The sequence below is a fragment of the Camellia sinensis genome, chromosome 12 (genome assembly GCF_055761805.1).
Source record: "Camellia sinensis isolate YWXY chromosome 12, ASM5576180v1, whole genome shotgun sequence".
NCBI lineage: Eukaryota > Viridiplantae > Streptophyta > Magnoliopsida > Ericales > Theaceae > Camellia > Camellia sinensis.
This window is the reverse complement of record NC_138972.1, coordinates 59,386,504-59,449,945: the sequence shown is the minus strand read 5'-3', so window position 1 is coordinate 59,449,945 and position 63,442 is coordinate 59,386,504. Positions and strand designations below refer to the sequence as shown.

General features: G+C 39.8%; 4 protein-coding genes across 5 annotated transcripts in view; 3 read left to right on the top strand and 1 right to left on the bottom strand.

The window, feature by feature from the left end:
* Window positions 1-19,809: 19,809 nt before the first annotated feature.
* Window positions 19,810-20,799, top strand: LOC145803598 (uncharacterized). Its single transcript, XM_082896911.1, has 2 exons — window positions 19,810-20,240; window positions 20,361-20,799. Exons 1-2 carry the CDS (start codon window positions 19,810-19,812, stop codon window positions 20,797-20,799), a joined length of 870 nt encoding a protein of 289 aa, XP_082753037.1.
* A 330-nt stretch (window positions 20,800-21,129) lies between these two features.
* On the top strand, window positions 21,130-22,665 carry LOC145803597 (uncharacterized). The gene is made up of 2 exons (XM_082896910.1): window positions 21,130-21,630; window positions 21,817-22,665. Exons 1-2 carry the CDS (start codon window positions 21,130-21,132, stop codon window positions 22,663-22,665), a joined length of 1,350 nt encoding a protein of 449 aa, XP_082753036.1.
* Window positions 22,666-23,478: 813 nt separating this feature from the next.
* On the top strand, window positions 23,479-23,874 carry LOC145803596 (uncharacterized). Its single transcript, XM_082896909.1, has one exon. It carries the CDS (start codon window positions 23,479-23,481, stop codon window positions 23,872-23,874), a length of 396 nt encoding a protein of 131 aa, XP_082753035.1.
* Window positions 23,875-51,539: 27,665 nt separating this feature from the next.
* Window positions 51,540-63,442, bottom strand: part of LOC114317992 (ABSCISIC ACID-INSENSITIVE 5-like protein 2) — a 19,239-nt gene continuing 7,336 nt past the window's right edge. For both annotated transcript variants that reach the window (XM_082898703.1, XM_082898702.1), the window contains exon 6: window positions 51,540-52,001. In XM_082898703.1, the coding sequence (XP_082754829.1) occupies window positions 51,921-52,001 (81 nt within the window). In that variant the 3' untranslated portion in view covers window positions 51,540-51,920. The remainder of the gene's footprint in view (window positions 52,002-63,442) is intronic.

Genomic DNA, 63,442 nt, shown 5'->3' with positions numbered 1-63,442 from the left:
TGGATCCTGCTTCTCAAGGGAAGGAGGAGTTACATAGTGTTTCCCTCCTCGTTTTTCATCTTTTCTCTGATCTAGAGCCTACAGATGCCGATTTTTTTTTATTTTCTACAAATTCTATTTCCTTTTTTTTCCTAATCACCATTCTGATCTCGATCCTTGCAAATTTTCAAGTATTCTTCAGTCATTTTTTGGCTTGCATTTATTGGGAGTTTTCGGGTTTTTTTTTTTTTTGTGTGTTTCGGGTCTCTTTTACTATGTTTTTGTTCAATCTGTTATCTCGTTTAGTTGCTTATGGTCTTTGTCTCTATTTTTGTTGTTGTGTTACGAGGGTTTCTTGTCTTTTTTTACTGTTGTTATGGATGTGGCAAATCCTCTGCTAGTTTTTGTCTCATTTTCTTGTTGCAACAAACTCTTATGCTGTGTTTGGTTTTGGTTGGGGATTTGAGGAGGGACTTGGAAGGAAAAATGGAAAAGGTAGGTGAAATGTGAATAAAACATACCTATATTTCACTTAGTTTCACACACCTTTTCTCTTTCTCTTTCCAAATCCCTCAACCAAACACAGCGTTAAAGTTGATGGTCCGTTCAGTTCTTACATTGACAGAGCTCGTCGGTGGTTGAGATTCAGACTATAAAGCCTTCTTAGACAGACGTGCAAGTTAATAATAATATATCGGAATTCCCAATCTAGACGTCCAATAGGTACACCATCCTAGTGATACTGAATCACCAGCACAATACACCCCAGTTTCTAGTGTCCATGAAAAGCAATTGTTGGCACCAACTTTTGATCCAATTTTGCTTTTTTGTGTAGGAGGCTCCAACCGTATCCAAGCCCTACAACATTGCTTCGTTAGTCTAAATGAAATGATAGATACTGTTGGATTCCCTTTGACCCATGGCCATGTTCGTGCTAAGCACAAGAGAGAACCAAGGATTGAAGACATCGTCAGCAACCGAAGTTTTTTTTGGCCACCTTGGCTTCGAGCTTTTTGATTTAGTAATTTGTTTTGGTAGCTTGGTTTGGTCTAATATTTTCTATTTGTGGAAGTGCTTTTTCTAATATCTTTGCAGGGTTCGTTGTTGTTGCTTGTAGTTTTTGATAGAGTTATGGTTGCTGATAAAGGCTATTGATTTGTTTCTCTGTGGTTGGAACTCTGTAACAGCTTGGTGGTTGTTTATTTAGTTCCTTAGTCCCTTATTGTGTTCTAGTTTGATGTTACTATTTGCTGTATTAGAACAATATGTGATGTACCTTGCTTTATCTATATTAAACATTTGATCTATCAAATCTTAATTATTCTATTTAAGATTTATGGACATTTTTACCATTATAGATATTTTTCCATCCCTTAGCATACAATGACGTGAATCAGTGTACTCGCTGTGCAACTCATTCATGTGCAAATATGAATGTTCACACTGACAAATGAATGGGCAATGAAAAGATTTGCATTGGACTATAACATTCATAACTATTTGGACAGTGCAAAATTTCACAATAGAAATTTAAGTACATTGATACTCACACAAACACATTTATATGGAAAATGAGAAGGTAAAGTTCGATATTATTCACAGATTCAATGATGTGAAAGTTCAAATTACGACAAATCAAGTAATATGAAACATCCACAAAATTTGAATTTGAAACTTTTATATTCTAAAATGTTTAGGAATTTCTCATATTTGACAATTTACAATGAAAACTTAGTTTTTGAACACCAAATACTTTTCATGTTTTTTCTCTCCACAAAATGACTCTTTCTTTCTCTACCTGGATCTCGTTCATCTTCCCCTAATTTTTGTCACTAGTGAGTGTTGTCAATGTCATTGACTGTGATGCCGAATATGGACAAGAATCTGCAATTAAAGGTAGGGCTAATGTATAAGGAAGAGGATCATTTGATTAAGAGCACGAAAAAAGTCAAAGCAAGTGATCCAAACATGGTAAATCAGGTTATGTCGGATCCAAAACTAGCCAAAGTTAATGATTCCCCTTCTTGTTGGGAGGAAATTAAGAAAGAGAAATCTACTCACAGATCCTTCAAACAAGCGCTATTAAACTTCAATCACCGACAAGTTCACATTCAATCGCTAGTGCTAGGATATAACATAATTCAACTACCATCCCTCGCATGATTTCTGTGTTTCCCTAGTGCTAGGATACAATTTAGTTTCACCACCAGCACCATTATGTTAAAAACACAAAAAACCACTTTTTGTTATCTCCTGATTTTTCTATTTTCACTCCTCCATTATGCCTATTTCTAGTATGGGATATAGATTGACCATCATGCAAGCCATCTCTATCAATCTACACTCATTGATTTGACAGTTGTTACTAAAATTTACATTCCATATATCCAGTTTTAGTTCTACTAATTTTAAAATACTTGACTTGAGTGCTTCTCCCTAAATTTCTATTGTAGTGTTAATTCCTCTCGTAGTTTTATCCACTAAAAACTATATTATCTGCAAACAATATACACCAAAGGATTTAGTTAATTCATCTATAATTAAGACAAATAAGTAAAGACTCATAGTTGATTTTTGATGCAATTCTATAATGATTGTAAATTCCTTGATTTCTCTTGTAGGTGATTTAATTACAGTTACCAACTCTATCATCTGTGTCCTTTATTGGACACATTTTATGATTTTTTATGAGGCTTTATGTGTTCATAACTTTTCAATAATTTTGAATTGATGACATGGACTGTGGGGGTTTGCCCATGGTTGTCTTGTGGATCAAGTTGTAATTTTGAGTCTCATAGAATACTTTAATTAGTATTTTGGATAAATTACGCTTGCAGTCTATTTTTTTAGTGAAGTTTCACTTTGGTCCGCATAGGTTCAATTTCGACAATTTTTAGTTTGACACTTGCAATCATGTTTCAATGTGGTCCATCGTCAAGATATTCTAGGATCCGAAATGGAAAGATCCCACATGCAGCTTGTTGGTGAAAATACCAGAAAAAATTATATTTTATTGATAAATGATGCAAAGAAAATGAGATACAAATAGATCAGGCTGAGGCACGGATATCTCGTTTTCTTTAAGGAGATCAAGCCCACTGCGGTAGGAAGAATCCCAATACCGATGCAGCAGTCACAAAACTATGACTTGCCCCTCCAGGATACAACAACCCGACTACTTGTCGTATGGTTCAGGCCAACTCTGCACAAGATGGTGAATCCAAAGCTTCACCAATAAAAACACCCTTCATTGGTAGTAATCTCTCTTGTATAGAAAATAGTTGATGTGTTAGTGGTGTAGAAAAGAGTAGATGAGAGGGACTATTTATAAGCCACTAGGACCTTACAGTTACACCAAAAAATAATGACCATTAAATAAGAGAAAATGGTTACACCAAAATAATGACCATTAACTAAGTTCATGAATTCTATTTAACCTCCATTTATGACCAAGAGGATACCAAAGTAATGAAATCCCATTTATGAAAAAGATAAATCAATAAATAAATATAAGATATTAAAATGGTCCAACAATCCCCCACTCATTTTAATATCAAAAAATAAAAATAAAAATAAGAGAGGTTACCAAACAAAGGTAGACTAGTATGCATCATGAAGGTGTGCTCTGCAATGAACCTTCATTAATGAAACAGCAACCTCTACTCCAGAGTCAGTAGTGGTCTCAGACTTGAACTATGACTGCTTAGGGAAAATAAAATATTACTGCTCACACATAATAGTCCAGGTGTTGACATGAGCTTTAATAGCCAGCACATTACAACCTTAGCCTCGTGAGATTATTAAAGGCAATCATAAGATTGCATATAAATATCTCTGAATTGATTAGAGGCAATTAGTATGGTATCCTTGTGTTATTTATAGCATTTATGATTGCTTGTGACTTTGCTTGAAAGCAAAGATGAGACAACCTGTTATAATGGGTGAATATTTTTTGGATTCCAAATATATTATTAAATTGGTGACTCCTAGTGAGTATAAGATCACTGATCACAGAGATAGAAAACTGGTGGTTCCTAGGAGGTGTTAGACCACTAGCTACACAGTTATGAGATTGTGGTTCCTAGTAGTGAACAGATTACTGATCACATGTCAAGACATGATGGTTCCTAGTAGTAGAGAGGCTACTGATCATATGTCAAGGCATGCTGATCTGAGTAATGAAAGGGTCTATTGATCCTATGTTAAGACGTTGTGATTCCTAGTAATAAAGTGATTACTGATCACAGGTTAAGACATTGTGATTCCTAGTAGTAGAAAGTCTACTGACCACATGTTGAGAAATTAGTGATTCCTAGTGAGACTACTGACCATGTTATGAAGTTCCGAATAGTAGACTATTGAACACTGGATTTGTGTTTCCTAGTAGTAAGACTATTGGTTTCAGAGTGATAGGTTGGACCAAATATGTTTGGGTGCCTAATTCAGTTGATGACAGTCTGGGAATATATTTACTGTGATATGATTTTGAGAGTTTCATAATCATTGTGACAGAAGGAATTGTTTAAAGACCCTATATGAATTTTTGGAAAAGGCCAAAAGAAATTGTTGGTGAAAATACCAGAAAAAATTATATTTTATTGATAAATGATGCAAAGAAAAATGAGATACAAATAGATCAGGCTGAGGCACGGATATCTCGTTTTCTTTAAGGAGATCAAGCCCACTGCGGTAGGAAGAACCCCAATACCGATGCAGCAGTCACAAAACTATGACTTGTCCCCTCCAGGATACAACAGTTCGACCACTTGTCGTATGGTTCAGGCCAACTCTGCACAAGATGGTGAACCCAAAGCTCCACCAATAAAAACACCCTTCTTTGGTAGTAATCTCTCTTGTATAGAAAATAGTTGGTGTGTTAGTGGTGTAGAAAAGAGTAGATGAGAGGGACTATTTATAGGCCACTAGGACCTTACAGTTACACCAAAAAATAATGACCATTAAATAAGAGAAAATGGTTACACCAAAATAATGACCATTAACCAAGTTCATGAATTCTATTTAACCTCCATTTATGACCAAAATGATACCAAAGTGATGAAATCCCATTTATGAAAAAGATAAATCAATAAATAAATATAAGATATTAAAATGGTCCAACACAGCTCACATGAGAAAATGGGTAAATAAGCATTGGCACCTTAGAAGGAAAATGGGTAAATAAGCATTGGTAGTCCTTATAGTTTAACCTAAGTCCATTTCGATTCTTCTAGTTTCAATTTCAAAAATAAGAAACCTTGTAATTTCACCAAGTAGCAATGTGGTCCCTTCATTCAAGGGATTATTCATATGGGTACAAAATCTAACTCGTTAAGACAAGAGATTCCCAATATGGTGAACCCTATAGTCGATTGTGAAACTTTCTTTGGCGATGTAGTCAACTTAGACCATTGTAGTGCCAGACTATGTAGATGAAGAACACATTTGCATTGGGCAATTTAATGTGAAATTACATTTTTTTCTCATGTGTTCCATCAACTTTGTTGGCGGATTTTGATGGAGGCACCGCATCACTAGGTAAAATTTGTAGGGGCTTTTATGTTCAAAATTAAAATAGAGGGATTAGAGTGAAAATCGAGTGAAACTATGAGGACCATTAGTGCTATTTATTTGGGGGGGGGGAAAAATTGTTTTCAATGGACAAGAGTCCGTCTAAAAAGACCCAAAAAAAAAAGTCCTCAAAATCACACTTGAGGCACACACCATGGGTTTTTTCATTTAGAATCCTGACGAACCTTGGTGGAATGACCAAATCTTGCAATGGTAGCAAAACTATGTTAGGTGAGATCTATGTTACCTAGAATATGGATCGTTTTGGTACGTGAAATAAGAACGGGCATGAGATACATTACATTCTCCAAAATGTGATACGATAGGAGTAGATTTGTATATATTTCACTTGAGAATTTAAAGTACTTTCGGAGTAATTTTCTTTTATCTTCTAGGTATCTAATAAAATGTAGTTTTGTGTAGCAAAACATTAAGCATTATGCCTCATTTTTAATGCTTTTGTCTTGTCAAAACTTAACTCACCTTAAATTTTAGTTCATTATATTTGATTTGTTTTTCCTCCTAAGGTAGCATTAAAGGAAATATATTAGAAAAAAATTTTGGGTCACTTCGATTCACTAAATTTATCGTTTTAAAAAGAAAATGTATCATGTTTTGAAACATGCATACCTATATACCTATACATAATTTACTAGGATATAAGAGTTTTCTGGTGACACATGGTAAGGAGAATAAGCGACCAAGATGTAAATTATAATATTACATTTGGGATTTACATTAAGGGAACCTTTAGTGTTGCTAGGAGTTTACTGATCAACAGGCCCGATTTTGAGGCAAACCCACAACGTAGCCGCTTTGGGCCCCTAAAAAAGGCTTAAAATAGGGCTCCAAAAATATTGGTAGTCTTATGCTAGTCCATTAAAAAAATGCCCAATCCAATATTACAAGTTCAAAATTCTAAATGAATAAAGTGGCACTTACTAGTAAGTCTCATAAAATTCATTTAGTCCCAAAATAAAACACATGTACTAATTAGTCCTATATATTTTTAAAGAAGATTTATTAGAAAATCCTTTTTCAAGTGTTTGTATTCCAATTAATCCATAAGATATTTTTATATTCCAATAAGTCATATTATTTGAACATTCGATCTATCAAATCATAATTTTCATATTTAAAGTATTTTATGGACATTTCTACCTTTACAAATATTTTCTAAACGGTTAGCAATTTCGTCGTGTGAACATTTACATTGACGGTGTGAACATTCACATTACGGAATATTTGCACTGTAAATGTGAATATTATTAGAAGTATTTTGGTAACTATGTCACCCATAGGACTTATTGGAATATAAGAAAATAATGTGGACTAAATAGAATATAAATACTTGAAAAGGGATTTTTGAAAAAGTGCCCCTATTTTTAATTGTTTCTAAAAAAATCTTTTTTTTTTGTTTTTATAAATTTAAAAATGCTACTACATCCCACCACTGTCAGACTTTTGTTAGATGGTCACCGGAGACTCGTCGAAATATTCAACATCATGAGTAAGTCACCAGAGTATCGCCAGAATGTTTTAAACGTCACTAGAAGTTGCCGGAATGTCCAGAATATTCACTAGACATCAAGAATATCGTCGGAGACTCATCAAAATGTCCAGAATATTGTTAGGAAAGAAAAAAAGAATAAATAGAGAAATTATAGTGAAAAAACATAGCAAAATATGCTACATAGTAATAAACTGAAAGGGAAAAAAAATAATAACAACAACAAACAGAAACAATGGAAAATATATATATATATATATATATTATTTTTTAACTTTTGTAGGGTTTAAGCAAATAATTTCCAATATTAATCAAACTGAAAAATAAGCTTTGAATGTGTAAAATGTTACAGTTTCAAAACATGATTCTATTAAGCATTTATCCTTATTAATCAAATTGTAAAACATGTTATGAAACTGTAAAATTTTTCAGTTATAAAGAATGTTATAAACTGCAAAATTTTACAGTTTTAAAGCATGATTTATTCCAGCACAAAAAAAAAATTGAAATTGTAAAATTTTATAGGTTTCACTGCTTGTAACTAAAATTCAAAAACAACTTGTTTAGAACTTGAAAATTTCTCCATTAAAACAGGAAAATAGAAGTGTGTAGTAGAGAAAATATAGAAAAATTAAGAGATCGAAAAAGAGAAATAGATATAAAGAGAAGATTGTACCCCGATAACTATTTTTGGTTTAGATCTAATTTGATCTCATGTAGATCTACTCAGATTTGATGTATATTTGAGTAGATCTACATCAGATTTGAGTAGATCTACTCATCATCTTTATTGGAAACTCGTCTCCTTCACCTTTGGTGAGAGTAAAGTAAGGAGTCAGTAGTTAGTGGTTGTCGATGAACCCTAATCAATGGTGGTTGTCGTTTGCTAGTGACTATTATTAGAAAGAGAAAGTAAAGAAGTAAGGCGTAGTCACCGGTCGCTAGAAATTAGGAAGAGAAAAAGGCAGAGAAAACCGAATGCACAGAAACGAACGAAGAAGAAAAATGCGTAGTGAACCTTTGAGAGTATACAAAAGGCTGTGAGATTAAATAGACGTCTCATCTTTTAAATAAGACTTTCAGATAATTTGTCCACGAATAAAAGACCCAATCTAAACTAAATGAATAAAAGATCAAATCTAAAATATAAATTCATTAAAAAAAAAAAAAGCCCATTTGAGTTTTAAAGGTTCAAAATTATGTTTAATAAAAGCCCAAATTGAATTAAAAAGGCCCAAAAACTTGAGTCCCCAATGTAAATTACAAATTAAAAAAAAATTAAAACGAAATGTAAATAATTTGAGGTTCAACGAATCCAGAATACATGTTTGTTGCTATTCGTTGCCTCCTTGCCTGGCAATCGAAATTGAACAAAGACTTAGCTATAAACTCTAGAGCAAAGCAAGCCACACACAGTCACCCAAAGATTAATTAATGTCCAAAGAAGGAGAAATTGGAAGCCTAACTCAGCATCATTGATCTTCTCTCAACCATCACAAACAATGAATGTATTTTCTTTTCCTCTCTATTTTATTAATGGGAATGGATTTCCTACAGTGCAATCACGGATTGGAGGGTACTGTTGGGCCCATGGGGGTCTATCACGGGTCACGTTTCGATAATCCGAACCGTTCAATATGTAGAACTCATCGAATACTATACATTTGTAAAAAATTGCGTTGTCGGATATCGATAGCTGTGTGATTAAACTAGTTTTGTATGAAAAAAATGAACGATAAAAAATAAAGGGCTTACAAAAATCTAATTTGATCACATAGCTATCGATATCTGATCAATATGATGTTTTATATGCATATAGTACTTGATGAGTTCAAAACATTGAACGGTTCGGATTATCGAAACGAGACCCGTGATAGGGCTCTACGGGGCCAACAGTACCCTCCAGTCCGATCATGGACTGGAGGGAAGCCATTCCCTTTATTTATTTATTGATTTTATGGAACTATTCATCTAAATTTTTTGAAATTTATAGAGAACTATTATATTTCTGAACATTTAATAGAATTTTTTTTTAATGTGTTTATTATTTGTCTCATATCATACTTGTTATATAAAATAGGTTTCAAATTTTTGTTTAATGAAATATTTGTTTAATGATGATTATAATTTTTTTCCCTTTTATAATTACATGATTTTTTATTTTATTTTATGTTTATTAATTATTGGATTTGTTATAATTGAGGATCAAGTTAACTATTAGCATTATTATGATGATGATGTTAGTAATTTTTGGTAAATTATATCAAATAGGTCAATCATGATTCTTACAAAGTATATTTCAAGTGATACTTTGGTTAATTTTTGTTCACTTTTTTTTTGAGTACTCCAACTTATATTTTGATCCTTTTTGTTATTGTAAAATTTGCTATATATTTACGCAAAATTTAGTTGACTTTTTGTGAGTATCATTTTTTTAATATGTATGAAAGGTGCCATATTTAGTACTTACTTTGGGCCTTAAAAAACTTAGAGTCGGCACTGCTGATTAAGAGAGTCATACATAGTATCATTTTTTTTTATAAACAGGTGTTCGGACCAACTTATGCATATATGGTAACTATTGACTTGATGTGTACAACTAGGATTTAAGGTATATCCCTATGCTAGTTCCATAGCTTTCAAGAGTTTTGTTCAATTCTTATGGTTGGGATTTGGGGTGTACCCCATGCTTCAATTGATGGAGTCTGGTAATGCAGCACCTCCACAAGGTTGCTGAATTTAATTTCTTTAGGACTTATGCTTCAATTACCGGTTGTGGAAAAGCTCTGGTTATGCTATGTATTTATTTGGCCCTCATGTTGTATCGGACATTTCATTTAAAAAAATTTAAATGAAGCGTGAAAAGTTTCTTCTCTTAATTATCTCAACAAAGTCATTATATTTTTAAAACAAATTGCGTAGTATCTAAGAGCATCTCTAATGATAATAGTTATTTTAGCATTGTCAAAGTTATAATTTGACATGCTATGGTAGCAAAATATCAAATTATGCCAATGGTGTCACAATGATGACATGTCATTTTGGCTCAATACTAACTAACTTTTCCTCTTGTCTTTAGGTGGTGTTTGTATTTAATTTTTTGAGTGATTTTTTTATTGATATTTTTAGTCTTTTGTGATCTTTTTAAAACTTTTTTTGAAAAAAAAAATTATATTTACATTCTACACGACTAGACATATTTAAAAAAAAAATGAAAAAAAAAAATTACATTATTCTAATTCACCACCATTCACATGGCACTACAAAATTGGGGGATACTACCAACATCAAAAAATTAAAAGATAAAAATAGCGTATTATTTTGACCCACCATCCACTTACCCACCATTCCTAAAGACCTACTTATCATTCTCACCCTCTATCTATGGACCCACTATTTTCGAAGACATACTTGCAATTCTGACTTACCATCCATCTATCTATCATTCTTGAAGACCAATTTACCATTCTCACTCACCATTATCTATCCACCATTGTTAAAGACATACTTACAATTCTGACCGACTATCTACCCACCCACCATTCTTGAAGACTTACTATTCTCACCCACCATTTTTGAAGACATAATTATTTGATTTAGTCAATATCCTTAATTATGTAATCTTATCAATTTCTTAGTTATAGGATATTTCTGTAATCTTTTATTCTTTCCTTGTTAATGTTTGTACTATATATATTGTACAACTATGATGAATGAAAACACTCAGAAAATTATTTCACAATTGTATTTGTTGATATAGTATCAGAGCCTCCTTCAATATCCTTTTCCTAACCTTAGGAATTGAAGTAGGTCTTGTATTCACAATTGTTCTTGTTTCTATTCATATCATTCCACTGAAAATTTTTCTTTTAGTGCCATCATGACTGAAGTAGGTGGCGCTAAATCACCGATGAAGACCGAGTCTAGTCTCCATTTGCCGGAAACTTCCTCTCTCATCACTCCAGAATAGCTTGACGGTACCAATTATGTGAAGTGGTCTTTGAATGCCCGAAATAAAATCCGTGGGAGAAAACGTTTCGGTTATATTTCAGGTACCAAGGCTGTTCCATTAAATAAAAAGTCGAAAGAGTATGAAGAATGGGAGGATGAAAATTGCTTGGTCAAATCTTGGCTTCTTGATGAGATGACGAAGGATATTCGGTCTCTCTTTCTTCAATTGTCTACGGCAAAAGAGATATGGGAGGCGGTTAAAAATACGTATTCGATTGATCAAGATGCATCAAAAGCTTATCAACTTCATTGCAAGGTATTTTATGTCCTCCAGAATGGAGGTTCTGTTATTTCTTATTTTGGAAAATTACAGAAAATATGGCAGGAGCTTGATGATATTGATGCCTGTATTATGGAGTATACCAATGATATTGCTATATACACCATGAAGGTTAATTCCGAACGCTTGTATAAGTTTTTGGCTAGTCTTGATCCTCACTTAGATGGGGTTCGAGGTCGTATCCTGTCTACAAAACCACTTCTTGATATACAGGCTACTTATGCTACGGTTTGTTCAGAAGCTAATCGCCAAGATGCTATGCTTGGAGGAAATATTGGAGAATGGGGGACTGTAATGGCTTCTCAGAAAACGACCATCTCAAAGAAGGATAAAAAACTGGTTATATGGTGGACACGTGCTTTCGACTTCATGGGTGTCCAGAATGGCATCCAAAGGGTAAGAAGGCATCCCATAAAGAGGCAAACTCTAATCCAAAAGCAAATCTAGCCACAAATCTTGCATTCACTGCTAAGTCTGGTATGTCTTTTTCTAAAAATAGTGATTTGATAATTGACTATGGCGCAACAGACCATATGACTTATGATCGTTATAGGTTTAGTAATTTATTTTCTAAATGTTCCAAAGTCACTATTACCACTGATAATGGTGTATCATCTGCAATTATTGAAGCTAGTACAATTCCGTTATCTTCCACGTTAGAAATGGAGGATGTCTATTTGTGCCATCGTTAAATTGTAATATTCTTTCTGTGAATCAATTAGCAAAATCTCATAATTGTGTTGCTCTGTTTTTCTCTACTCATTGTGTCTTTTAGAACATCCATACTCGGGAGAAGATCGATAGATGAGAGGGTTGTACTATCTTGAAGATGGATTCCACCATTCTAATAAAAAGGGGCAAGCTCTAATGGTAAATGGAGATTTGGTGAATAAGGAAAAAAAGGAAATTTGGATATGGCATAGAAGACTAGGACACCCTTCTTTTGGCTATCTTAGGAGATTATTTCCTTCAATGTTTCATGGATGTAATCTTTCAGACATTGTTTGCGAAACTTGTGTGAAGGCAAAAAGTCATTGTAGCGATCCCGGTTTTGACTCGTCTCTTTGTGGTGTTCCAAGCTCAGGTTGGTATGGTTTTGAACGGTGTTACGTATCTTAGTTTCCCTATATTCCCCTTATTTTGGTTATCGGGTTGTAACGGTGTGTTTGGAACATATAATGTCTCCAAACCTTTAGATGCAAATCCAACCTGAATTGTGCCTTGCAAAGTTGTATCAGAAGTTAATTCTTTCATGTTTTGCCACTTCGCTAAGTATGTTGAGGATCGAGCTGCCCGGTCAGCTCGCAAGGGTCCAGGGGCAGTGCCTCTTGGCGGGTCCGGGACAGCGCCCAGGCAGGGCCGAGGGGCAGTGCCCCTAAAGCAAAAATGCAAAATGCATTCGAAGTTTCTTGTCCGCTCGAGTGGCCGTTTATGCGCTCGAGCGGAGAATGTTTGGTTGAAAAAGTTTGACCTGTCTGCAAAAGTACTGGGAAAGTGTATTCGACGCTCAAGCGGACCATGTTATATCAGTTCGTGAATCTGACATTTCAAATCACTTTTTCAGTTCTCTCTCCCTCTAAAAATTTCCAAAAACTCAGATCTTGAGTCTCTCTCTCTAAAAACTCACATTCTCTCTAAGATTTCATCTAGATCCATTGTGTTCTTCACCCTAATGTCTTTGAGAAAAAGGTGGAGTGCTTCAAGAGCTTTATTTTGATCCAAGAAGAACTTGATTTCGTCATCTTTGAAGTTCCATCTTGTTGCTTGGGTTTTCTACACTTGAGGTATGGATTTCTTAAAGTTACATATATATATATATATATATTTGCAAGATCTAGATGATTTTCGAAATCATCTTTCGATAGCTTTGAAAATTGAATGTTGATTCAAGAAATTGAGCGATTTTGAAAGTGAGTTTGTCTCTTATTCTTTTAAAATGATCTTATGGGTTTTGATTTTTGTTGATTGAAGAAAAGATGATTTTGAAAAGTTTTCTTTCAAAAGATTTGAGTTGTATAGTTTTGGTGAGAAAACCTAGAAATTGGAGATTTTTAAAAGAGATTGAAAATCCATGAATGATATTGTTATATTTATTTTGTGTGTCAAAATAAATGGATGTTTGAAAATTTTCTTATTTATATTTATATAAATGATGAATTTCATGAAATATGAGAATTGTTGTTCATTTTGGAAATTATTGTTCAAAATGTTAAAATAGTCTTGAAATGACTAATTGTTTAGGATACTTTAAAAGAGGGAATTGTGTTATTCCTTGGATGATGAATTAGAATAAAAGTATTTATATTCATCTTGTGAAATTGGCATATCAATTCATTTGATTACATTAAACTTTGAAAGTTGATTTGAAAACTTGCATTGAGAAAAGAATGCTAAGAAACAAGTTTTCATGGAATGGTTTTGGGGTAAATACGTTGGTAAGTCTTGATAGGTGGTGTAGATGATATTGAATAAGTTGGCCTGAGAGTCCGGGGTGAAAGATCAAAAACCCGCGTGGATAGGTGTCGAAGCTTCTAGTTAATACTGGTAAAAATGACAATTTGATAGTACTTGTATAGTCTACTTGCAGACACCGACCTAGGGATTTCTAGAGTCGTATTTACTGCCCTTCAAATAAATTGTTAAGTTTTGAACAATTGAAATTGCATGACATCATTGAGCATGATGGTTTTCAAAAGATGAAAATGTGATTTACTTTAAAAAAAAAAAAAAGAGCATAGCATGACATGTGCATTTCATCTCTTGAGACTTGTATAAAATGTATATACTTTGTTAAGAATTTCCTACTGGGCTTTATGCTCACCCTACGGGATTTTTGTGCAGGAAAAGATGTGGTGATTTCGCCTAACTAAAGACGAGGAAATATGTGTTAAGAGTACAAGGCTCTCATTTTGCTGTAACTATGTTTGTAAGCCAAAGGTTGTATTTGTGTGGATTTGAATAACCATTTTGTGAAACCAGGCCTAAGCCTTGGAAGCTTGTAAACCCTTGGGTGTATCTATTTGTTTATTTATTTGGTTTTGTTTATTTATTTGGTTTTGGATTAAACGTATAATCGCATTCAGGAACTAATTGTATCATATAATGCAAGTGTGGAGAATTATTTATGTTTTCCTTTAAGGAGCCATGATGGTTGTGTTGTCATTTGGGCATAGGAAATTGGGGTGTTACAGTCATCATACTACTTTTCATTTGAGTGATCATAAAACAAATTTACCTTTTTCATTAGTTCATTCAGATGTTTGAGGACCGGCCCCAATTTCTACTCTTAATGGGATGAAGTGGTTTATAACTTTTGTTGATGATTACACTCACATGACTTAGGTTTATTAAATGAAACACAAGAGGCTGTTTGTTCAATTTTTTGCCTATTCCATCAAATGACAACTACTCAATTTGGTGTTTCAATAAAAGTCTTTCGTTCTAATAATGGTGATGAGTACGAAAAGAAAGAATTGATGAAATTTATGCACTCTGAAGGGATTATTCACCAAACATCTTGCACAGATTTTCATCAACAAAATGGTATTGCCGAGCGAAAAAACCAACATTTATTAGCAGTTACTCGATCTTTTTTAATTGGGGGTCATGTTCCCATTTACTTGTGGAGTGAAGCTTTGAATTCAGCGGTCTATTTAATAAACCGTACGCCATCCAATGTTCTTAATTTTCGAAGATCATTGGATGCCCTTTCTGATCATTGCACTCTTCCACCGGTGGTGTTTTTGGCTCCACGAATTTTTCGATGTGTAGTTTATGTTCATTTGCATCCTCGCCAACGGACCAAGCTTGAGTCTCGGGCTTTGCAGTGTGTTTTTGTGGGCTATGGGAACACTAAAAAAGACTACAAGTGTTATGATCCTACCACTCGGAGGCTTTGTGTTTCCATGGATATAACCTTTCACGAAAATGAACTTTTTTACCGGACTCCGACTCCTAATATACCATTTCAAGGGGAGAATTCAAAAGGAGTGATAAATTATGAAGAATTGAAGGCATGTTTTACCAACAATTCAGACAATATTTCTTCGTCCGGAGCTTCTTCAGGACATGGTGAACTTTCAGATGAAATGGAAGAGTTATCAATTGTTGAACCAGAGACTTCTCATATTGAAGATAATGTTGAACCAGAGACTTCTCATACTGAAGATCATGCTCTTCATGACAGTACAATGCCTTCTAACAATTCAACATAACCACTACGCCAGTCTTCTTCTGAGATTCCTCTAGAGGTATCCACTAATCCTAATTCCACTTGTAGTGATGATCTTTTTTCTAAATCTCACGTGTCTCGATATTGTCTTCCACCTCGTTCTAATCGTGGTATACCAACTGTTAAATATAAGTCTGATCCTAAATCCAAAGTTAGATATCCAATTAGTAATCATGTGCCTTGTCACAAACTATCCAAGTCATATGCGTCTTATGTGCTATAGTTATTATCTGTTCCTATTCCTAGTAAAATGCAGGAAGCTCTAGCAGATGATAGATAGACTCAAGCCATGGCAAAAGAAATGGCAGCACTTGAGAAAAATGATACTTGGGAGCTTGTGACTCTACTGAAAGGAAAAAAAAAAAGTTGTGGGATGTAGATGGGTCTTTGCAGTCAAGCATAAAGCAGATGGGACGATTGAGAGGTATAAAGCTCGATTAGTTGCGAAAAGATATACGCAATCTTATGGGGTTGACTACCAAGATACTTTTGCACCTGTTGCCAAACTTAATACAGTTCGAGTGCTCTTGTCTTTGGCAGTGAACCAAGATTGGCCACTTCTTCAGTTTAATGTAAAAAATGCTTTTTTACATGGAGATTTTACAGAGGAAGTGTATATGGACCCCCCTCCAGGTGTGCAAAAATACAAAGATGTTACAATGGTGTGCAAACTCAAAAAGGCGTTGTATGGGTTAAAATAGTCTCCAAGAGTTTGGTTCAAGAGATTTACCAAGTCTATGAAGAGCTTCGGATATATGCAAAGAAACTCTGACCATACTTTATTTTTAAAGCACCAAATGGGTAAGGTTACTGCTTTGATTATATACGTTGATGATATGGTGGTGATAAGAGATGATCAAAAAGAAATTGAGAACTTACAATGACACTTGGCCTTAGAATTTGAAATGAAACAACTTGGAGATTTAAAATACTTTCTCGGAATCGAGGTAGCCCGCTCAAAGAATGGTATTTTCTTATCTCAACGAAAATACATTCTTGATTTGTTAACTGAAACAGGTATACTTGGCTGTAAGCCTGCAAATACCCCTATTGAACAAAATCACAAGTTGTTTAATTGTTTGCATGAAACTTCTTCTGATAAAGCCAGGTACTAGAGACTTGTGGGAAAGTCAATTTATTTGTCCCATACTAGGCCAGATATTGCTTATTCAGTATGCGTGATGAGCCAATTTATGCATGATCCTCGTAAACCTCACATGGATGCTGCGAAACGCATATTACGATATCTAAAGTCTGCTCCGGGTAAAGGGTTGTTGTTCATCAAGAATAATCACTTGAATGTAGAAGGTTACACTGATGCAGATTGGGCTGGTTCATCTGATCACAAAAAATCTACATCAAGTTACTTTACTTTTGTAGGGGGCAACCTTGTGACTTGGAGGAGTAAAAAACAACCGATGGTAGCCAAGTCCAGTGCAGAAGCTGAATATAGGGGCATAGCTTTTGAAATATGTAAGTTACTGAGAGGGGAGATTTGTGCGTTAGTACGGCCGAGGTACGATAACGGTGATCATGACGAACCGCACGCCGCCGAGCAGACTCCTATCTTGCTCTGCCAGCGGCCTGACCTGTACGGCCGAAGAGGTCGACCGGCCAGACACGAACCAATGCCTGGCCGAGCTGTAACAATGCCGAGCGCGCAGCAGTGTCTGATGACAAAGCTAAGAGCGGCCCAGACTGGACTTGAGATGCGATTAGCGTCGGCATGCGCTTAACCGATCGGCCGAGATGGACGGGCTTAATAAAGAACGGTGGAAGTCTAGCGTGCTTCATGGTCGTTCAGTCGGTGGGGACCGATCATAAATAGCCCGGCCATGAGCATAGAATTTTGGCCCCTTTGCCAAGGGGTAGGTCGGCGTTCATTAGCTCGGTCATGTGTTTGAGGAAGCAATTCTCCACAGGGAACCAGCTGGTCGTGGTACTCCGGTTAAGTGTGCCACTTGGGCCAATGGCGTGAGGGGGAGGACATCTGCTCCACCCACGCACCAATACCGTTGGACAGTTTTGTGTGTATTGGAGGGAGGACTAAGCCTTTACACGTGTAAGGTGGTGAGAGGCGAGCATTGCCACCTGTCCTGGGAAGGATAGCAGAAGTAGTGCATGCATAATCTTGAGGCTGCATGGCCAGCCTTGAAATAGGGAGGAAGATGAACGTTAGAGGTATGCAACTTCTTTCCCAAGAGAAAATTCTCTCTCTCTATCTGTCTTCTTCTTCCTCAAGTGGACTGACTTGATTGTCGGAGGGTCTATCCGGCACACCACCGCCGGGCAACTCACCGTTTTTGTGTTACCAGGTAGACGCCGTCAAGAGAAGCTTGGAGTACAAGAAGTACGGAAAGCAGAGGATATTTCGCCCCCGTACAATTGGGGCCGTCTGTGGAAAGTTTTGGATACTCAACCCTTGTTCTTAGAGCTTCTTCAACCATTTCCATGGCCAACAACGGCGAAGCCCCACTGTCCGTCATCGATGGCGTCACCCCTGAGTACGTCCGCTTGACAGAAAGTCCTCCGAATATTCCAGCCATGGCGGGCCTAGAGACTCCTTCGCGAAACAAACGCAGGAGGAGTACTGATCGCTCACAGAGTCCTGAGGGCCGCCGACGCCGGGGGGAGTCCCATGCGCAGCGCCTGGAGCACAAACTCAAGGACCAAGACACCGTCATTCACAAGATGGCGGCGGAGATGGAGCTGCTGAAACGCCAGATTAAAGGGAAGGGTGTTGTTGGAGAGAGCAACCTCAGTGAGCGCACCCCGTCCCCTCGTTGTAGCAGTCGTCGCCAGGGGAGGACTCACTCTCTCTCCATCACCAGGAACTATGGGATTGGAGGTTCTGACCAAGGAGAGGGCAGGTCCCTCTCTCGCGACAGCACCTACTGCCCCTCACGCCCGACGCCGACATCAGAATCCTCTTTCTCCACACGTTCCAGGGACTTAAGGGATGTATTGGAGGAGAGGGCGCGCCGTCAGGAGGCTCGGAGAGTACCGGCATTGCAGAGGTTAAGCACTCCAGTTCGTTACAGTAAGGAAGTGGCGATGCCAGCCCCCAAAGTGATGGCCCCTACGCTGGTGGACAAAGAGCTGGCACGACTTACAGCCACGCCGCTGTCTCCAGAGATTGAGAGTACGCCACTCCCTGCCGGATTCCACCAGCCAAAGTTCACTTTGTACGACGGCAAGACGGATCCATACATGCATGTGAGCCATTACCGGCAAGTAATGGCTGGACACCGGCGGAATGACGCCTTGATGTGCCTCATATTCCCAGCAAGCTTGGGAGAGCTGGGTTTGAAATGGTTCGAAAGGCTCCCAGAGGGGAGTATTGAGGGGTGGCAGCAACTAGCGGAAGCCTTCGTCACCAGATTCAAAACCAACACACGAACGCCGAAGGAGGTCGACCATCTCCTGGGTGTCAAGATGGAGTCTGGATATTTGTTGAAGGCATACAATGCGAAATACTGGGAAACTTACAATGAGATCCTCGACTGCCCCACCAATCTAGCGATCACTCAGTACAAACGGGGTCTCCCAGTCGGACATAGGCTGCGAGATTCACTCACGATGCATCAACCCACAACCATGGAGTCATTGATGCAACGGATCAATGAGCACATTCGCGTGGAGGATGATGCCGCCTCTGCGACCGAGAAGGCTAATCCGATCGCGGCGGACAGAAGGGTTGCGGGGAAAGTTCACTCGGTTGGGCAGAAGGATAACCGCCCAAACAACCGGTCGAAAGACCAGCGCCATGGTTCAAACCGTGATGACAGAAACAAGGGCCGCCGAAACGACCGGACTGACCCTCCCCATGATGCAGCGGAGGATGCCAAAAGAAAATTGAAGGCGTGGACTGGGATCACCACGGTATTTAAAATCCCGATCTACCGCATTTTGAGCGAGATTCGAGGTGAACCCTTCGTCCGTTGGCCAGCCAAGTTGGGGAGTGCGCAGAGGGGCTTCAAATCAAAATATCGCTGCACCTTTCATGAAGAACGGGGGCACCGAACAGAGGACTGCTTGCCGCTCAAACAACACTTAGAGGAGTTGGTGGCGGCGGGGCATCTTGACCAATACATAGATGGGGGCATCAAGGCCACGCCAGCGGACCAAGCCGAGCCAAACGGCCTGGCCGCCCTAGAAGCGCCCCCGTAAGGTGTAATCAACGTCATCCACGGTATCGTTGAACCGGCCAGGGTTTGCGAGCTGAGAGGGATGATCAAGAAGGCCGAGCACATGAGGGAAGTGCTCTCTGTTCAGCCCACTGTGAAGAAGGGAAAGACCGAAGAAAGGGACATCCTTTCATTCTCAACCAAGGACTTGGAAAGAGTTCAGATGTCGCACAATGATGCTTTAGTAGTCACTCTTCGCGTCAAAGACTTTGACATCAAGAGAATCTTGATCGACCAGGGGAGTTCGGTAGAAATTATGTATTATGACGCGCTTAAACAAATGAAGTTGGAAGACAAGGACTTGGCCCCCGCAACGTCCCCTTTGGTCGGCTTTAACTCACAGCCAGAATGGCCAATCGGAAAGATTATTTTGCTGGTCAAAGCAGGATCGGTCGTAAAGCAAGTAGAGTTCTGGGTGCTTAAAGTTCTATCAACTTACAACTTGATCTTAGGCAGGGGTTGGTTGCACGCCATGTAAGTAGTTGCTTCGACCTTCCACCAAGTCATGCCCTTTCCGACACCGAGTGGACAAATAGAGGAAGTTTGGGGGGACCAGGTGATAGCGAAACAATGCTTCGTTGTGGTAAATGGCAGCCGAGCGGCCAAAGGGTTCGTCCAAATGATTGAAGGGCCCGAGGGTAAAGAGGTCCTTGAAGACGTAGGAAGAAAGGCCGAGGAAAAGTCGGTCGAAGATTTGGTGGAAGTGCGCATTAACGAGAACGATCCAACTAAATTCTTCCTCTTGGGATCATCCTTGTCTAGCGCCGAGCACATGGATTATGTCAACTTCTTGGTTTCCAATTTGGAGGCCTTTGCCTGGACGCCTTACGACATGCCTGGCATCGACCCGAGCTTCATTTGTCATCAGTTGAATGTCTTCCTTAATGCACGGCCAGTCATTCAAAGGATGCGCCGCTCAGCCTTGCACCATGCTGAAGTGGTCGCAGAGGAAGTAAAGAATTTGTTGGAAGCTGGGGCCATAGATGAGGTGCAGTACCCTCGGTGGATATCCAACACGATGGTTGTTCCGTAGAAGAACGGCAAGTGGCGAGTCTGCGTTGACTACAAGACTGTCAACCGAGCTTGCCCCAAGGATAGCTTTCCCCTCCCACGAATTGACCAGCTGGTGGACTTAACCGCTGGCCATCAGAGGTTTAGCTTCCTGGACGCATATCGCGACTACCACCAGATAGCCATGTATAAACTGGACAGAGAGATCACGTCGTTCACAACCCCCAAAGGCTTATATTGCTACAAAGTCATGCCGTTTGGACTAAAGAACGCCGGGGCGACTTTTCAGAGGATGGTAACGAAGATGTTCGCTCCTCTTCTAGGCCGAACAATGGAGGCCTATATCGACGACATGGTGGTGAAGAGTAAGGAGAAGTCTCAACACCTCGCCGACCTTGCAGAGATGTTCGCCATACTTAAGCTCCACAAGCTTTGTTTGAACGCCACAGAGTGCGCCTTCGGAGTTGGCACCGGAAAGTTTCTGGGTTTTCTGATCACAAATCGAGGGATTGAAGCTGACCCATCACAGATCAAGGCCATACAAGACCTGGAGCATCCCAACTCCACGAAGGACGTGCAACATCTTGCTGGGATGGCAGCCGCGTTGAACAAATTTATCAGCCGGTCTTCTGATCATTGCAGGCCCTTCTTTAAAACTTTGAAGTCCAAGTTCTTCTGGGATGATGAGTGCGACCGCGCACTAGCAGACCTGAAAGCATATCTCTCCTCAGCCCCTATTTTGGTCACACTTCAGCCAAGCGAAGAGTTATACCTCTACTTGGCTGTCTCTCAACACGCAGTCAGCGCGGTATTAGTGCGTACTGAAGGCATCCAGCACCTACCGATCTTCTATGTAAGCAAGACTCTTCTCCCAACCGAAACGAGATATCTTCCCTTGGAAAAATTGGCGCTGGCCCTAATGATGGCGTCAAGAAAGCTAGCACACTATTTTCATGCCCATACAATAGTTATGTTAACCGAGTTCCCGCTTAAAATGCTTTTTGAAAAGGCAGACTTCACTGGGAGAATTTTGAAATAGGCCGTGGAATTAGGACAATATGACATCAAGTTCCGACCGCGCACCGCAATCCAGGCTCAAGCACTTGTCGACTTTGTGGCAGTATTTGCCCCTAGGATGCATCCAGTATGCCCGGTTGATTTGGTTGGTGCGGATTTAGCACAACCCATGGTTCTAGCAACAGAAACGAGTGTTGGTTCGCAAGTAAGAAAAGGGACGAGCACGACCGGACTAACAAAGTCCAACGATGATGAACCCAACCAAGACAAGGAAAGGAACCAGAATGAACCGATCAGAGACTTGGAAATGAGAAGCTCCCAGAACCCCTCTGATTGCTGGAAGCTATTTATTGGCGAGATGTGGAAGCTCTTCGTTGATGGGGTGTCCAACAGACATGGGGCCGGGCTGGGCATCGTGCTGAACTCGCCGGACGGGCTGATCATCGAGCAGGCAATTACACTCGGCTTCCCAGCATCCAACAACGAGGCTGAGTATGAAGCTCTCCTTGCCGGACTAAGAAGCGCGCTAAGAATGAAAGCCACAGCCCTTATGGTATTTAGTGATTCCAAGTTGGTGGTCAATCAGGTCTTAGGGGAGTATGAAGCAAATGACAAAAGAATGGCCAAGTATCAGGCGCTGGTACGCGCAAAGATCAAGAAGTTCACTGCAATAAGGTTGGAACAAATCGACCGCGAGGAAAACAGCACGGCTGATGAATTGGCCGAACTTGCTTCTGCTCAGACAGTTTTTCCTAACCCCTTGGTGATAGAATTTTTACCACGGCCAAGCATTAAGGAACCAGAATCAGCCGAGGTACTCTACACCGACTTGGGCCCTTCTTGGATGGATCCTATCCTCACCTTCCTGTAAGATAGAATTCTACCAGAAGAAAAGAAGGCGGCACACAAGATCCGGGCAAAGTCAGAGCGGTTTTGGCTCTCCCCGTCCGGGGCCTTGTACAAGAAATCTTTCACCGGCCCGTATTTGAAATGTGTCCATCCCACCAAGGTGGAGGCTTTCCTCTATGAGATACATGAGGGCATCTGTGGCAGCCATACTGGGGGCAGATCCTTGGCTTACCGAGCAATTTCTCAAGGTTATTAGTGGCCGCGCATGCAGGCAGATGCGCAAAAATATGTTCACAGGTGTGAGAAGTGTCAGAAGTTCGCCCACCAGATCCACCAGCCGACTAGAGATTTGCTCCCTCTCACAAGTCCTTGGCCGTTCGCGCTTTGGGGGTTGGATATTGTTGGGCCACTCCCAGCTGCACCGGGCAATCGTAAGTTCTTCATCGCCGCCACCGACTATTTCACCAAGTGGGTTGAGGCCGAGCCACTAGCGACCATAAGGGAAAAGGACGTGAAGAAGTTTGTATGGCAAAACGTGATCACCCGTTTCAGTATACCCAAGGCCCTCATCTCGGATAATGGTGCTCAATTTGATGGTAAACTCTTTCGCGGATTTTGCGAAGAGTTGAAGATCGAGTTCTACAATTCGACGCCGGCCTATCCTCAGTCAAATGGTTAAGTAGAGGCCTCAAACAAGACCATCCTGGACGGGCTGAAGAAGCGGCTTGAGAAGGCTAAGGGCAAGTGGGCTGAAGAACTCCCTAATGTGCTCTGGGCATACCGCACTACGCCAAGGCGGTCAACCGGAGAAACACCATTTGCTTTGGCCTACGGCATGGAGGCCGTCATCCCGTTGGAAATTGGCATGCCAACCATCCGCTCTGAAAGTTTCCAGCCAGATCTGAATAGTGAAGCGGTGGCATTGGAGTTGGACCTTGCTGAAGAAAAGAGGGAACAAGCATTGATCCACATAACGGCTTATCAACAAGAACTCTCCAAAAAGTACAACAAGGTTATGCACCCCAGGATGTTCAAGATCAGGGACTGGGTATTAAGAAAGGTGCTTGATAACACGGTGGTCCCTGGCGAAGGAAAGCTCGGTGCAAATTGGGAAGGACCATACAAGGTGATTGGTCTTGCTGGTAAAGGGGCGTACCATCTGGAAGATATAGATGGCAAGGCTGTCCCCAGACCATGGAATACGGCCAACCTTAAGGTCTTTTACTTTTAAGATCTAATTTGCTTGTGCTGTTTAGCTTTTTTAGACCTTTAGCCTTTTGGCACTTAATGTAAGGATAGCAATGCTTTTGTAATGAAAAATAGCCCTCTTGTTGTTTGGAATTACATCTTTGTACAATGGATTCGCAAGGACGTAAGGCAATTATGAATACTAGGGGCAAGAGACCGACCTGAATGGGACCGGACTGATTTCCTCTCGCCGGAATGAATGCAGACTGCACAAATAGTTGGTGCATTGTCCGACGATGTAATTGGCGTATGGCCCCATTCGCATTAGGGCCGAGATGTTTTGCTCGCCCGGTTGAAATGTTGGCGTCATGACCAACTCAACTGAAACATTGGTGTTTTGCCCAATGTAAGGGTCGAGCTGATTATGCTCGGCCTAGTGGACATATTGGTGTCTTGCCCAATATGGAAAACGAGCGGAGTTTGCTCGGCAGAATTCGGAATGTTGGAATTTTGTCCAACCGATAAGAAGCCGAGCTGAATTTGCTCGGCCTAAAAGAAATGTTGGTAGCTTACCCAACTTAAAAGGCGAGCTGATTTTGCTCGATCACGTCGAAATTGCATGAAATTTACAAACGAATTAAGGCCGAGCAGATTTTGCTCGGGAGAGTTAAAACGTCAGTTCATTTGAAAGTTCATGGAACCGAACTACTAGTTCTGATTAGAAAACATTTGAGGTGATTTTAGCTCGGCAAACTATACGGCACAGCCAACCTGGCAGTTGTGAATTGTCAACAATTGAATCAAGGAATCCATGCAGATGCAAACCGAACAGAAATAGAAGATGAGCGAGCAAAAAGTCAAAAATCTTCATTGATAAAGGAAATTTAAGTACAAGACGGGGGGCACATAGCCCGGTTACATTAAAAAAAATAATAAATAAATAAATAAATAAACGGTCAATCCAACTCTACGTCAACCGTTTGTTTGGCGACTTGTACAGTTTGCTCGACCTCTTCCACATTGTGCTCAGGCAGGTTTTCTTCGGCATCATCGTCAGTGCCTTCCACCACGGCAACATCCCGATCAGCCTCTTCCTCCACATCTGGAGATGCTTTGGGAGGATTTTGTTCGGCTAGTTTCACGGCGGCGGCTTCTTCCTCGGCCTCTTTCCTTGCATCCGTGATGAGCTGGTTTTGGGTGGCCTTGGAGTACGCCTGCATGTAGACCGGGATATAGGCAGCAGGCAGATTGATGAACATGTTAGAATCCTGACCAAGACCAACTTTCTCCACGGCAACTTTCCAGCCGCACTGGAAAAAGATGTCCTTGGTCGCTTGGACCTGCCGTTCGTAGGTCTTCTCACCCTGCATGTATCCCCGGTCTTCTGCATCATCTACGGCCTTGTCCTTCTCGGCTTTGTGAACATCGCGCAGTTTCCTCAGCTCGGTGAGATACCGAGCCTTCGTCGACTTCATGGCCCGAAGTTTGTCCTCGTTAGCTCGGTCAACCTTTTGGCTCAGGATATCTCGCTCGACCTCAACTGATTCCTGCGCAGCTTTAAGCTTCGCTATCTCGGCCTTTTGTGCCTTATTCTCAGCTATGGCATCCCGCAGGCTCTGCCGCACTTTGATCATTCGGTCGTGGGCCAAATAGTTCTTTTGCGCGGCCTGAAAACAAGTGAGAGATCGTCAGTATTCGAAAAACCGAGCAAAAACGAGCAAACAGTTTGACGTAAAAAATTGAGACCTTACCAGCACTATGGATTTCGCGCCGAGCGGAGGACCTTGAGGTCGGAAAGCTCGTCATGTTTTTTCATATCAGTGGACAAGATCAACCCCTTGGTCAAATTGAAACCAAGCGAGTAGTCCTTGTCCGTGTAGACAGAGTCTTCAGCAAAAACTGCTCGGCCCTGGTATTTGAACTCGGGCGCCCAGACCGGGGGGGTGGCTGGGCCCTTGGATTTGCCGGTCCGTGGTTGCTCGGTCTGGTCCCTGAGCTCGGTAAAGACGCGATCGGTAGAGTCTTCATCCGCCAGACGTGGCCCAGTTTGCTCGTTCCTCGGCCGCTTCTTGGACCGACCAGCTGGCTGCTCGCTGGCAAGCGCCAGTACCGCCCCTTCTTGCTGCACAGCGAGTGTGGAGGATGTCCCCCCGGTTGCCTCTAGTTTTTGGAACTCGTCTTCTTCCCCGGTGATCAGGGACTTGATAGCCCTGATTTTTGCCATTTCTTGCTCGGCGGTGAGTGGAATAAGCCTGATCGGTGGTAAGTTTGGATCCGGTTCTGGGGTTGGCGCACGCAGAAAATCGGTAACCCGGCTCTTACGCGACACGGTGTAGTGGTAGGTCTGTTCGAAGCCGAGCAATTTCGAAGCCTCCCTCTCCTCGGCAGGATGGCACAGCAGGACTCTGATGGCCTCTTGGTTGGCCCGGTAGTAGTCTGTTGCTATGTGCTTATCTGCAAAAAGAAGACAAGTGTTAGATCGGCATGGAAAGTAATTGATGCATAAAGAAAATAGCGCGGTCAGCCGAGCGACTCACCGGCACTGCCAAAATCCTTTCTAATATACCATCCCGGTATGGGTGCCTCAGTGTCCTCATAGTAACCGGACACCCACAAGAAGTCGTCATCGTTGGTCTCCTTGTCCGGGTTACCCTCTATTAATTTTGCTCGGCCCTTCTTCACTTTGAGGTACCAGTAAAACCCGCTCTTATTTCTACTAAGACTATACTGATGGAAAATTTCAGCCAGACCGAGATTGAGACCGAGCCTCCGGTTCAGTTCGGCGACCCCGTTTATTATTTTGTAAGTGTTATTTGAAACTTGCGTCGGGCAAAGCCTTGTCTGCCTCAAAAACTCACAGATCAAAGGCTGGACCGGGAAGCGGAGCCCTCCCTCTACTATTGACACGACCGCAAAGGGGCACCGGTCTAGATCTCCCCAAAGGGTGTCTCCCTTTTTGGCAAGCTTTAAGATGACGTCATCTGGGATGTTGTAATCCCTGCGAAACTCGGCCATCGCACCGGGCGAGCTAACCATATAGCGGTACTTCCCCATCTATCTCGGTCTTATTTGATATAGTGTATATCTCGGTCAAAAATGTTGGTGGGTCTACTCAGACTCTGAGCTCCACCAATTAGTGCTGGACTGGCTTGGTCGGTCCTATTTGTTCTGCATTGTTAAAAAATGAGGCTAAGCGTTAGCGCGGCATAAATTCCACGGCTCCTATTGAAAATAGCTCAATGAAGGATTTTTGGTGTTTTACTGGCCTGACCCCTATCTCGGCTAGATTAGTTGGTCGATCTCCTAGCTCGGTTCATTCTTATTTGCAAATCTAATGGAGTATTCAGCTCGGTTAGGCTTTGAAGTGAAAGTTACAACTCGGTGCTTTCCTATTTACCAATCTAATTAAAGTATTCGGCTCGGTTGAGACCTCGGTAAGAAGCCACAAACCAGTTTTTTCTCGGCTATAGCTCTACCAATGGATCTAAATGAGCGTTTAGCTCGGTTCTACCCAGATTTCAACTGTTCATCCCAGAAGTGGGGCGAACTCGTTTGAACCAGGGAGGAACAAGGGGTTCAGAGGCCCCCTTCCATTCTCAAGGTTCCCATTTGCCCTAGGATGTGCAGGTTCTAAGCAAAGAAATGGGGCGCTGGTGGTTACAAACAAAAATAAATAAAAATACGAAGCACAGTGGCACGGAGATAAAGAACATGTATGAAAAATCTTGAGAAGTAGAAGCAAAAGATGCAAGGGAGGGTAGTGTGACTTACCAGGGGGACAGATGCGACGGTGACCGCAACCTCGAGAGCTCGATTGTGGCCTTTGAAAGGATCTGAAATGGAGGATGTAGCACAGAAACAGCAATGGCAGTGGTCTTGGGGGTTCGAAGGTTTGAGAGGTTTAGGGTTTGTGTGGAAGAGAAGGTGAAAAGTCAAGGGTTTTAGGCCCTTCGTTGGAATACAAAAGAGGGAGGAAGGAACCCCAAACGGCTGCGTCGTTTGAATTTTGCGCGTGCAGAACAGCTGGCTGTACGACCTAGTGGCGTGAAACCACGTGGCACTGGAAACGCGACTGTCAGTATGGCTGTACGACCTTTGATGAGACTGTGGAGGAAATGGTCGACCAAACGGGACAGCTCGGCGATAGATATGCCCCCAATCATGCTTGGCTTGGTGATGGCGCAACTCATCCGTTAGCTCGGTCACGATGGTAACCCCAGTCACGACTAGGTCGGATGGGGTTAAGGGGCAATTGAGAGGGGAGATTTGCGCGTTAGTATGGCCGAGCTACGATAACGGCGATCATGACGAACCGCACGTCGCTGAGCAGACTCCTATCTTGCTCTGCCAGCGGCCTGACCTGTACGGCCGAAGAGGTCGACCGGCCAGACACGAACCAATGCCTGGCCGAGCTGTAACAATGCCGAGAGCGCAGCAGTGTCTGATGACAAAGCTAAGAGCGGCCCGGACTGGACTTGAGATGCGATTAGCGTCGGCATGCGCTTAACCGATCGACCGAGATGGACGGGCTTAATAAAGAACGGTGGAAGTCCAGCGTGCTTCATGGCCGTTCAGTCAGTGGGGATCGATCATAAATAGCCCGGCCATGATCATAGCATTTTGGCCCCTTTGCCAAGGGGCAGGTCGGCGTTCATTAGCTCGGTCATGTGTTCGAGGAGGCAATTCTCCACAGGGAACCAGCTGGTCGTGGTACTCCGGTTAAGTGTGCCACCTAGGCCAATGGCGTGAGGGGGAGGACATCTGCTCCACCCACGCACCAATACCGTTGGACAGTTCTGCGTATACTGGAGGGAGGACTAAGCCTTTACACGCGTAAGGTGGTGAGAGGCGAGCACTGCCACCTGTCCTGGGAAGGACAGCAGAAGTAGTGCGTGCATAATCTTGAGGCTGCATGGCCAGCCTTGAAATATGGAGGAAGATGAACGTTAGAGGTATGCAACTTCTCCCCCAAGAGAAAATTCTCTCTCTCTATCTGTCTTCTCCTTCCTCAAGTGGACTGACTTGATCGTCGGAGGGTCTATCCGGCACACCACCGCCGGGCAGCTTACCGTTTTTGTGTTACCAGGTAGACGCCGTCAAGAGAAGCTTGGAGTACAAGGAGTACGGAAAGCAGAGGATATTTCGCCCCCGTACAGTTACTATGGTTGAAGAACTTGCTTAAGGATTTGGGTGTTCACATTCAAGAGACAATGAAGTTGTATTGTGATAACACTTCTATTATAGAAATTGCTCATAATCCAGTCCAACACGATTGGATGAAGCATGTGGAAATTGATAAACACTTTATTAAGGAAAAACTTGAAGCCGGAATCATTGTTTTTCCATTTGTGAAGTCTGAAAACCAACTAGCCGATGTCCTTACCAAAGCTATCGCTAGTAGTGTTTTTGGTCACTCTTTAGACAAGTTAGGCATGTAGCGATCCCAGTTTTGCCACTTCGCTGAGTATGTTGGGAATCAAGCTACCCGGTCAGCTCACTGGGGTCCAAGGGGCAACGCTCCTTGGCAGGTCCAAGGGCAGCACCTTGGCGGGGTTGAAGGGCAGCGCCTCCGAAGCAAAAATGCAAAATGCATTAAAAGTTACTTGTCTACTCGAGTGGCCGTTTATGTGCTTGAGCGGAGAATGTTTGGTTTCAAAAGTTTGACTTTTCTGCAAAACTACTGGGAAAGTGTATTTGACGCTCGAGCGGGGCTTTCCACGCTTGAGCGGACCATGTTATATCAGTTCGTGAATCTGATATTTCAGATCACTTTTGTATATATCTCTCTCTAAAAACCTTTTCCTCTCCCTTCTCTCTACATTTCCCTACGCCAAATTGGATCAAAACCTTGATTTCTCAAGATCCATTAGAGTTCTGCCATAAGTTCTTCATCAAAGTTGGTTAACTTCTCGAGGGCTTCGTTGTGTATGGTGAAGATCGAGTTTCGACACCATTGATTTTGGAGGTTTCATCTCATTTCTTCTTCAAAACTTGAGGTAGGGATTTTCTTAGAGTTATATATATATTTTTTTGCAAGATCTATATGATTTTCGAAATCATCTTTCAATAGTTTTGAAAATTAATTATTGATTCAAGAAGCTGAGTGATTTTGAAAGTGGATTTGTCTCTTACTCTTTTAAAATAATCTTATGCGTTTTGATCTTCGTTGATTGAAAAAAAGATGATTTTGAAAAGTTTTCTTTCAAAAGATCTGAGTTGTATATTTTTGGTGAGAAAACCTAGAATTTGGGAATTTTTTTTTAAGGAGACTGAATATCCATGAATGATATTGTTATATTTATTTTGTGTGTCAAAATAAATGGATGTTTGGAAAATTTCTTATTTATATTTATATAAATGATAAATTTCAGGAAATATGAGAATTGTTATTCATTTTGAAAATTATTGTTCAAAATGTTGAAATATTCCTGAAATAACTAATTTTCGAGGATACTTGAGAAGAGGAAATTGTGTTATTCCTTGGATGATGAATTGGAATAAAAGCATTTGTATTCATCTTGTGAAATTGGCATATCAATTCATTTGATTACATTAAACTTTGAAAGTTGATTTGAAAACTTATATTGAGAAAAGAATGTTGAGAAACAAGTTTTCATGGAATGGTTTTGGGGTAAATACGTTGGTAAGTCTTGATAGATGGTGTAGATGATATTGAATAAGTTGGCCTGAGAGTTCGGGATGAAAGATCGAAAACCCACACAGATAGGTGTCAAGCCTTCCGATTAATGCCGATAAAAATGACAATTTGGTAGTACTTGTATAGTCTACTTGCAGACACCGACCAAGAGATTACCAGAGTCGTATTTACCGCCCTTGAAATAAACTGTTAAGTTTTGAACAATTGAAATTGCATGATATCATTGAGCATGATGGTTTTCAAAAGATGAAAATGTGATTTATCTTCAAAAAGGGCATAGCATGGCATGTTCATTTCATCTCTTGAGACTTGCATAAAATGTATATACTTTGTTAAGAATTTCCTACTGGGCTTTATGCTCACCCTACGGGATTTTTGTGCAGGAAAAGATGTGGTGATCCCACCTAACTAGGGGCGTGGAAGTATGTGTGTTAGGAGTACAATGCTCTCATTTTGCTGTGACTTTGTGTGTAAACCAAGGGCTGTGTTTGTGTGGGTTTGAAAAATCGTTTTGTGTAACCAAGCTCAAGCCTTTGAAACTTGTAAACCCTTGGGGGTATTTATTTGTTTGTTTACTTGTTGTTGGATTAATGTATTATTGCATCAAGAACTATTGTATCATGTAATGTAAGTTTGGAGATTTATATTCGATTTTCCTTGAAAGAGCTATGATTGTTGTCTTATCATTTGGGCTAGAATTTTGGGGCGCTATAACTTGGTATCAGAGCTACCGGGTTTGAATACTTGGAGCTCGTGAGAAGTGGTTGTTTAACCACAGTGGGTTCATTTAGCATGCTTAGAAAGTGTTATGCATTTTGTGACTATGTGATAACATGCTTATGTGACTAAATGTGTATGGGATTGGACTTTTGCGATGTTGTTTGCGCCTATTAAATTCCTTGAGGTTAGTAAACATCCCATTTTTGACTGACCTTAAGACTCAGACGTCATCGATTGAGTGCTCGGTGATTGCGCATGTTGTGCTCGTTCTGAGGTTACGGAGTGTCGGCTGAGAGCCTTGCCTCCGGACTTCGGGACTCTTTTGTGCTTTGCCTCGGTTTGCAAACCAAGTTCTGTTTTTTCTTCTCGAAGGGAGAAAGAGGTCTCGTAGACCATCTCTCAGTGGCCGTAGGCTACTTTTCGTGGTCGTAGACCACTATTCCCGTTTGGAGACCAGTTTCTAATTTTCGGAGTCATCGGCCGTGCGCCTCGGTTCAGGACCGCTTAACTTTCTCCGTTTGCTCCAATTTTTGGTACACACCTTGTTTCTCTCTGTAGAGGGACACTGTGGCCCGGAAGACCACCTTCGTGGTCACACGCCACTTTCGATGCTTAACAGTCAATTTTCGAGGCACCCGGCTGTGCGTTTTGGCCCCCGAACTTTCGTTTTGCATCCGTCTTGGTTCATTTTTGGCATGGACCCTATTTTCATTGATTGGAAGGTGGTACAAGGGTGGGAGACCACCTTTTCTCCCGTCGGCCAGTTTCCTTGTCAGGAAGCTGGTCTCCTTGGTTTTGGGGCCACATTTACTGGTCTCCCACCATACCACTTGCTTGCATTTTATGTGGAGACCACCCTGGAAGGCTACCGACCACTTGAACCTTTTGACCCTGGTCGACCGACCAGGGCAAGTGGTCGGCCGACCACTTGAACTGGTTGGCCAGCTCCCATCAGTTCTGTCTTAGTGAGTTGATTCCAGCTGTGCCAGCTGGGAGGCACAGACTGCATCCTCCATACACGTGTATGGAGGATGTTTGCCCTTGGTTCTAAGTTTCTAGGAGAAGCTTTAGTCCCTCTTGTCTATAAAAGAAGGGCTCCCCTTCTTTGTAGGGGGTTCAAAAAAAATTTTGTCTAAGGCATACAAGACTTCTCCCTCTATATCTCTACATCCAAGCTCAAAAAGTGCATTGTTCTTACACCTTTGCATACCATCTCCCAACCTTACCCCTCCACCATCACTCTAAGCATCTTGGAGGCTATTTTCAGAGGTTGAGAGGCTGTCTTTGTGGTCCAGAGGTTGCTGGTCCTTTTGTGCTACAAGGGTAACACACTTTCTCCCTTTTAAGGCTTTATTTTGCTTCATCTTTTAGCTATACTTACAAGCATATTTGAGTTTTGGTGTAAATTGAAAAAGGCCTTATTTTGAGGCCCTTAACATGTTTGTTTAAGATCATTTTTCTGTTGGGGGTCATCTACCCCCTTGCATGCTTCATTTTACCTTGTTTTGAGCCATGCCTTAGAGCATTTGTGTTGGCCTTTGTTTGGCCTTTTAGCCACTGAAATCCAGTGGATTTTTAGTGGCTAGCATGCTTTTTTGAGTGCCAAAATCAGAGAGGGGTGACCCTCTCTCTCCTTGTTTTGTTTTCTAGCATTTTTGGCCTTACAAAGGAGCCCTTATTTGAATGCTTCCAAGCCATGTTTCAGGCCATTTTTGATGAGTTTTAGGACCTGCATAGGCTCTTTCCAGAGCTTGTTTTCCCATATTGGATGTCCATCTTGCATGTGTAGAATAACCCTCTTCATAGCATATCAAAGGAGCATCTCATTCTTGCATGCATTAACCATGTTCCAGTGGGTTTTTGGGCTTTATTTGGCATGTCATACCTCTGAATTTTTCTGGTTTAGTGGTCTCTTGATTGCCTCACATACTTGTAGTGCAAATCCTCTTTACTAGCTTACATTGCATGCTATTTTGGCCTTTGATCCTAGCACTTTTTGGCCATAACTTAAACTGATTTTGTGCATGTTTTGGACTACCTTAGCTCTATTTTTGGGCCTCATGGTCGAATGATGTTTGCTATGCATGGTTGTAGTTCAATACCCTTGCCTGGCTTTGAGTTTTGAAGCCTATTGCATGCGTATTTTGAGGTGTTTCCATGTTTTGGCATCTTTGTGAATCATATTTTAGAGCTTATATGTATGTCATATTCCCATGTTTTCCACTCTTTAAATGTGTTTGAGAGTTATGCATGAATACCTCATTTTTGGACCATTGCATGAGCTTCATTTCCATGCTTTGCGAGCCATCATTTTAGTCCATATTTGCTACTGTTTTGGCCTGCAGAAGGACTGTTTGGGGCTAGTTTGGCCATTTGAGTATCGCTTTGCATGCCTATAGTATAATCCACTTCACTAGTTTCGGTATTTGGGCCATCTAGCATGCATTGTGTGAGGTGTTTGCATGATTTGGGACCATCTTGCATGTCATTTCAGAGCTGGAAAATATGTGATTGTATGCCATATTTCATGCTTACCATGCTTTGGTGGAGTTGCACTTTGTGCCTTAGGTTTGGTCCCTTGCATTTGTGCATGTTTGCATGTGTGTTGTTGCTTCATTTTCATCATGTATAGCCACTGATTTGAGTGTGGCTGAGACCCATTCATTTTAGTTTAAGTCCATCTTGCATTATGTATGCCATATCCATGTTGTCGCATGCTTGATCGTCACGTTGTGTATGCCTTGTTCATGTCTTCGTGCATGTCCATCTTCGTATGTGCATTGCGTATGCCATATAGTTCATGCGCATTGAGTATGCCATTCTTAGTTCATAGCATTGTGTATGCTAGTTGCATGTTTGCATATCATCCCTCGCATGCTAGCATGATTAGGTTGCATTGCATTTAGGGTTGCATGCTAGTCGTATTGTGTATGCTATGTATATTGCATTGTGTGTGGAATAGGGCTTAGTCCAAACACGGGAAACGAGGGACGTTTCGTACTCCAAGTGACGAAATGTGCCTCGATTCTCGATCTCCAGATTACCCATGATGAAGTTTAGGCCTTTTTGTGTTTATATGTGCATTCATTTTACATCGAGTCGTGTAATCTGACTCCTCGGCCATCATACATCGAGATGCGTGATTGGTGGCACGAGGATCGAGGACTACACTCCCTGGAGCTTGTGCAATGATGGGGAGAGTGGTCATGCACACATATGTTGAAAATACTTTGCCATGCCCCTTTCTCGCTCTCTGTTGCAGCAAACCAGAAACCAGCAGCAAAAACTAGTCAGCAGCCTTTTGGAGCTTTGTACAATGTTTTGGGACCAGTTACAAATAGAGGCAAATCGGGGCATCGCGATGGATTTCCCGACAAGGTGACTTGAGCATGCATGCATCCCTATCATTCGGAACAGAGCTGAGGCAGTCCATTTTGTTTAATTTGCATGCTAGTTTTCTTACTTACTTAGTTAATTCGTTAATTAATTAATGTTGTGTAATAATTAGTTTAATTAGCTTAGATTAGTTAGTTTATTCTGTACTATTTATTCGGACCCTCCGAGGAGGGCAATGTTGTAATAAGTGTGCATGTATGTGTGATGCATGTCTTCCAACCCCACGTCTTTCTCCCTTTTATTTACCAACTTATGATGGTTAGTTTAGGACACGTTTCAATTAGCATACTTATGCTCGCATGTTTGCATCCACTTATCTGTCTTGCATGCACCGGGCTAGGCACATCATACTAACTGCATTGTATTTCAATTCCGAGTTGAATACGTGTATCAGTTGTTGCATTTCATATGCCATTTTAGAATAGCCAAGCCTATCTTAGTTGCATTTTTACATGTGTTGCATTAGGCATTTCAGCATAGTTAGGATTCATGCATGATTTCTAATTAGTTTCTTTCTTTGGCTTGGAGTACTCGGTAAGTATTTATGCTTTAGCATCCTTGCATGCGTGTGAGTGACTACCATAATAGCATGCTTACCATGAGGCTATTTGCTTCTGTGATATAACTGCCTGAATGCCTGTGGGTGAAGGTTGGGTTATTTGAATTGGAACAATTCACCAATTGAGAGTTTTAAGCCCACTTGAGAGTGGCAAAATCATGTTTTCTTAAGCCCACTTGAGGGTGGCAAATCCACATCTTAGCCTACTTGCGAGTAGCACCATCAAACCATCTTTCAAATAAACAAACATGAAATGTTTTGTTCCAACTCAAACGATCCAGTCTATACTTGTATGTTGTGTGCATCACATAGTAATTCTAGGCTAATAACCGGAATAAGAGCACATAATGTTTTCAAAACTCGATATCATGGTTAGTAGAGGTCGATTTTTGATCGGGCGAGCGGGGGTGCTCACGAAGTGACCTTCCCCAATCGTACCCAAGTTCCCGAGCTGAGGCAACTTTGGTGATGATGGACACGTGGCCTTAGGCACGAGTCAGGGTTTCCTAAATTCTCCTAGAATAAAATATTTAGGTGGCAACTCTGTATCTGGCAAAGCAGTCCATGTTCGGTACTTCTTTCTAAAAATCAGTTTTTCAAAATGATTTACCGGATTTGAACTCTTTGATGATTCATCGGTCTTGCATTGCACTCCGCGAGATTAGATGCAGGACCGTGACATTGAGTCCAAACTGTAGTAAGCCCCAATGAACAAAATGGGATTCCCTCCCGGGACATTCGGGGACATCTACAAGGTCTTATTAGAAGCGTACTTAATCAATACTCATTCTACTAAGAATTTTTGATTTTTCATGGGACGAATCTCATCATAAGAGTATAATCCGTATGTGTTTACATGACTAAGCGCTTATGTGGGGTGTAATTTAATTGTTATATGGTAGAAGAATATATAGCATTATTGTGATCAAACGTGAAAGGCAAGCTGCGGGCATGTGTGGGTTAGTGTGCTAAATTAATTCTATTGTCATTCATAGGATGTCAGGAAGAGGTCAAACCCGTGGTGGTAGAGGCAGGAGGCGTGGTAGGGCTCGCCGAGGTGTGCATGAGGTACCGGTCCATAGGGTTCCGGTGCAAGAAGAAGGGTTCGGTCAAGCTAATATGGCCGAGCAAGTAGGCCATGCTAATGTGGCTGAGTAGGTGGGACAAGCGGGTCAAACCACAATAGGGGCCCTAGCTCGAGAAATGGTAGGGGCTTTAAGAGAGTCTATGAACTTGTCGAGGGTGGAGAATCAAGCCCGAGAGAACACCGCGGAGTCAAGGACGAGTTTCCTTACTAGAGAGTTCTTACAAGCTAAACCGGATGAGTTCCATGGTGGTCCTGAGCCCAAGAAACCGGATGAGCAGCTCGAACAAATTGTGAAGACATTTGAGATACTTCATATCGAAGATAGTGAACTACGAGTGACTCTAGCAAGTTACTACCTTAAGGGAGACGCGGGTCAATGGTGGAAATATGCCAAAGGTAGAGTGGAGCCGACATGGGAAGCCTTTGCGGTTGCTTTCCAAGATAAGTACATACCTCCCACTGCTAGGAAGAGATTGAGGCAAGAGTTTAAAGACCTCAAACAACTCAATATGCTCGTGGCCGAGTTTGAGGCGGTCTTCTCTAGTTTGTCCAGATTTGCACCAGAGTTGATGGCAACAGAAGAGCGTCGTTACATTGAATTTGAAAAGAAATTGAAAATAAAAATTATGTTCAAGCTTGTCAGAAATATGATTCGGGAATATGACTGTCTTGTGGAGACGGCGACACACGTAGAAATTTCTATACAAGCCGAGGAGGAGAGGCTTCGGAATTTGAGGTCTAGGGGCCAAGAGTCTCAAGGAGACTATAGGTAGAACAAGAAGAACAAGAACAGCTATCCATCCCAGTCCCAACCACAACAGTCTAGATCCACTTTTCCTTTGCCTAGTGCGGGTCCGACAAAAAGCGCATCGAGTAGCTTCTCATGTTTCAAGTGTAGCCAACCGAATCACAAAGCCTTATCATGCCCACAGAAGGGAGGAGGGCAGTTAATGTTACCACCGCCTAACCGATCTCAAAGTCAATCTCAGTCTCAGAATAAAGGTCAAGGGTTTAATTGTTATCAATGTGGTCAGCCAGGGCATATGAAGAGAACTTGCCCATAGTTGGAAGGCGCATCAAGGTCGAGGCAGACTCAGAGCCACCAGCAAGCTCAATCAATCCAAGCGTCACGAGTTAATCAGGGAGCCACTTCGGCTTAATCAGTACAACAGGCCTATGCTCCGAGAGGGGAGCAAGTTAATTAGGGGCCACAGGGGCACGTGTATGTTGTTACCGTGCCAGAGCAGTTACCAGAATCCTCAGTTGTAAGAGGTATTTTTGTTGTGTGTAATTCTTTGGCTAATGTATTGATAGACATTGGTGCCTCTCATTCATTTATATCTACTGCATTTGCTTCTGCATTGGGGTTAGAAGTAGCACGGTTAGTGCCTCCACTCAGAGTAAAGTCACCTGTTGAGGGTACAATTGATTTAGACCGGGGTTGTCGTGATTGTGAAATAGAAGTTGTCAGGCGTCGACTTCCGTTTGCTTTTTTGTTGCTAGATATATCGAGTTTTGATGTCATTTTAGGCATGGACTGGTTGTGTTCTTATCAAGCTGTGATTGATTGTTACTGTCAGAGAGTTACGATGTGCACTTCGGGTAGTGATCGTTTCTATTTTCTGGGAAACCGAGTTGATAGAGCCTTGTCGCCAGTTGTTGACCCTCGTAGTAGAAGCAAGCTTAGTGGCCTTCTTGTAACTCTCTTAGATAGTGAGAGTGACGGGGCTCGTGTTGAGTTACCAAGGGTAGTTTGTGAATACCCGGATGTCTTTCCAGAATATCTTACTAGTTTACCACCTCACCGGGAGATCAAGTTCTCCATTGAATTAGTGCCTAGCACGGCACCAATTTCCATGTCACCGTATAGATTTGCACCCGCCGAATTGCATGAGTTGAAGAATCAACTCCAAGAACTTTTAGACAATGGCTTCATTCGCCCTAGTACATCGCCTTGGGAAGCGCCGGCTCTCTTTGCAAAAAAGAAGGATAGGTCATTGCGATTGTGTATTGATTACCGCAAGTTGAATAGAGTTACAGTGAAGAACAAGTATCCTCTACCCAGAATAGATGATTTGTTTGACCAACTTAGAGGGTCTCGTTGCATCTCAAAAATAGATTTGAGGTCGGGGTACCATCAGTTGAGAGTCCAGGAGGAGGACATTCAGAAGACGGCCTTTCGTACTCGTTATGGCCACTATGAATTCCTTGCAATGCCTTTTAGGTTGACCAATGCACCGGCTTCCTTTATGGATTTGATGAACAGAATTTTTCAGGAATACTTGGACCGTTTTGTGGTTGTCTTTGTGGATGACATCTTGATTTATTCAACCTCTGAAGAGGAACACGAGACTCACTTGCGAGTAGTGCTGGGTTTACTTAGTGAGCACCAATTGTATGCCAAATTTGAAAAATGTGAGTCTTGGTTAACAGATGTGAAGTTTTTGGGGCATGTAGTGTCTAGAGAGGGAGTGACTGTGGACTCCTCAAAGATAGATGCCGTACAGGATTGGGAACAACCCAAGAATGTTTTTGAAATCCAGAGTTTCTTGGGATTAGTGGGGTATTATCGACGTTTTGTAAGGGACTTCTGTAAACTAGCTGCACCTTTGACTAGGTTGACTAGAAAGGGTATCAAATTTGTGTGGAGTGAGTCTTGTGAAAAGTCATTCCAAGAGTTTTAGACTAGATTGACTACCGCACTGGTTTTGATAATTCCGGAAAGGGGTTTGAATTACACTGTCTATTGTGATGCGTCCGGGGATGGACTTGGTTGTGTCTTGATGCAAAAGGGAAAAGTTGTGGCCTACAGTTCATGACAATTGAAAACTCATGAGAAAAATTACCCCACCCATGATCTACAATTAGCAGCGGTGATTTTTGCTTTGAAAATTTAGAGGCATTACTTGTACGGTGAGAAGTTTGAAGTCTTCTCCGATCATAAGAGTCTAAAGTATTTGTTTTCTCAAAAAGACTTGAATTTACAACAACGGAGGTGGATGGAATTTATGGAGGATTATGACTTTGAGTTACACTATCATCCAAGGAAGGCCAATGTGATGGCCGATGCTTTGAGTCGAAAATCTGTGAGTAGTTTGGCAAGTGTGGCCATTCGGGAATGAGATATGCTAGATGTTATTGGCAACTTTGATTTGCACTTGGATGAGTCCGGAGAGAGTGCTGCCTTGTTTACTTTGAATTCTCAACCTACTTTGGTTAGTAAGGTCATAGAGGCACAACGAGGAGACCGTGATGTGGAATCAATCCGTGTTAAGATTTTCATTGGAAAGGAAGAGAAAGGTTTGAACGTTCACTCGGATCTGAGTGTACATTACCTAGACCGTTTGTTTGTATTAGAATCTTGTAGAGAGGAAGTGTAGCATTTGTGTCCTTCAAAGCTTTTGGGGAAGTATTTGAATCGTTTATTTTATTTTGGGAATTTTAGTGTTGTTGTATCTTAGTTTTGGAGAAGTACAAATCGATTTAAACTTGTTGGGATTGCTCGTTCACGCTTGTTTACGTTGAAAAACTGTTTGGGAACTTAAAAATCTTGTTCTGGGGTCGACACCGGTCTTGGTGGTGTCGACACCTTCCTTTTGTTGTTAGCCACAAGAGTCGACACCAGTCTAGAAGGGTCGACCCTTGTTTGTTGCTGAATCTAGAAATTGCTGGATGAATTTTGGTGTCGACACCTGTCTGGGAAGGGTCGACACTTGTGTTGCTGTCAAACATAAGTGTTCCAGCTTTTCTTCATAAGGGTCGACACCTGTGTTGCAAGGGTCAACACCTGCGAACTTTTTTTCAGATTTCAGTCCGATTTTGGGCCTACTTTTTGGGGATTTTGACTTGATCTTTTGGGTTGACTTTGGGACTTCATTTCACTTTGACCTAGCACTATAAATAGGTCCCTCTCTTAATATTTTCTTTACTTTTTCTTCTCTTTTTCCCTCTCCAAGCCGTGAGTCACTCTTTCCCTCTCCAAAATCACTTTTTGTTCAAAGATCTTTAGATCTATTCACTTGGAAGCGTCTTCTTGCCTTGCTCCTTTGAGATTAAGTGTAGAGCTTATCAAGAGCTTCGTTTTGATTCAAGTAGAAGTTGGTTTCGACAACTTTGGAGTTTCAACCTTGTTTTGCTTATCTTCTCTTCTAAGCTTGAGGTAGGGATTTTCTTTGAGTTATATATATATATATATATATTTGCAAGATCTAGATGATTTTCGAAATGATCCTTTGATTAGTTTTGAAAATTGATTGTTGATTCAAGAAGATGAGTGATTTTGAAAGTGAGTTTACTTCCTTGTTCCTTTAAAAATAGAAATTGAGGGTTTTTGAACTATGTTGATGAAAAAAAGATATTTTTGGTGAGATCTTCTCAAATATTTGAAGATGAATGATTTTTGGTGAGAAAACCTAGAAATTGGAAATTTTTAAGAAAGATGTTGAAAATCTTTAGAATATGTTGTTATATTTATTTTGTGTGCCAAAATAAATGATGTTTGAAAATTGTTTATTTATTTCATGTAAATGATGGTTTTCCATGGAATAAGAAAATTGTTGAATTTTTAAAAATTGTTGTTTAAAAGTGTTGATATAGTCTTGAAATAACTAAATTATTGAGAATGCTCTAAATGTGGAAATTATGTTATTTCTTGGATAGATTGGAAATCAAAGTTTATATATTCATCTTGTGAAATTGCGTTGAAGTGAGAAATGAGAATTTTGATCACAATGGGAATATTGTGTGGAAGTATTGAAAGTAGAAGAAATATTGCATTGTATTATTAATCATTGCATTGGCATATCAATTCATTTGATAATGAAGGGCTTTGAAATTTGATTTGAAAAATTTACATTTAGAAAAGAATGTTGAGAAACAAGTTTTTATGAAATGGTTTTGGGGTAAATACGGTAGTAAGTCTGGAAAGGTGGTGTAGATTATAGGTGTCCAGCCTTCTAGTTAATATTGGTAAAAATGACAGATTAGAGGTGTCGAGCCTTCTGGTTAATACCGGTAAAAATGAAAAATTGGTAGTACTTGTGTAGACTACTTGCGGACACTGACCTAGGGATTTACAGAGTTGTATTTAGCACCACTTGAATAAAATTTGATAAATGTTGAGTAGTTGAAATCGCATGACATCATTGAGCATGATGGTTTTCAAAAAATGAAGGTGTGTTTTACTTTTAAAAAGGCATGGCATGGCATAAGCATTCCATCTCGCGAGACTTGTATAAAATGTATATATTTTATTAAGAATTTCCTACTGGGCTTTATACTCACCCTACGGGATTTTTGTGCAGGAAAAGATGTGGTGATTCCGCCTAACTATAGGCGTAGAAGTGTGTGCAGAGAGCATAATGTGCTCATTTATTGTGACTCTGATTGTAAGCTAAGGGCTTTGTATGTGTGGGTTTGAATAACCGTTATGTGTAACCGGGCTTAAGTCTTGGAAACTTGTAAACCCTTTGGGGTATTTATTTGTTCATTTACTTATTGTCAGATTAATGTATTATCGCATGAGGAACTATTTACATTATGAAATGCAAGTGTGGGATTGTATGATTGGTTTTCCTTAAAAAGGGCCATGATTATTGTATTGTCATTTGGGTATGAAAATTGGGGTGTTACAACTTGAAATCAGAGCTACCGGGTTCGAAAACTTGGAGCTCGTGGGAAGTGATTGTTTTACCACAATGAGTTCATGTTGCATGATAGGAAGATGTTATGCATTTTGTGATTACGTGATAACATGCTTATGTGATTATATGGGTATGGGATTGAACTTTTGGGATGTTGTTTGCGCCTATTAAATTCCTTGAGGTCTTCTTAGAAGGGTACTTGATCAATACTCGTTCTACTAAGAATTCTTGGTTTTTCGTAGGACAAATTTCATCATGAAAGGATAATCCATATGTGTTTACATGACTAAGTTCTTATGTGGAGTTAAATAGAAATGTCTATATAGTAGAGAAATATATAAAATTGTTGTGATTAAATGGGTAAGGCAAGTTGTGGGCACATATGGGTTAGTGTGCTAAATTATTTCTATTGTCCTTTATAGGATGTCAGGAAGAGGTCAAACCTGTGGTAGTAGAGGCGGGAGATGTGGTGGGCCTCGTCGGGGTATGATTGATTTAGACCGGGGGTGTCATGATTGTGAGATAGAAGTCGCTGGGCGTCAACTCCCGTTTGCTTTTGTAGTCCTAGACATGTCGAGTTTTGATGTCATTTTAGGCATGGACTGGTTATTTTAGTACCAAGTGGTGATTAATTGTTACCGTCAGAGAGTTACTGTATGTACCTCGGATGGTGATTGTTTCTATTTTCTGGGGAACCGAGTTGATAGGACCTTGTCGCCAGTTTTTGACCCTTGTAATAGGAGCAAGGTTAGTGGCCTTCTTGCAACACTCTTGGATAGTGAGAGTGACGGGACCTGTGTTGAGTTACCAAGGGTAGTTTGTGAATAATCGGATGTCTTTCCTGAGGATGTTACTAGTTTGCCACCCCACTGGGAGATCGAGTTCTCCATTGAATTAGTGTCTGGCACGACACCGATTTCTATGTCACCGTATAGATTTGCACCTGCCGAATTGCATGAGTTGAAGATTCAACTACAAGAGCTTTTAGATAAGGGCTTGATTCGCCCTAGTACATCACCTTGGGGAGCACTGGCTCTCTTTGCGAAGAAGAAGGATGGGTCATTGCGGTTGTGTATTGATTACCGCAAGTTGAATCGGGTTACCATTAAGAGCAAATATCCTCTACCTAGAATTGTTGATTTGTTTGACCAACTTAAAGGGTCTCGCTGCTTCTCCAAGATAGATTTGAGGTCGAGGTCCATTAGTTGAGAGTCCGGGAAGAGGACATCCAGAAGACGGCCTTTCATACACGTTATGGCCACTATGAATTCCTTGTAATGCCTTTTGGGTTGACTAACGCACCGGCTTCCTTTATGGATTTAATGAACCGAATTTTTCGAGAATACTTGGACCTTTTTGTGGTTATCTTTGTGGACGACATCTTAATTTATTCAACCTTCGAGGAGGAACACGAGGCTCACTTGCGGGTAGTGCTTGAATTGCTTAGGGAGCACCGCTTGTATGCCAAATTTGAGAAATGCTAGTTCTGGTTAACCGAGGTAAAGTTTTTGGGGCATGTATTGTCAAGCGAGGGGGTGACTATAGACTCCTTAAAAATAGACGCGGTACAGGATTGGGAACAACCCAAGAATGTTTTTGAGATCCGGAGTTTCTTGAGATTAGCGGGGTACTATCGACGTTTTGTAAGGGACTTCTCTAGACTAGTTGCACCTTTGACTTGGTTGACTAGGAAAGGTATCAAGTTTGTGTGGAATGAGGCTTGTGAAAAGTCTTTCTAAGAACTTAAGACTAGATTGACGACAACACCGGTCTTGACAATTCTGGAAAGGGGTTTAGATCACATCGTCTATTATGATGCGTCTGGACTTGATTATGTCTTGATGCAAGAGGCTAAAGTTGTGGCCTACGGTTCACGACAATTGAAGACTCATGAGAAGAATTACCCCACCCATGATTTAGAATTAGCAGCGGTAATTTTTGCCTTAAAAATTTGGAGGCATTACTTGTATGGTGAGAAATTTGAGATTTTCTCCGATCATAAGAGTCTAAAGAATTTGTTTTCTCAAACAGACTTGAACTTACGTCAACGGAGGTGGATAGAATTTATGAAGGATTATGACTTTGAGTTGCATCATCATCCGGGGAAGGCCAATGTAGTGGCCGATGCATTAAGTCGGAAATCTGTGAGTAGTTTGGCAAGTGTGGCCATTCGGGAATGGGATATGCTAGGTGTTATTGGCAAGTTTGATTTGCACTTGGGTGAGTCCGGAGAGAGTGCTACCTTGTTTACTTTAAATGCTCAACCTACCTTGGTTAGTAAGGTCATAGGGGCACAACAAGGAGACCGTGATATGGAATCAATCCGTGTTAAGATTTCCAATGGGAAGGAAAAGAAAGGTTTAAACGTTCACTTGGATCTGAGTGTACATTACCTAGACCGTTTGTTTGTACCAGAATCTTGTAGAGAGGAAGTGTTTCGGGAGTTCCATCACTCACGCCTTGCGGTACATCCAGGAGGCACTAAAATGTATCATGATCTTAGTCGTCAGTTTTAGTGGAGAGGTATAAAGCGGGGTGTTGCTTTATTTGTATCGAAGTGCCTTACTTGTCAACAAATAAAGGCCGAGCATCAGAGGCCAGCGGGTTTGTTGCAACCCTTGCCTATAGCTGAGTGAAAGTGGGAACATGTTACGATGGACTTCGTTGTGGGCCTTCTGAGGACTCAACGGGGTAGTGATGTCATTTGGGTGGTAGTTGACTGGCTAACTAAGTCGGCGTATTTTATTCCTACGCACGTAAGTGACTTGGTAGATTATCTTGCCGACCTGTACATTAGGGACATGCTTAGAGCTTGTGTCCTTGATTTTAAGGGGCTTGGGAAAGGCACTTACCATTGATTGAGTTTGCTTACAACAATAGTTACCAAGCTAGTATTGGGATGGCACCATTTGAGGCCTTGTATGGCCGACCTTGTAGATCATCGGTTTGTTGGGCCGAAGTGGGTGATGCACCGCTACTGGGTCTGAAAATTGTTAGAGAGACAACCAAGAAAGTTGTTCTCATTCAGAATAGGTTAGCTACGGCCCAAAGCCGACAAAAGAGTTATGCCGATAAGAGGAGATGACCTTTATCTTTTGAAGTTGGTGACCATGTGTTTCTAAAAATCTCACCAATGCGGGGTTTGATGAGATTTGGTAAGAGTGGTAAATTATCTCCAAGGTTCATTGGGCCTTTTGAGATCTTAGAGCGAACTGGGGAAGTGGCATACTGGTTAGCTTTACCGCCACAACTTTCAAGAGTTCACAACGTATTTCATGTATTTATGCTTAGGAAGTATGAACCCAACCCTTCTCATGTTCTTGATTGGGTTGACTTGGAGGTAGATGAGGATACCTCTTACGAAGAACGACCGGTTCAAATATTAGATACCGGGGAGCAAGTGCTACGGGGCAAAACTATACCATTGGTAAAGGTGTCGTGGAGACACCATAGGGTTGAAGAAACGACGTGGGAACGGGAGACGAAAATCCGCTCCAAATATCTGAATTTGTTTGAAAATGCTTAAGTTGCTTTTCTTTGTAATATTCCTTAGTGTTGAGGGAAACGTATTTAAAGTTATTAACCACATGTTGATATGTGCGTTGTTGTTTTAAGCATAAGGTTGTTTAGAGTTGCCATTACTTTTTGAAAAATTTCATGTTTATGCGTATTTGGGAGATTGTTGTTAATGAGATAACCATGGTGGAAATTGTGGAATTTGGTTGAGAGTTAGTATTGTGATTTGAAAATGAAATAGCGTGGTTTTGATCACTAGAAACCCTTTGTTTAGATAGTTTGATTTGAAATTTCGGAGACAAAATTCTTTATGGGGGGAAGGTTGTAGCGATCCCAGTTTTGCCACTTCGCTGAGTATGTCGAGGATTGAGCTGCCCGGTCAGCTCGCGGGAGTCCAGGGGGCAGCGCACCTTGACGAGTCCAAGGGCAGCGCCCTGGCGGGGATCAAACTGCTCGGTCAACTCGCGGGAGTCCAGAGGGCAGCGCCCCTTAGCGGGTCCTTGGGCAATGCCTTGGCGGGTTTGAGGGGCAGCGCCCCCGAAGCAAAAATGCAAAATGCATTAGAAGTTGCTTGTCTGCTCGAGCGGCCGTTTATGCGCTCAAGTGAAGAATGTTTGGTTTCAGAAGTTTGACCTGTTTGCAAAAGTACTGGGAAAGTGTATTTGACGCTCGAGCGGGGCTTTCCATGCTCAAGCGAACCATGTTATATCAGTTCGTGAATCTGATATTTCAGATCACTTTTGTATATCTCTCTCTCTCTCTCTAAAAACCCTTTCCTATCCCTTCTCTCTACATTTCCCTACACGAAATTGGATCAAAACATTGATTCCTCAAGATCCATTAGAGTTCTGCCATAAGTTCTTCATCAAAATTGGTTAACTTCTCGAGGGCTTCGTTGTGTGCGGTGAAGATCGAGTTTCGACACCGTTGATTTTGGGTGTTTTATCTCATTTCTTCTTCAAAACTTGAGGTAGGGATTTTCTTAGAGTTATATATATGTTTTTTTGCAAGATCTATATGATTTTCGAAATCATCTTTCAATAGTTTTGAAAATTGATTGTTGATTCAAGAAGTTGAGCGATTTTGAAAGTGGGTTTGTCTCTTATTCTTTTAAAATGATCTTATGCGTTTTGATCTTCGTTGATTGAAGAAAAAATGATTTTGAAAAATTTTCTTTCAAAAGATTTGAGTTGTATAGTTTTGGTGAGAAAACCTAGAATTTAGGGATTTTTTTTTTTAGGGAGACTAAAAATCCATAAATGATATTGTTATATTTATTTTGTACGTCAAAATAAATGGATGTTTGGAAATTTTCTTATTTATATTTATATAAATGATGAATTTCAGGGAATATATGAGAATTGTTGTTCATTTTGAAAATTATTGTTCAAAACGTTGAAATAGTCTTGAAATAACTAATTTTCGAGGATACTTGAGAAGAGGGAATTGTTTTATTCTTGAATGATGAATTGGAATAAAAGTATTTATATTCATCTTGTGAAATTAGCATATCAATTCATTTGATTACATTAAACTTTGAAAGTTGATTTGAAAACTTACATTGAGAAAAGAATGGTGAGAAACAAGTTTTCATGGAATGGTTTTGGGGTAAATACATTGATAAGTCTTGATAGGTGGTGTAGATGATATTGAATAAGTTGACTTGAGAGTCCGGGGTGAAAGACCGAAAACCCGCGCGAATAGGTGTCGAGCCTTCCGGTTAATGTTGGTAAAAATGACAATTTGATAGTACTTGTATAGTCTACTTGCAGACACCGACCTAAGGATTACCAAAGTCGTATTTACCGCCCTTGAAATAAATTGTTAAGTTTTGAACAATTGAAATTGCAAGATATCATTGAGCATGATGGTTTTCAAAAGATGAAAATGTGATTTATCTTCAAAAAGGACATAGCATGGCATGTGCATTTCATCTCTTGAGACTTGTATAAAATGTATATACTTTGTTAAGAATTTCCTACTAGGCTTTATACTCTGTGTATAAGCCAAGGGTTGTGTTTGTGTGGGTTTGAATAACCGTTTTGTGTAACCAAGCTCAAGCCTTGAAAACTTGTAAACCCTTGGGGGTATTTATTTGTTTATTTACTTGTTGTTGGATTAATGTATTGTTGCATGAAAAACTATTGTATCATGTAATGCAAGTTTGGAGATTTATATTCGGTTTTCCTTGAAAGAACCATGATTGTTGTCTTATCATTTGGGCTAGAATTTTGGGGTGTTACAAGGCATATGCGATATACATGCTTCAACTTGAGCGGGAGTGCTAAAATTAAGGATATGATTTGGTCAACATTTGATTTAGTCAATATCATTAATTATGTAATCTTATCAATTCCTTAGTTATATGATATTTCTGTAATCTTTTATTTTTTCCTTGTTAATGTTTGTACTATATATATTGTACAACTATGATAAATGAAAACACTCACAAAATTATTCCACAATTATGTTTGTTGATAACTTACAATTCTCACCAACCATCCATCTACTATAAACACTAAGCATTCTCACCCATTATTCAGCCACCAACAACCATCTACCATTAAACAATTTACCCTATAAATTACAATACAATAATATTCTAAACTTTTAAATTTTCTAGACTACTATAATGAAAAATTTCACGAAGGCAATTTTTAGTGGAGAATTTGATGAATCTTCATCATCTGATGAAGATATAATGATGATGCAACTGTTAATAGTGGAGTTTGAAAGAAGAGAAGCGCAACGAGCAAACCAACGAACCAAACATGTTGGTTCCACAAGTGGTCGACAATACATCAAGCATGACAAGATTAGAGGCGACGAACAAATACATAGGGATTACTTTGCAAAGGATCCTATCTATCCAAAAGATATCTTCGCAAGAAATTCATCTCACAAACCTGAAAACCCTAAACCACACACAAAGAAGATGAAGCAGATGAAGAAGATGAAATTAAGTAAAGAATATGAAGAGACTTCAAACGCTTGAAATTTGCTTTCAATTAGTTGAGATTATTCATGCTTTGTTTGAGATTGCTTGAAATTTGCAAGAAATTACTTGATTGTTATTGTTGTTGTTGTGATTATTATTTGTGACTAATGTCTTTCTAATTATTGTTTTTGTTTTTTGAATTCCATTAATTTTTTTTTATTTTTTTTGGAGGGGGGGAGTTTTGGGAGAGTTTTGCTAGAGAAGAATGAGAGAGGGAGTGAGGGAAGAAAGAAAAACAGTTGGGATGATGATCTGGTAGATTTGGCATTACCAAAGCTTGTGACAAATTTAGTATAAAAGTCTCAACTTTGCTATAGTTTGGCAGCCTATAGCCACGAGTAAGGTTACAAATGAACAGAACCGTTCATGAATAGGTTCGAACTCAACTCAGTAAGAGCTGGTTCGAACTTGGTTCGTTAATTTTTTTTTTTTTTTGCATTCGAGCTCGAGCTTGAACTTGTTAAATTTTTAATAGACAAACCTAAACATACTAAAGTTTGGCTCATAAGCTCGGCTCGTAAGCTTGGCTCATTAGTTGGCTCGTTTAACATTTATTATTTATATTAAATAATGTAAAAATATTTATACAAAATAAGATAAATATGTATTTATATACTTAAAAAATATAAATGTAAATAATAGTTAACTATAGATAGTATATTCATATAATAGTGGTGATAGACATTATTATTTTGGTAAAATATTGACTTATTTTTTAGTATGTTTATATATATTATATATATAATTGTATAATAAAAATTTTAATTATAACTTTAGTCTCATACGTAAGTATAAATTTATAAATTTTTTGGCTCATCAAGGCTTATGAATAGGCTTGAGCTCGAATCAAGTCTAAGTCAACTCGACTCGAGCTCGGTTCATTAAATTTTTATTGAGTTCGAGCTCGAGTTCGAACTCATTCAAATTTTAATAAACAAACCTAAATATGCTAAAATCTGGTTCGGTTCGATTCGTTTGCAACCCTAGGCACGAGAGAGTTGTTTTTGCCAACTCTTGCCAAAATTTGGTTTTCACAGATCCTTTGGCAGCCCACTGTGGATGCTTTAAGAAGCATTCGGTTGTCATCCTAGAACCAAAAAAAAAAAAAATCAATGGAACCAAGTGCACTGTTAAGAAAAAATAAAAAAGTACTGACTAATGTGTTTGTGATTTGGGTTGCTTATTATTGGTGTAGATTTAATTGATTTTGAAATCTAATGCTTTAAATTATCTAAAGGTTGCTTGTGTATGCCTTCAATATGTTTGTTTTCATAACTTAGATTATTGGAAAAATTTCACTTTGGGGAAAGTGAATCAATTTCAATAGTTTAAGGTAATAATTATTAAAATTAATAATTCAAGACCACAAAGTTTGATAGTTTTAGGGACAAATTAAAAAATTTCTTCAAATAAAAAAGTGCATTTTTCAAGGAAAAAAAAATTAGAGAAAATTTCATTTTGTCTCCCAAACTATACTTCGATGATCAATTTAACCTTGTTCTTCTTATAATTTCAATTTTACACTTAAACTATTCAATTTTATATCAATTTCACCCCTATCATCAACTACTGTCTATAATTAAATGGCACTTGCTGCTGTTTTCATTTAAAATTTTATTTTACTTTCCAAACTATCCCCAAAATATCAATTAGACCCTAAACAAATTGATATTTTGGAGATAGTTTGGAGGGGTAAAATAAAATTTTTAACGAAATTCCGGTGCCACGGCAGTAATTTCCGTTTGATTATAAACGGCAACTAATGACAGTGGTGAAATTGATTCAAAATCAAACAGTTTAGGCATAAATTTTAAATTATAAGAAGTCAATGGGTTAAATTGATCATCAATATATAATTTGAAAGGTAAAATAAAAATTTCTCAAAAAAATGTTATAGGATAAAGTGAAATAAATTTAGTAGTTTAAGGTGTTAATTGTTAAAATTAATAATTAAGCGACACATGTATGATAGTTTGAGGAGATCATGAAAATTCCACCTTTTTATTGAGGAATAGGAAAAGCACATATATTAAAATAAATAAACAACAAACAAGATTAAAATAAAAACAATAATACTTTAAAGGGCCAAACAAACAACCAAACAATAAAACAAAATCGCCAAAAAAAACATACAATATTAAAATAAAAACAATACCCTAAAAGGCCAAACAAATAACCAAACAACAAAACAAAACCACCAAAAAAATCAGTTACAATGTAGAGATAACTACCGATCCTCTCATAGATGTGATTTAGAAAACAAGATCTGCATCAAATTAAGTAAGATTGGCATCAAACTAAGCAAGATCTGCATCAACACCCGCCGTCAACATCGTCCCCGTCACTGCTGTCCAATTCTACTACTGCTGCCGTCAAATTTCAGACACCGCCAGAAGTTAGAGTTGCAGAGGAAGAACACTCACAATGATATGGAATAATGCTTGAAAGAAGAGAGAACCATTATGGGTGTCAAAATTTTAAAATTTTATACCAAAATCGGGAGAGAAAAACTCAAAATTTATATTTCAGACATAAAAAACCCAAATTTACACTCTAAAAGTACAAATTTATACTCTAAGAGTGTAGATCTACATTTTTAAAGTGTAAAGGTCACTGAAGTGTCGCCAAAACGTCAAAACACCATCAAAAATCTCTAAAGAGAGAAACTCAAAACACCATCAAAAATCTCTAAAGAGAGAAACTCAGCTCTGCTCAACTCATGCCCTCTCTCTCTCTCTCTTCGGGCTCTAATTATGAAAATTCCACTTATGTTATAGGAATCCTATACAAAATGATGATTGTATTAGGTATTGATCAAATTCAATGTTGATATATCGAGGGAAAAGGGAGGGAGAGAGTGCTACATCTATTGTAACAAAATTGTAGATGGTTGAAATTGAGTCCTTTATATAAATTCAAGGTTTAAAATGAAAAAATAAAATTAACTCTTGAGATTTGAACCCCGTTTTTTTTTTTCTTTCAAAATGTCAATTAGGCGACAGTAGACGTCATTTAGTAGACAAGAATAGTTTCTCCAACAAATTTCTTATCCAAACAAGGCCTTCAACCAATGATACATGTCCATTAAGAATATCTTGCAACAAAACAAAAACTTGGGCAGACAAGCTAAAATTGATGTAAAAAAATAAAAATAAATAAGGAAATACAAAATACCGAAAACAATGGCGACGCATAAACTCCCAAGTTGAATCTATAAGATGTACATCATACAAGGAAATGACTCAATGGGCTAAGATAACAGCAGCCTAGGGCAGAAGCAGATTAAGCGTATCAAGGTGGCAGCAGCTGGTGGCAGCAGCTGCTACGGAAGAAAAGTTCCCAAAGGCAGTTTCTAACCCAAACAAAAGACCAACACTAGCAATCAATAATTGGAGAAGTTTTGAGAACACTGGGGTTAGCTAATGAAAACTAGAAATGGCATATAATAAACACAATAATATGCATCTACCTATAAGGGCTCATTCATACATCAAACCAAAAAAACACGATATGTTAGAAAGAGGCCGAGCTTGCTCTCCGGAGCTGATACTTTGGTTCCGGAGGTGGTACACTCGACAATACCTTCTCCAACTCCTGTAAAAGTAAAATCACCAACAGCCCAAAAAAAAAAAAAATGAAAAAATCAGTAAACAAAAGCAAAGGTATTCAATCATATATTTGTAAGGTCGACAGTAGTAGCAATGGTATTCAACAAAACACATTTGTAGAAATAACAGGAAAGTATAAGAATAAGGGAAAGACTATGGTACACACACCCCTCAAAGGGTGTATACCGTATGCACCTTATAACTAAAGAAGAAAATTGCATAACTTCATATTTTCAGAATCATAATTAAAAATAAAAATAAAAAGTCATAACTAAACAATACATGAGGCATACCAAAGATTTCATGAGTCAAAACTAAAATAAGGTCATAACTAAAGAAGAAAATAACATAATTTAGAGGTGCACATGGTAGGGGGTGTATATAGTAGAATTTCTCCAAGAACAAACATACTCATTCTTTTCTTTTCTTTTTTTTAAGAAAAAAAAAAAGAGAGAAAAAGAAAAAGAAAATAAAAAAAGAGCAAAAAGTCTCACATTCTACACACAACTCTCCAATCCCTAGAAATTAGAAAAAGCAGGATCCTTTAAAAGGAGGAGCCATTGACATCCAAAAGGAAGCCAAAAAGAAATTTTTTCCCCACACTCTCTCAAAATCTTCACGTTTCCCAAAAAAAATTCTACCGTTTCCTTCGATGCATAAGACCCAAAGAACTGCACAAACCACACCAAAGCATCTGAACAAACAAAAGTTATACTCTCCAGCATGCAACAAGAGTGTTGCTTTCAAAATACAAAGAGACCTTCCATATTAATGAAAACTAAAGGTAAGCAGAGAAAAAAAATAATAATTGCAAGTTCATTTCTCTTGGACTAGCTAATCTTATCACAGTTCTCAGTTATATGAAATTCATCATCTTACCGTTGGTTTAAAGCAACAGAATGTCATCCAAGCACACAGATGAAACACAGATATCTTTGGTAATAAAGCAATCATATTTGGGAGAAAAAAGTAGCAGCACAGCCTTCATTAGTGGAATAAACCAAAACAGAGTTATCCACTCATAGATGACCAGATGTTAATTTTAATAAGACAATATTTCAGATCCCTAGTAAAACTCCCCTAATTTGACCCACAATGATGTGTCATGTTAGGTGTCCGTTTTAATTTGTCACACACTCAACTATGTAGGGCCCAACACCCTTGCCACATCATTGTGAGTGAATTTGTGGGTCTCTAGAATTTCTCATTTTAATAATAGGGCTATGTTTTGGAAATGTTCAAATAAGTTTAAGTTCCTTGGTCTAACCACACTCCACTTGGTTCTCTCCTACTGTTGGGAGTTCAAATTCTCTTCAATCTATTGGGGTGAAATTGGAGTGACAAATTGCACATAAGTGTCAAAAAATTTCTCCAGGGTAAAAACATGTGGAATTATGTTTCTAGGGTTGCTAAGATACCTACAAACACTGAGGCTGAAAATTTTGACGAGTTACTTTCTACTTGGAGAGCTAACAATCTAAGATTATAACTTGAGTAAATAGCTATGTGGATCAGTCCATTGATGTTCACTTGGTTAAGTTCACCACAACAAATGACATTTGAGACTCTCTCCAAGTTGTTTGTTAAACAATTTGGCCAATTGATATCAGTTGGAAATAGGAATATACAAGAGTTTTATTCGATTATGACTAATTTGTGGGATTAGATAGCCTTCACAGAGAAAAATGATAAAGAATGTGGTGTATTGCAGCACAGAGATTGGTACAATTTCTGATGGACCTTACAGATGATTTTGAAGAACTAGTAGCACTATTCTTTATCACAATCCACTTATTGGCAAAAGAAATTTGTCTTAGGGTTGCATCAGGGAAGAGGTAATATGCTTTACCTAGCCAAACAATTATGGTCACATGACCTACTAGTCATCAGATTAGTGCATAGAGCAAACAGCCCGCTCGTACACCTATGAGAGCATTCTTCTCATCAAAAGGTCATTGGAAGGCTCAATACTTTAACTATTGATTCTTCGAAACTCTGGACAACAGTAGTCTTGGAATAAGAGTGGGGATAGGCACACTGGACAATAACAATCTTGGAAGAAAACCGGTAACAGACACACTACCATTATTGCACCATTTGTAAAGGATCAATCTCAATCAATTTCCTTCTTAACAATTATACTCGGCAATAATTGCAGAAATTTCTTTCTAGCAATCAACCTATTGTCTTATTTGTCTCCTCATTTATAGGTTTGTTTTTATCAACTCAAGGTATATCTAGCTCTATTTAGGTATTTGATTCTGGTGCCACATACTATATGACTAATGATTATGGTTTTTGATTCAGGTCCTGCACACCATATGACTAATGATTACAGCATTTGATTCTTATGCTACACACCAGAGTGGAGCTAGCACGACTATTTCTATTTTTTTTTTTTTGATAACCAAGAATCTGGCCTAGGCACAACCCTTTGGACCCACACTGGGAAAGTGAACTTGGAGTTCAGGCTACCCCCCCAATTCCTCTGAACTTCATCAGTAACATGGGGAGTATACCCAAATACTAACATGTATGACTCCTCGTAGGTTACTCTTATAGAACCATAAAGTTTCAATAGCGTCCAATGATCAAAATTTCCAATATTGATCATGAATATAATATCCTTAACAAAAAGGAAGGGATATTGACCACATTGATGAGATGACTCACTTAACCTCATCACCATGGTACCGCATGAGATTGAATCTGTCATCAACAATTGTTAACTAATGCCTTAATTTCTCATATTAAAGAGAAGATGATTTTCATATATGTATTTACATTTTATAGACAAGCTTCTTTTTAAACCAACTGACAATGTAATCACAACTTTTGCAGGCAGAAACTCTTAGCAACTCCATGACACATGATGCAAACTACTTATTGACCAAGTAAAATGTAACTACAACAAAACTCTTGTTTTATTTATTTTTAATATATATAACTATAGCAAAATTTCTAATGTGACAAAAGATGATAATCCCCACAAAAAAATGAAGGCAAAAATATTAGAATAACAGAGTTTAAAAGCTCGTTTGGTTTAGATGATTTAAAATATATATATTTATATATATAAATAATAAATAAAAAAACAAATTTAGTTATGCTAATGTTTAAAAAACTCAAAAAATCAGTTCAAATAATCTAAACTAATAAGCACTAAGCTTTCCTCTGAAATCAATCTTATCAACGGAGGATGGCATACTTGGGCAATGATATCATTTCAAGACCTCTATGTAAACAAAGGGGAGAGGAGATGATTTGGCAAGCTATCACTCAGGGAGCAAGCAAGTAACCCAAGCTTCCATGAAGATAACGACAACTACATTTGCTATTGCATCAATGGGGATCTGCAGAAACCAGGGGTCCTGGACCTAGATACATGATAGGGTCTAGGTGGTGTAAAATGTAGATTCCATGAAACTAAACACAGATTTGGAGGTTTTTCTCATTTCTTTGTTCCCAATGATGAAGTTGATTTAGATAAAGCAGCAATTTGGGTATTTGAATTTTAAATTCTTGTCAAAAGTGGTCAATGTAATACTGCACTCCTCTTTTTTTAGCATTTCTTTATTTTTTAATCCTCCACCTTCATCGTATTTGTAGAAATTCAATGTATAAAAAAGAAGTAGAGAATTGTATTATTGATTGATGTGTTTTGTTGTCTATTACAATGATTCATGATTCCTATATATAGAAGAGGGTGAGTGTGTAGTAGGTAAGGAGTAGGTGAAGTGGAGGTGGTAGTGGTGTAGTGGGTTAGGTTTAGTGGAGTAGGTGAGGTGGTAGTGGTGTAGTGGGTTAGGTTTAGTGGAGTAGGTTTAAGTGGGTGAAGTAGGTGGAGAGTAGGTGGATTTTAACAGCCCCCCGCAAACTCAAGGGGGATAGGAACTAACCAACTTGAGTTTGGAGAAAGTAACAAAACAAGAAAATACATAAAAATAAAAGAGGATAAGAGACACTGTATGGGGGTGTCATAACCATGTAGAGGACACTGTATGGTGGTGTCATAACGTTGTAGAGGACACTGTATGGGGGTGTCATAACATTGTAGATGACACTGTATGGTGGTGTCATAACGTTGTAGAGGACACTGTATGGGGGTGTCATAACGTTGTAGAGGACACTGTATGGTGATGTCATAACGGTGTAGAGGACACTGGATGGCGGTGTCAGACCGATGTAGAAGACAGTTTATGGGGTCATGTCGGACCGTTGTAGAAGACAGTTTATGGGGTCATGTCGGACCGTTGTAGCAGACAATGTTGTGACAGTTGTTGTGACAGTTTACGGAGTCTTGTCGGACCCTTGTAGAAACTAACCGGAATCTATGTCGGGACAGTTTACAGAGTCTTGTCGGACCCTTGTAGAAACTAACCGGAATCTATGTCGGGACAGTTTACAGAGTCTTGTCGGACCCATAAAGGAGCTAACCGGAATCAATGTCGGGACAGTTTACAGAGTCTTGTCGGACCCATGAAGGAGCTAACCGGAATCAATGTCGGGACAGTTTACAGAGTCTTGTCGGACCCTTAAAAGGTGTGCCCAATTTTTCAAAAGGCTTGCCATCAAAAGGCGTGCCCAATTTTTCAAAAGGCGTGCCATCAAAAGGCGCGCCCACTTCATCAAAAGACGTGCCCGACAGAAAGCGTCGAGCCATCAAAAGGGGCGCCTGACACGCGGCGATGCACGTGATTGACAGAGCGCGTGTCGGCCTCGTCGTCTCTGTCTTTATAAACCAAAGCGAAGTCTGAGGCTTGGAAGCATAACAAACCAGTTGAAACCTCTTCGTTCTCTGTAACATTCTGTAACCAACCCTGCTCTGAAACACTCAGCAACCCAAAAAACATGGCTTCTTCTTCCCGTTCAGCTACCCAGAACATAGCCTCTTCTTCCCGTGGTCTGCTCACTCTCTTTCCCGACCTCAACGAGTCAACAAGAGAGATAACTGGTGCGGTGGCCTGTGAACCTCAACCAAACACCTCTGGTTTTGCTCCGTTGAACTTTCCGATGCGGTCGGTGGAGCAAAAAATGGCAGTGCAAACGGATATTGAAGCTAACCAGTATACATTGAAGTCCTGTGTTGAAACCATGACTGCGGTCACAAACTTGTCGCACCGGCTGCAGAGTAGGACAAATGAGGTGCAGCAGTTAAACGCCCAACTGGCTCTGCTCCAACGCATGTATAAGGATGCGCGAGCAGAGATAAGTGTGCTAAAGGCGGAAAACAAGGAGCTGAAGCGGAAGGCCACCGTGATGTTCCGATTTGGAGGTCCGCCATATGCTGCAGTGGAGGAGCAGGGAGTAGTGATCATGCCCAGTGGAGTGGGAAACACGGTGGCAACACCGTCAAGGGCCGCCCAGGACGGAGGCAAGAAGAAAAGACCGGCGGAATAGGCGAAGAAGTGAGGTCGGTGGGTGGCCGGCTGCAGAAAAGAAAACAAAGCTTTTGGTGTTGTGTGGTGGTTTTTTTTTTTTTTTTTTTTTTGTGTGTAAAATTGTGATCGGGGTTGATCCCTGAGATGAATAAAATATGGTTTTGTGTGCAAAGCTATATGGTATGAATGGAATTGGAAAAAGATTAAAAATAATGTGAAAGAAAAATAAAGAAAGAAATAATAAAAATATATTTGAAATCCAAAATGAAAGATGGGAGAAATAAGGAAAGTGGTTTGGAGAAAATAAATAAAAATAATGGAGGTTGAAATCAAACGGAGGAGAGATGATGATGTTTTTTTTTATTTTTATTTTATTTTTATTTTTTTTATATAATATAATAAAAAGATATATATATCTCTCCCGGTCTGCCTCCCTCCCTCGGCCTCGTAGAGCTCGAGATCCTCCAGCACAGCAGCACTTCTTCCGCTATGGAGGCCGCCACGACCCCGATAACCTCGGGTGGCCAAAACAGATCCAGACCTTCTTTGACTTCTCTTGTGTGGGAGTTACACAATCTGGAAACTTTAATGTTGAGAAAGAATTTAAGAGTGCTTGTGCAAAACCTGTCTTTGTGGACAAGCTAGGAGCCAGTCCAGAATCCATTTCAAATGGAATGCCTCTTGAAGATTTTGGGCATGGTTATCCAGATTCTAATCTCTTCTCTTCCTCTCGGACACCACACAGACAACCTCACCACCCCAGCTCCGCCGAATACTCTAGCTTCGACCACAGCTCCTAAGGCAGCACCACCTACTGTAATATCATCTCCGTCAGCTGTTCCTCTACAGTATTCTTCTCATTTATATAGTTATTTCATTTCTTCTAGTTTCTTTTTTTCTTTTCAATTGGTGTATCTATTAGTCTAGTAGCACGCTGTTGGCCTTGGGATTTCAACCATGGCTTTTGCGAATAGAAGTTAGATGAAATAAAGTTCTGTTTGATGGCACTCCTATTTTGAATGATTCCAGCATTATGAAATTTCAACTAATTTAGATTACAAACACACACACACACATATTATGAACCTGTTACTCTAATTTCCGAATACTTTATAAAATTGATTGCAGAACAATGACGAGAGGTTTAATTCTTTCTTGATCAAACTTCCAAATGTACAGAAACAGGCTACATTTCTTTTCTGTAAGCCCTAAATAGATGCATGCACATGATATATCTAAGATTTCAACTCATGAGAAGACAAGAAACCTCTGAATATTTTTAGAGAAAGAATGTCCTTTCTCTTATATCTGACCTGAAATTTTTCACTCCCACCTCATGCTTCCAATAATAAAACTAAATAAGGGGTAATTTATATGAAACAGTCCAATATTAGAACAAACCAAACCATGAACACATCCCTAAATAAACATATCTATATATACACTTATTCACATACAATACAATATAATTTAAACTAATTACAATAAGCCCTTGTAACTTTTGAGAGAAAGAATGCCCTTCCTCTCTATTTTGAAAGCTCCTTTCACTCCCACTTAATGATTTCAGTTTCAAAATGAATAGGGGTTAGTTCATAAGAAACAGTCCATTATATTTGGACTGCCACCTAAATTCTATTTAAGTCCTCCCCGAAGTATGAGAGTACTAAAGCACATTTATCTTTAATGTTACCTTTGGATTCAGGGGATGTGACGGATGTGATCAGAAGTGCTTGAACTCCCCTTGTTTGAGCGTTTAAAAAGTAGGAGGGGAAGGGGTTAAAAGGTATGGTCAAAGCCCTTTCATCGATGGGGAAGTGCAGGGGAGTTAACTGACTGCCAATTTTGTCCCGCTATTAATCGGAAGAAGTGAATTCCAGTTACGCACTCTTCGACACATAAGAATAAAATATTCCTCATTTCCCTTCTCCACAACCATTACCACCTCCACTCCACTATAACCACCAATGAATAGAATGTGTGTTTGAGACTTGTCTCCATACACATACCCCACGTTTGGTTGCATATCCCAATATCGTAAAATTTAGGTTTAGGAAAATCTAACACTTGGACACACTCACCCGTACCAATACTCATACCCAGGTCTCTGTAACACAGGATATGGCGCTAAAAGTATCCATCATAGAAATCTACATAGAGAATTCAAATGATAAAACATATGCCATCAACTTAAAAAATTACCAAAACCAAGTAGAAACACATGATAGTTCAATCAGAATGTATAGCCGCTGATCTATTTAGATATTAACTACATTTAGACATCTGTAAGGCAAATTGTTTGTTGAACAATGTAAAACTTCCACAATCATCTGAAGCAATTATAGCAGTCCAACGATAGCTGAAAGAACCATTGCAGTGAATTAGATGGTCAAAACAGCGAAGGTGAGTATAATGTCTGTCAACAGTGAAGATGAGCCAATTAGGATGTCAAAAAGGGAATAACATGTCAGTGGGAATGAGGCACAAATTTACAAAAGGGTGGGAATCTTTGGGAAATATTTTTTAATATTATTTTTATTCCTCGTATTCTTGTATTCTCTTTTACTTTGACTATTTACTGAAGCAATGCCTATCAAAGCATGAACTCATGCAATACACGCTAAGTGCTAACATTTCCCATTTCAAGAGAGATGATGCGAATGTTCAAGAACCAAGCCACGATAGAAAGAACTTTCTTGTCCAGACAAAGCTGCTAATATTGATTCAAATAGCCAACCCTTGCCCTTGACTTAGCTGCAACTTGTCTGATTCAACTAGGCAACTCTTTAAACGCTTACTCATTCTTGTCCTTTATTATCCTCTCATCCTTCTTTATTTTTGGTTGATTTGGCTTTGAGAAAAGCATTTGCATCAACTTTGACTCCTCATAGTCTATCTCACAGATTCTTCCTGCATTTTCGAACCCTCTCTCATCTCATCATTTCCTTTTTTGGAATTATGGAAGGTGATAGTGAGGTGGCTGGAGAAAGCCTTCTTCGAAGATGGTAGGCATAAAAGTGGCACAGGATCACAAGAGTTTGAGCAGGTGAAAGCAAAGCAACCTTCAGTGAGAGGATGGCAGTGGAGTTGTTCTCAACCAGAGGTGAATGAGAATGGTAGATAACTCTTTAACAGATAAATGAGGTCTCATAATGTAATGGAGACGAACCATGGGGCCTAGCTCAGCAATGCGCAATATTCTATGTTGAGGGATAGATTGCTCAACCCCCTTGGTTTAACAATCTAATGGTTTCCTAACTACCCACTATGTTGATGGTCAAACCTCAGGAGTTGTATCATGGAATGCAGAAGATAGGTATGCTAAGCTGTGAAAACTGTATCATGCCATTGCAGTGGGTAGGTATGATACATTATTCGGAGAATCAAATGTTTTGGTCAAGACCTGATGTCGTGTTCTTGTGGTGTGAGAATATGCCTATATTCAGTGTTCTCATTTTCCTTTTAGGATTAGAACTTAGTATTCTATATCTATCAGATGTTCTATATCTATTAGAATTCTATATCAATGATGTATTTGTTTAGGATTAGGAATTAGTGTTCTATATAAGTGATGTATTCTTTGTTCAATTAATTCAATTGAATATACAGTTTTATTCAGAAAACTAACAAGGTATCAGAGCTTGGTTCGAAACCTGAAGGACTCGAAACCCTAGCAGTCATCTCTGATTCTGATCTCTGGTCTCACGAAGTCGACCTATCTGAGTTGGGTACTTCATCTGGTTTTTTCGTCTTCTTCATCTAGTCATCGCAGTTCATCATCGCAATTCGTCTGGATCTTTAGTGTTTGTTTCGCTGCCATTGGGTGTTCATCAAAGTCGTATTTGTCACCAGAATTGCAATCCGACAACACGTTGACCCATCTGGTTCGTGCGAGGGATCTTTCTCTCTCTCGTTTTGGTTCACGAAGGTCTCTCTCTCTCGCACCTCTATCTGACCTTGTTTTCTCGCTCGACTTCTGGTTCTCTCTCTCTAGCTGTGTCGATCGAAGCTCTTCGTCATTGGTCTCTGGTTCTCTGCTTCAACTTACTGGACTTTACTTCAACTTCTGGTTCTCTAGTTGGTTTCAATCCCTTACCTTTCTGGTTATTATGATGTCTTTAGCTCCAGATGAGTGTGCCTTCTGCCATCAGAGGGTCCCAAGAAGGGATGTCTATCTAGCTCGTATTCTCAGCAATCTCGGACCCAGTTTTGCCCTTCTTCTCCGAGTAATTTTTAGGCTTTCGCCGGTTCTACTGCATCTGCTGCATCTCCTGATCTTGACTTGGCTTCCTTGAATGCTCAGATTAGTCAGCTTCAGCATACTGTGTCTACCTCTCAGCTATCCCCGTCTTCCTCAGTTATTTCCTCTCTTCATTCAGGTTTGCTTGGGTCTTCTTCAGGTATCTCTTCGTCTGTCTGGATTTTTGTCTTTGGTGCTATGAAGCACGGGTACTCCAAAAATGATGCCGTACGAGTACCGGGTGCGTACCAGGTGCGGGTACGTGTACCGGTACGGCTGCACGCGTACCGGGTACCGCCAAAGAGGGTCCGGTACGTTTGGTACATTTGGGTACGGCATGGGTACGCCGTGGGTACGGAAGGGTACGCCATGGGTACGGAAGGGTACGTCGGGGCAAAAAATCAAATTGTAAAGAAATTGAGGAGCATCAGAGCAATTTATTTATGTTCTTTATTAAAAAAAACAAAAATAGAGAGTTATTTTGTAATATTAAAAATATATACAGACCTAGGTTTATTGGAGAGCATTGTAATCTTCAATCTCAGTTCTTCATTCGAAATCCTCATCCCTGCCAGTGAGTTCCTTGAGAGCAAGACGAAAAGAGTCGACTAAGGGCTTGGGGGTCTCGGAGGGTTTGGAGTGAAAGATTTCGAGGGTGAAGAGGGAGTCGTGGAAAGGAAGGGAGAGAGGGAGGACGAAGTGCTCGTTCCAGAATGGTCCGGTGCTGCTGGGTTAGGTTGATTTGCTGAGAGAGAGAGAGAGAGAGAGAGAGAATGGTCAGGTGCTGGAATTGTCTTCGTTGAATTGAACTGGTATGGAAATTGGTAAAGTGTCTTGTTTTTATTTACACCCCCCTCTCTCTCTCTCTCTTTCTCTCTCTACAGTATAATATAAATTAAACACCGACTTAACCTTTTGAAGGGAAAAAAAAATTATAAAAAATAATAATAATTTAGAATTTCAATTTAATGATAAATCAAACTTTTAATTTTTAATTATTTTAATTTTAATTTTTAATTTTTAAAATGATATTAATTATGACCATTTGACAATTATATTTAGTTTTGTAATTCTCTTTTTAGTTTTGATATTAAATTTTAATTTGTAGATTGGATCCTTTAATCATAATTATAAAAACAAAAATAAAAAATATCGACGTACCGCAGCGGTACCTGTATCATACTTTTTTTGAGTTTTGGCGTATCGGCGTACCCGTACTGTACTCGTACCGGCACCCGTGCTTCATAGCTCTGGTGCCTCTCATCATATGACTCCCCCATCTCTTATTACTTCAAAATTGTACTCCCCCTCCTTTTCCTATTGTTGTTAATGCTATCAATGGGTTTGGTATGTCTGTTATGTCTGTTTGGTCTATCTTACCGTCTGCTGTCTGTTGTCTCTATTCCATCTGTCCTTTATATTCCTCAGTTCTCTGTCAGTTTATTATCTATCAAGTAGTTTGATGCCTACGATTTTGATATTATCTTTTCTTCTTTTATCTGTTCTGTGAAGGATCGGATGTCCAAGCAGCAGATTAAGACTGGCCGTAGAGTTGGAGACTTCTATGTGGTGGAGAGCTTGCATCTGCCTATGACAACTTCTCAAATTGCTTTTTCATCTTTTTAATTAGATTCTTTGTCCACTCCTTTCTGCATGTGGCATTCTAGATTAGGGCATTTGTCTGCTGACCGCTTACGGTCTTTAGCTCAGTAGGGTATATTGGGTAAAGTTTCTCCTAGTAAACTTACTGAATGTCAGGGGTGTAAACTTGCCAAAATGACAACCTTACCTTTTCGTAAAAGTACTTCT

Bases quoted from the DNA above. Each gene is read 5' to 3' on its own strand.
- LOC145803598 (XM_082896911.1), top strand. From the start codon at position 19,810: ATGATCAAGAAGGCCGAGCACATGAGGGAAGTGCTCTCTGTTCAGCCC. The intron at 20,241-20,360 runs GTAAGTAGTTGC...GGTAAATGGCAG, and splicing joins AGGGGTTGGTTGCACGCCAT to CCGAGCGGCCAAAGGGTTCG.
- LOC145803597 (XM_082896910.1), top strand. From the start codon at position 21,130: ATGGTGGTGAAGAGTAAGGAGAAGTCTCAACACCTCGCCGACCTTGCA. The intron at 21,631-21,816 runs GTAAGCAAGACT...ATTTTGAAATAG, and splicing joins AGCACCTACCGATCTTCTAT to GCCGTGGAATTAGGACAATA.
- LOC145803596 (XM_082896909.1), top strand. From the start codon at position 23,479: ATGGAGGCCGTCATCCCGTTGGAAATTGGCATGCCAACCATCCGCTCT.